The following is a 72,089-nucleotide window of genomic DNA, read 5'->3' on the forward strand; positions in this document are numbered from 1 at the left end:
ATCCCTAGAATACTTTACCTCATCATCATCACTTAGCTTTTCCATTTAGGTATTAGAAGTGAAATGAGTTCTCTCTGCTTGCTACTGTTTTGTGTTTCTCTTGCTCACCAAGTCAGTCTTCATCTATCCCCTTTACATGATATCCTGCCCCTTGCTACAGGTATTTATCCTGTTGCTTCAACATCTATTGCTTCCCAGACCAGCTGTTACTCTTCTCTCTTTTGTCACACAAAAAACTGCCTCATTTTAGTGATTTCAGTCTACTGTAATTTGCTGCAGCTAGACATCTAATCTCTCGCTATTTCTTTGTATGTTTGTTTATGATCATCTTCCCAATGCACCCTTGGTAGGAATTTTTATTGTTATACCTTTTCAAAATATAAATACAAACCCTTCGTTTTTTATAGGGCTATACCCTGAAAGACAAGCCATGATAATTTTAACGAGGGATAACCATCCCAACCGCTAGTTAGTGAGAGGGGTGGGGTAGCCGGCTGACTTACCTCTCTGCAGGTAGGACTCATTTTGCTTGTGTATCCTAAGTATAGAAATACTTATTGCATCCCCAATACCCCTGCGAGGAAGGCTACTGTATTGGGCGAAGTCTTGGTACTCTCAGATTCCCATGACTTTATATCCCATTTACTAAGACCAGCCACATTGCTAGTATCACAAAAACAAAGCTTCTGTAGGCCGTCAATTATGCATAGCACAACTAATTTATTGAGGGCAGGGTTCCCACTACCTTTGGTCTAATATTAGAGAGAGAACCCGGGTCAAATGCCAAAGCCAGTTGGTGAGGACTTCCTCCCTCCTAAGAGGTAAGTCATCCCTAGAAATAGTGAAGGATTTGCATTAAGTTTGGAAGTCCTGCCAGAAAGCAAAGTGGTTACCCAGGTGTGTGAGTGAGCTGGGTAGCCGGCTACCCCACCCCTCCCTCTAACGAGCGGTTGGGATGGTTATCCCTCCCTAAAATTCTCATGGCTCACCTTTCAGCTTCACCGGAAGTATATCCCTATATATAGCTCCAGGAAAAATACAAATTACAAATTTGTAATTTTTCTGTGTCAGTGCTCATGTTCTTGATACAACCCTTGCCTTCTAGATGTCTTGTTCTCATGTAGTTTTAGCCATTTAGTAATATCAAAATATTTAGGTGACTAGTCCATTCTGAAAGTGTATCTATCTACAGTATCTACTTTGGCACTTCCCCCAATTTTGGGAGGTAATTTTTTCTCATCTCTCGCCATTGCTTGATAAGGGACTCAGCCAAGTTTGGTTGGTGATGCTATGGTGCCACAGCCCACCATCCCTCATTTTCTGTCACAAAGTTTCATATGCTGACTCCCCTTTTGACACTACCTCAGTGGTTACCATGGTGACCAGAGGTAGCAGCAGGGCCTATCGGAACTGTGTCACAATCACTCGCCATTTATTTCTCTTTTGCCTCTTTCACATCTATTTTCCTGTCACCTATGGAGTTTTTCGCTCCACCATTCACCCAAACCTTGGCCTTCCTCTTGTATTTCTCCCATCAACTCTTGGATTCATTCCTTTCTTCAGCAGATAGCATTTTCCATCTTCTCTAGATGGCCAAACCACCTCAACACATTCATATTCATTCTAGCTGCTGAGTCATTTCTCCAACCCTTTCTCACCATCACTACTTCGTTCCTAACTGTTCAATCGAGATACACAAGGCATACTGTATTCCTGACGCTTCATCGCAAACACATTCAATTTCTGTCTCTCCGACACTTTCATTCCCCACAACTCCAATCCCTACATCACAGCTGATACAATCTCTTTCTCATACAGAAGTCTCTTTACATTTATCCTTAACCCTCTATTGTTTACCACTCTGTTCACTGCCCCCAACACTTTACAGCCTTCATTCACTCACTCCACCATTTGCAGCAACATCAGGGCTTAATTGCTTAAATTGATTTACTTCCTCAAGAAACTTGTCATTCAACATGACATTCTATCTAGCACCACCCTTCCTTCTTGTGCATCTCATAGCCTTACTCTTACCCATATTAACTCATAATTTCCTGCTCTCACACACCATTCCAAACTCTGTCGCTAATTGGCACGGCTTCTTCTCCAAGTCTGCAATCAATGCAGTATAATACACAAACAACAATTAATTCACCTACCACTCATGATCATTCTCATTGGTCAGTTTCAATCCTCAACCAAGCAATCAAGTATTCACGTGTCTTACAGCTCCATCAACAAACAAATTGAACAACCATGGTAACATCACACATCCCTGTCTCAGCCCTATTTTAATTGGAAACCACTCCCTCACTTCATTTCCTATCCTATTATTATTATTATTATTATTATTATTATTATTATTATTATTATTATTATTATTATTGTTGATATTATTATTGTTATTATTATTGTTATTGTTATTGCTATTTTAAGATCCGTAACAAAATTAAAATAAATGTTTCATATATAAACTATAACAACTTTAACAAAACAAGAGAAAGAGAAATTAGATAGAATAGTGTGCCCGAGCATACCCTTAAGCAAGAGAACTGTACCCCAAGACAGTGGAAGACCATGGCACTGAGGCTATGGCACTACCTAAAACAAGAGAACAATGGTTTGATTTTGGATTGTCATTCTCCTAGAAGAGCTGCTTACCACAGTTAAAAAGTCTCTTCTACCCTTACCAAGAGGAAAGTAGCCACTGAACACTTACAGTGCAGTAGTTAACCCCTTGGGTGAAGAAGAAATGTTTGGTAATCTCAGTGTTTTCAGGTGTATGAGGACAGAGGAAAATCTGTAAAGAATATGCCAGACTATTTGGTGTATGTATAGGCAAAGGGAAAGTGAACTGTAACCAGAGAAAAGGGTCCAATGTAGTATTGTCTGGCCAGTCAAAGGACCCACCCAATAACACTCTAGTAGTACCTCAACACACGCTTTACTGCTTATGTATAAACTCTGCGCTGCTTTGAACAACCTTCCACCAATTCCATATAACCTCATCACATTTCACATCGCTTCCCTATCAACTCTATCTTAAACTTTCTTCAGATCCATAAATGCAACATATATCTCCTTACTTTACAGAATTCTGAAAGTAGTTTGCTTTAAATTTCTCTAGTAGGTTTATAGCATATGCAGTACTGTACACTGATAGGGCATTTAATTGTTCAGTGAATATGGAACTCTGCTGTTAAAATTTATAAAGAGATAGTTGTGGTTACTGGTGGGTGGCAGGTAACCACTCACCCGATTGGCCAACTGAACTGCCACTTTGATTTTTGTTGCTGAGTAGTACACATGTACTTCCCTGCACCTTCAATTTTCTGTGCTTCAAATTTTGCTTTCTCTTCAGTGCTTGTTGTTATGAAGACTCCATGAACAGATATGTGGGGCTGCCCTGGTAAACCTGGTTGCAATTGTGACAGGTTTATTCGTAAGATAAATGTCGATCTCCTTCTCTTTTGTACTTTTATAAGGCTATGTCGGTTTGTAGTCATCCCACTGTGACAAGTGTAAGTTGTTGCCTCCTCTGCAGTGGGTGGCGCTTGGCTTAGATGCAGAAATGCCCAATCTCTTGCTCTCTAGGGCTTGCTATGTCAGAACTACCCTAATAGCCCAACCTCTTCTGTTATCTACAGGTGTGCCACAATTCAAGTGACATCCCTGTTAGTTCTTGAGTGGCAGCTATCCACCTGCTCCTTCGAGTGAAAGGCTTTTCGTGAGATACTGCACAGGATAGGTCTGGAAATCTGCAAAAATCCTTTGCAACTGTCTACCAAGCAAAATGGCCTATTTTCTGGAATTGGTGTCATGGAAGATATACCTCTTCATTTTGATTGTCTGCAATTAATTGATGACTTCCTCATCTACCTTCATCAAAAGAAGCTCCTCTCAGTCTCAACTGTGAAAGCTATCGCTCCGCCATAAGCTAGGTCTTTACACTGAACGGCTTAGACTTTCCTCTGTGCGTGAACTGTCTGCTCATTAAGAGCTTTGAGCAGTCCTGTCCTTTCAAGGAACTCAAATTACCAGTATGGGACGTTTCTTTAGTTCTCAGGTCTTTCAAGAGGGCCCCTTACAAACCCTTGGGATGTGTGTCAGATAGAGATTCGACCCTCAAGACTCTTTCTTTTTTGCCTTGTGCTCAGCTAAGTGTGTAGGCAAACTGTATGGCATCTCATATGTCACTAGTCACACAGAAAGATGAAAGAAGGGCTCCTTTACTTTCTCTGTGGATTTCGTAGCAAAAAAACCAAGACCCAGCCATTCACAACTCTAGGTTCATGCCTTCCACCATCTCCTCCCTGAAAGAAGTGTCCAGAGATCAGGATGATGTGCTAGTCTGTCCCGAGAGGGCACTATTATGCTACCTGAAGAGTAGTTAGAGCTTTAGATTGGAGCACCAGAGACTGTCTTAGCACTTTACGGTTAAGAAGAAGATTTCCAGGAATATCATCTTGTGGCTTCTTGAAACCATCAGACAGACGTAGTCTGCAACCCTTGTTGTAGCAGGAGAAAAGCCACGAGCTTATTCACACGAAGTCAGTGGGATTTGATCTAGCTTAGCCTTTAGGAAGAACCTGTGAGTTGTGAAAGTTTTGAAGGTAGGAGTTTTTAAATTCTAGACTACCTTCATCTCCCGCTACTTACAAGAGTATACTCAAAGGTCCCCGAATACCTTTACCCTTGGTCTGATGGTAGCTATTCAACTGGTTGTGTACTGAACTTAGCTACAATATGTTAAAGTATTTTGTCTAAAATAGAGAGGCTATCTAATAAGCTCTTTCCACGTGTTTATCAGTAATCACAATAGAGAGGAAGATAGAGATGTAAGTCTAGGATGAGAGGTGAGAATCCCTGGGCTTTTTTGTCTTTTTCTTCCCCTTTGTTTGGGTGCAGACCTCTTGCTATCATTATCTAGATCTCACATTAGATGTAGGGAGCCCTACTTTCGATCAACTTTTATTTACAGCTTTGTTAGGAGTTTCTCCCCCATTCTCATAAATGAGGGGGATGATGGACACAGATGTATGCAAGCCCATTTCTCATAAATGACCTTACATGGATGTAGGTTCTTCCATGGCTGTCTTTCATTCACTTGATACGAACTTCACCTAACACTTGAGACATCTCTATCCCCAGGTTGTTAGGAGGTTGGCAAGAGTCATCACCTTTTCTTGTCCAAAGTACTTTGTGATCCCTAGAATTAAACGAGCCAGTTTGGTTACAATCTCCTATTAAAGGACGATGGTTTGCATTTGTGTTGGAACAAATACATATTTATAAAGTGATTTGTATTTTTCGTAACTACTGTATACAGACCTAAGTCCTGAAGTTACACTTTCTTCCTGAACGGCCCCAGAAGCTATAGGTTGCTTAGAGGATTGTCCGTTGGACGGGGTTTCCCGCCACCCTCCAATAACTACAACCATTTTGTTGTAAATTCAACAGCCGAGTTTCAGCTTAGTTGAAATCATACTTCTATTAAAGGACTCAGGTTTGCATAGTTAGGAAAAATACAAATTACTTTAAAAATTTGTGATATTTCAAATATGTATTTACCAGAATTTGACTTGAGTTTATACAAAGAATAATTATCTAGTGTACCTCTTTGTGAGTTTGATTATTATAGTTAAGCATATTGAATATAGACCCAGTATGTATAGATAGAATATTGTCTGTCAATGTAAGCAATGAATTGTTTCTTGAGATCTGATAAGTAGTGGTTAGAAAGTCTCTGAGAGACCTCAGTGTAAGCTCACAAGTTATGTTACCTCAAAAGCCAGTTTTGGATTACTGTATGTATGTCAGTTTCCCAGTATGTGAGAGAGATGACAGTGTTTAGAGTATCTCTTATGAGTAAAAGTAAAAAGTGTTTGTTCCGTAACCGAAATACAAACCACGCTATTTACAAAGGGTATTACTTTTAGCGTAGCTGAAATGGCGAGCCATTAGAATTTAACGAGGGTGTATTACCCCCGCGCTAGTTAGCGGGGGGGGGGGTAGGGGAGTGGTAGCTAGCTACCCTCCTCCCCCTCACACAGGTGAATACTCACTTTCACTTTTGGCTCGGACTGTGACAGACGTCTCTGTCTTGGTCCTCGCTTGGCAGCCATTGTTTGTTTTGTCTTTACTTAATCGCTTACTTTTCTTTTACTCAATATATATGTAAACATGTTTTCATGTTTGTATATATATTTGAGTATAGAAATGAGTAAGTTTCCTTTTCAGATTTGTGTGTGTAGTGTACGATATCTACGTGGAGGCCTCGGCAGTTAGGCCACCACGGCGTAATTTTATGGGTGGCGATCGAGTTTGACTTATGTCTTTCTCTCTCTCTCTCTCTCTCTCTTGAGGTCGTTCACCCTTTTACTACGTGTTACTACGGCCTTGTAGCCTAGCTTCCTTTTCGTGTGGGGGTTGCTACGCCGTACGTTTGTCTCAATTAGTTATGAATCTAATTGTAGTTGTTTTTTGTTTTTTAGCTTGTAGAACGATTCCTTTCGGGGTTTTCGTTCTTTCTTTAGTGTTCATTTTTTTAAAATTTCATAATTACATAGTTACATAATTATAATTGTTATAATTCTGTTTTGGTTACAGCTCTCCTTCCGCGAGTGTAAGTGGTTGTGAGGGCACGTGCCTGTTGTGTAATTCTTGTTCCTTTCCCTCGGGATTCCTCTTCGGAGCCTTCACGGGGGAATGAATGTGTACTAATATTATTTGTTTTATTTTTTACAGTTATCGATCTAGTTCGTTTCTGTAATATAGCAACGGTGTGAGCTGTCTGGTTGAGTCCTGGGGATTCGGCTGTTGCTGCCTCCCCCCTTGTATTTTCGTCAGGGGCGTGTCTCCTTCTACTGGTAGTACTCCCGTGACGACGGACAGCTCTCCAGTTCATTTTAGAACTCTCAGGAGGCTTGCATCCTTGGGCGGGTAACTTTCCTTCCGAGGGAAGTTTTTCCTGTCCAGGCTTGAGTTTTTTCAATTTTGGGGGGTTCTTCATTGCCTTTTTTTCGTGCGACTATGCTCTTGGTGCTGAGCGGTCGCACCTGCAGTTTCGCTCAAGGGGCTGGGCAACTGCAGGAGCTCCTCTTCGGAGGATTGCTCCTTTTAGGTCACTGGCTGACCAGTCTCTTCCACGAAGTGTTTCTCTTTCGTTCGCGAGAGAGTACACTCATAGAGACTCCTCTTCGGAGGATTCTTCTGCTGCTGTTGCTGTTGGCCTCCCTCGCCGTAAGGCCCACCGTCCGCCTCGTCGTAAGGGCCTCTCATCTCCCTATAAGGGTGCTTGAGGCGCCTTTTTGGATCTCCGTTTGCAGCCTACAACTCCTTTTTCTCGATCTTCCGCCTTGGTGCAGATGGACAGCAGTCTGATCTCGTCTTCCGACGGGCAACGGTCTTTCCGACGGACAACGGTCTTCCCGACGGACAGCGGTCTTCCGACGGACATCAGTCTCCCGGCGGACAACGATCCCTTCGGGGCAAGGGTTGCCTCCACGGGGGTTCTTCCCTTGCGTGTCAGGGTTTCCCTGCGCGCCCTTCTGCTGTGTTCTCTCCTGCTCCTGCTCAGTGTGAGCACACAGGCGCTCTTCTGCTCATCAGCGCTCTCCTGTTCGTCAGCGCTTTCAAGATGATCATCCCTGCGGTTCCTGTTGGTTCCTGTTACGCGCCCTGTGCGCCCACGTTCGCCCTTGCGATCTAGAACTTCGGTTCAGGTCGGGGTCAAGGTCTCTTCTTCTTTGCGCAGGCTTCCACGCGTAGCCTTCTGCTCGTCAGCGATCATCAGCTCGTCAGCGATCATCAGCTCGCCAGCGATCATCAGCTCGCCAGCGATCATCAGCGATCATCAGCTCGTCAGCGATCATCAGCTCGCCAGCGATCTCCGGATCGCCCACGTGTGTTACAGCCGGCACGCCAACGTTCTCCAACACTTTTGAAGGAACATGGTTCGCCAGCTACTAGCTCACCTGCGCATGCTGATCGCCATCGCGCGACCCTCAACTGCGGATGCTGATCTCCATCGCGCGACCCTCAACTGCGGATGCTGATCTCCATCGCGCGACCCTCAACTGCGGATGCTGATCGCCATCGCGCGACCCTCAACTGCGGATGCTGATCGCCATCGCGCGACCCTCAACTGCGGATGCTGATCGCCATCGCGCGACCCTCAACTGCGGATGCTGATCGCCATCGCGCGACCCTCAACTGCGGATGCTGATCGCCATCGCGCGACCCTCAACTGCGGATGCTGATCGCCATCGCGCGACCCTCAACTGCGGATGCTGATCGCCATCGCGCGACCCTCAACTGCGGATGCTGATCGCCATCGCGCGACCCTCAACTGCGGATGCTGATCGCCATCGCGCGACCCTCAACTGCGGATGCTGATCGCCATTGCGCGACCGCACACCTGCGGATGCTGATCACCATCGCTCGACCTTGCGCATGCTGATCACCATCGCGCGACCCTCAACTGCGTATGCTGTTCGGCATCGCGTGATCGCCCACCTGCAGATGCTGTTCGCCATCGCGCGACCACCGACCTGCGCATGCTGATCACTATCACGCGACCCTGCGCATACTGATCACCATCGCACGACCCGGCGCATGCTGATCACTGCTCGCGATCGCTCACCTTCGCATACTGCTCGCCAACGCACGATCGCTCACCTGCGCATACTGCTCGACCATCGCGTCGGCATAACACAACGCGCCATCGCCAACCTGCGCGTTAGCGCTCACCAGCTCACCACCGATCGCTTGTTGATCCATATCGCCAGCGGTCCTCCTTGCCCACGCGGCAGCGCGTTTCCTCGCCATCGCGCTAACGCTTGCGTTTGCCGCCTCGGACTCGCTCTCATCCACCTGGCCACCCTCACGATCGCTCGCCCGCGCGACCGCTCGCCCGCGCGACCGCTCGCCCGCACGACCGCTCGCCCGTGCAACCGCTCGCCGTGCAACCGCGCGACCGCTCGCCGTGCAACCGCACGACCACTCGCCTGCGCGCCCACACGCCCACGTGCCTGCACGTCTACGCTCATGCTCTCCAATGTTCGCCCACGCGCTAACCAACGGTTTTTCCATCGCTCGGACGGATGGTGTTCCGTCGCGCGAACCTACAGTGTTTCTTCGCACAAATGTCGGCTTATTTCTTGCAGTATCCATTGCTCGTCTATGGGTTATCGCTCGCCGACCACCAGGAATTCCCGTCGCGCGAGCTCCAGGGCAATTGCGACCACGATTCCCAATGGGGTTTTCGCAGCATGACCAGCCTGGCGAGTTCTTCTGGAGCGTATTTCCAGAACACTGCCTCACCCCGTAAACACAGAGCATGGCACTTGCAAGAATAGGAGAAACTTTAGGGAGATCTGAGCAACACTCCTCTATTCCTGAACCTGGGTTAGCCCTTCCCCGTCATTCCCTGGAAGGATTTTTGGCGGGGGGCTTTCCGTTCGAGATTTCTCCATCGGACAAGGGGTGACTGCTTACCTCTTCCTCTGGGAGCTTACCAGGTTCTTTCCCTCCTCGGTTACGGCCTGAGGTTTGGTCCAAGGAAGCTACAGGAAGATCAAGGGTACTTTCCTCCTCTCGAGCTCAGGCTCCTTGGCCTTTCGTCGTTAAGTATCTAACTTGCGGACAAGCTCGATGTTGTACCATCTGGACGCGCTGACCGAGGGCTTCCTTCGGGTGTCTCATCTGTGGAGGTCGACGACCTCAGACACCCTTCCATCCTTGAGAAGAGTTTGTTTGTGCCCAAGGACAGAGACTTAGACAGCTGCTGTGCGGAGTAAATCGACTTCCGGTTTCACTCCTCCAAGGCGCTTTCTTCCAGACTCTGCAGGGCTCCAGCGCCCTTTTCTTTCAACCACGTCGGCCTAAGTTATCGGCTACGACAACTGGGACAAGGTGTCCAATTGCAGTTTCCTCCTGTCAGGAACAGATGGCACGGGAGACTCCCCCGGGGGGGCATAGTCCTAAAAGGAGTTCACGAACTCTAGGATTGCAGGTTTTTCGCTGGGAGGATGCTTAAGGTTACTCATCCGAATGACAGCTTCCCGATGCCCATTCCCGCACAATCTCTGTGAGTAGCCAAGGATATCGCTCCTGCCGTCTCTGTCAGCGAATTCAGTGTCTCTGAACCTCTATGCCATAGCGTCAGCAGAGTTGCCCGGTTGGGCAGAATGATCCATACCTTAGGCGAAGGTCTTCCTTAGGATCATCGACGGCTTCATCCCCGGCCCCCTCAGTCGATCCTTTCTTGTAAGGAAAGATCTGAGAAGGGATGTCCATAGTCGACCTCTCAGCCCTGATCAAGTTTGTCGAACAAACTTCGGCCAGCGTAGACCAGCAGAATCGATCAGACTGGTAACGAGGCGACAGGACTCCTTAAACCCTGGATCGGAAGGACGGGTACTTTCAGTTTCCATTCCATCCATCTACCAGGGTGCTTGTCAAATTCAGCCTAGACTGCAAGTATTCCTGCTTATGATGCAGTGTGGCTATCCCGCCGCGGCATAGCAGGTTTGTTTCCCCAGAGAACTCTCCCTGCCTTCCTCTTGGCCGCTCAGGTGCAGGCTTCCGCCTCCTCTGCTGTTTGGAGGGCTGGTCAACTCCGGTAGGCTCGGGTTTCGACCTTCTTCAGCGCCGGGACAAGCTTCCGGATGCTTACCATGAGTGTGGGCTCATGGTATTTTGCTTGGAGCCTTCTCTTCCTCTGCCTCAACATCTGGAGTATCTGGCCATGATATTGAGTCAACCGCCTTACCACATTGGAAACCCCGCTTCTCGTCCGTCCAGCGAGGTTAAGCAACGTCGGTACTTGGATGGGTGACCACCTGGGGACGCCAGATTCTGTTGCCACATCCTCCGAGCCTTCCTTTCGGTTGACTGTGGCAAGACTGAGGAGAGTCGCAGTACCTGTTCTCAGTCAAGCAGAGCTTTCAGCCCTACCTTGGAACGTTTCCTAGTTCTTCTTTCCTCATTGACCTGTCTATAGTCCGAAGGGTCGCCTCAGGATAAGTTCCATGTGGGGCAATCCAAGTTCCGGTGGCTTCAGGCAATGTTTAACCGGACTCCCTGGCCCTATGGGACTAGCGGAACTATTAGACCTGCAATGGGTGTTGACCTATGGAGCCTCTTGATGGTAGTGGATATTCTCGTCCTTTCCCCACATTTTTGATGCGGTTCTCGGACTCGTCAAAGGAAAGGGGGTGGGGGGCATGTTCCGGTCCAGGCCTATGGTCAAGACCTGAAGGATACCTCTCCATCATTCAGGCAGGCTTAGGGGCCTTAGTCTGGCCCCTCTTCAGATCTTACAGCTCCTGCCGGGTCGCCCCGTTGCGCGTCGACTTCATTCTAACCAGCAGGGGACGCATTTTCACACCTTCACATCTTGCAGTAGAGATACCGAGATGATTGAGATTCTCTCAATACCACCATCGGCTCTCTCATTCCAGGCAGGGGAATGTTTCTCTCAGACTATCCGAGCAGAGCCTCATAGAGAGAGTGTACCTGGGGGTCTTTGACCTTGGGTAACCAGCAAGTGCTGGTCTGGGAGACCTGATCGCGACAGCTTGGAACCTCAAGCCTCCGCTATTCTTCCCCCCAGTCTCAGACCCCAAGACTCTGGCAAGATGCATTCCGGTGATGGTGGGACAACTTCGACGCCTGCGTCTTCCCTCCTTTTTGTGTGTGGAGAATGGGTCTCAACAAGACCAGGTTGTCTGTCAACCTTTCAATGGGAGAGCTCCACTGGGACTATGCGCAGAACGGTTTCTGGACCCTGTGCTTCCCCTGACGGAACTCCCGGGAGAGCTTCTCCCACGGCGCAGACTACTCAAGCAACCACACTGCGACATCTCTCCCGAACCGGGGCGTCGCTTCGGCTTCATGCCTGGAGACACTACGCTTCCTCCTTTAGAAGAGACAACCCGCTACAGTCGCGGTACGGAGGTCGCGTCATCTGCGATAGTCATCCACAGGGGTCTCCCAGGCAAAGTGAAGAGTCTAAGGTGGTTGGTGCCGTGGGAGATATACCTCTTCCCTTGAGGCCTCTTCTCCAGCAATAACGGTCTTATTGCCTTTCGGCGGGAGGAAACTCCTTTCCGCTCTTGGCAATGAAGCCTGTCGCTCAGCCTTTCCCTGACCTTCAGGCTTAAAGGAATAACTTTTTCCTGCCCGCTGGATCTATCCTCGCTCATGCGAAGCTACGATCGTCCCTGCCCTAGTCGGAGGAAGACCTCCAACTTGGAGCATGGCTCGGACTTTTAGTCCTTTAAGAGATGTTCTCAAGACCCTTTTACGACAGGCCTCGGATTGTATTCCGCCTTGGGTCTTCTGCTCACTCTGGCCACGGCCAGTGTGTAAGCAATCTTCTTGGTCTCTTACTACTCCCCCCTTTCTAAGGAAGAGGGGAAGGCAACATTCAGGCTCGCTCCTGAGTTGTTGGCTAGACTCAGAATCTGAGGGTCCCGGCCCTTCGATCCGATTCATTCTAGATTTCGAGTCTCCATTCTGTGTCTGATGTCCCAAGACCTTCTCTTTCTTGCCAGTAAGGAATCGAGAGGTTAGCGCTGGGAACAGTTGCAGTTTGTCCTCAGTTGCAGCCGATTTGGGAGCACAAGGAGGACATGGGGGGAGAGTCACCAGTATACCTCTTCAGCCCGGACTCAAGGACATTCATCTCGACCTGTCTTCAGACCCTCCCCCGTCACGTCGCCCTACAGCACGATGTTGGATACATCGCAACGTCCCTCGCCTTCGAGTAATACTACTCTGTGACGCAGGTGCTACAAGCTGGAGTCTGGAAGCGTCTAATGACCTTCGCAGCCCGCTTCCTGCAGGGCGTGACCCACAGGAGTCTCGATACGTTTTCTATCGCTCTGTGGTGGCTACACAACAGCTGGTCTAACCTCAGGCTCCTTTTTGGACAGGTAGCAGAAGGTTGAGGGCATTGTTATCAGGTTTTAGTCTGCATGAACGAAAGAAGTATGTCTGGCCCTTACTTCTTTCTTCATCATCCCCTCTACGGGGAAGCAGCTTCCTGGTCTCTGCATAGCTGACCTCGAACCTCTGCAGGTAAACCATGCTTCCTTGTGTTCCGAGTATTGAGTCAATACTGTCGCGTCCCCCATACCCTGACGAGGTGGTATTGGGAACGTCCTAACCCAGAGTTCCTTCTGGAACTCCAGGTCAACTGCCTAGGACGGGTCACACTTCTTCCTTCACACACAAGCTTACGTAGGCCACATGGTTCTCTGCGGAGCAAGGAACTTGTGAGGTGCAGGGACTCCTTTTCTCGAGTGCGACTCACTCGGATTCTGAGTCCCCGGGTAAAGCCAAAGCCAGTATGGCTGGAGACTTTCCACCCTTCCTAAGGGATAAGTCACCCTTTGTAAATAGCGTGGTTTGTATTTCGGTTACGGAACAAATGACAAATTCGAAGATAATTTGTATTTTTCCTAACCATACAAACCTTAGCTATTTACACATATTTGCCCGCCAGCCCTGTCCCCCAAGACAAGTCCTACCTCTAAGTGAAAGTGAGTATTCACCTGTGTGTGAGGGGGAGGAGGGGTAGCTAGCTACCACTCCCCTACCCCCCCGCTAACTAGCGCGGGGGGTAATACACCCTCGTTAAATTCTAATGGCTCGCCATTTCAGCTACGCTAAAAGTAATACCCTTTGTAAATAGCTAAGGTTTGTATGGTTAGGAAAAATACAAATTATCTTCGAATTTGTCATATTAGGCAGGGCTAGACACTTGAAAATCCTTGTTTTGTTAATACTGTATAGCACTTTCGATAGAACTTTATTTGATTAATGGCATTGACCATAGGGACTTTTGTTTGACTTTTGATGGTAATTTTCAGTGGAAGTTTCTTCTTTTCAGATGAGCGCCTTGAAAGTAAGCATTGGTAATGCTGGTGAGGGAGACTGCAGCACAAGTTTCTTCTTTCAAGGAAGGACCAGATTGTAACTGAGACTCGAAGCAAACTAAAGGACGACTTTTGCATTTGCTATTACCCGCAAGTGAGGTAAAGTCCTTTTGCATTCTGTTGGTGCATCCATACAAATAGAAAATTTGGTTTTTATATGTGATACTGATTTTCACATGTGTCTGTTACCTGGCTGAAGTCAACCTAGATAGGTGTGTAAATCAGCAAAGCAATGATTGGTGGGAAGCGAAACTGTCATCATAAGGGAAGTCTCCCATTCCATCTGGTTATGTCCTGTATATGGTAGTGAATATCCCTTATAAAGCAAACAGCATAAGTGCTTGAAGTTCTTAACAGTGTCTTTTTTTTCTTTTCAGCTTCATTTCTTTCTTTATTTTATTTTTCATCCTCTCTTCTTGTCCTTTAAGCTTCCCCCCATTTTTTCTTCTATTTTACTCTACTCCAATTTACCTATCATATAACCATTGATCCTTTGGGTGAGTCATGATGGAGTCAGGAGCTTTGTAAAAGCACCATATCATAATAATGATATGGATATATGATAAAGGAATTTTTCAATATTAATCTTACCCGATGATCATGTAGCTGTCAACTCTGTTGCCCGACAGAAAAAATCTAAGGTCGGGATACGCCAGCGATCGCTATACAGGTGGGGGTGTACATCAACAGCGCCATCTGTCGAGCAGGTACTCTAGTACTTCTTGTCAACAAGAACTCAATTTTTCCTCTGTCGTGCCACCGGCAAGACCTACTTGGATACGCTGTTGTTTCTGGAGTTGTTTTTCACGATTTTGGTGATGTATTCGCTCTAGATTTTAGCCTTCGCTATTCAGGAACCTGTATCATTAGCTTATATAGCTTTTTGATTAGATTTAGATTAAATGTTTATGAACTTTGCTAGTTTTTGGATTTCCCCCCTGACTATTTCTGGAATTCAAGATGTCTGACCATTCACAAGTCCCTAAGTACAGGCAGTGTAGTGTTAGGGCTTGTTCTAGGCGTCTTCCGAAGGCCTCCATAGATCCTCACACCGTTTGTTCCAATTGTAGGGGTAAATCCTGTCAATTGGAAGATCGATGTGAGGAATGCGCTGGGCTTTCGGAATTCGATTTTAACGAATTCCTAAAGAATGCACGTAGGCTAGAGAAGGATAGGATCAGGAGGAGTTCTTCTTGCTCTTTTGATTTTTCCTCTCCCCATGCCCCTCAACCTACTCCTTCCCCTGTAGTGGTGACTCCCGACCCTGCTACAAGTGCTCAACCCTCCATGGCGGATATGATGCGTGCCATTCAGGCTCTTGGTGACAGAGTGGAGTCATTAGCCAATGACCGTAATCAACTTTTGGCCGATGTCAAAGAGTTGAAAGCGCGAAGTGCAGTGGGAAGTGTAGTGAGTGCAAGTGAAGTGAAAAGTGTCAGTGTCAGTGTTGCGCATGAGGGTACTCCTGTACGTGCCAGTCGTCCTCCCAGTCCGGGACCTCTTGCAAGCTCCCAAGCCCAGGGGAGAAGCAATGTCGAAGGACCAAAGGGTTCGACAGGCCTTGATCAGCGTACGGATGTACCCTCAGTGGTTGCGGACGTATCTGTCAGAGATCGTCCCATCCACAAACAGACGAATGAGCCCTGTCATTCCTCGTCTGTGGAAGAAGTTTCGAGGAAGAAACGTTGGACCAAGGTCTCACGACCTCTCAAGCGTAAGGTCCCTTCCGAGCGAGTCCAACGGCCCAGGTGTAGCCACTGGGTCAGTTCGGACTCGCCGCAGTCTTCCGAAGACTGCACACCTCCCAAGAGAGGTAGAGTGGTTCCACAACAGGCTACTACTCCGTCTGTTGCCGCACCAACCACGGTAGACCCTAAGTGGTCCATGCTGCAGATTATGCAGTCTCAGCTTGCTGCTTTCATGCAGGAGTATCATGCTGAGAAGGTTGACACTGCACCTGTTAACCTACAACCTGCCACGGTTGTGCGCTCAGCAGATACTGCGGCTGCCTGCTCCCACACTCCACCTGTGAGAGCTCCACCACCGATGCGCAGTCGACCCTGCCAGACGCATGTTCATGCTGCACCCTCCGTAGACATGCGTGAGCTTCCGCATCAGCAGGGGGAAGGTTCTGTCGAGCTGCCGTGTTTTGACGCATTGCGGCATGCTCCGCAACCCATGCGGCATGCTCCGCAACCCATGCGGCATGCTCCGCAACCCATGCTGCATGCTCCGCAACCCACGGCAGTTCCTCCCACACACCAACACTCCGCTTTTGTTGTTGCCAACTCGCAGACTGACCAGCAGCGGCATGATGTTGGATCCGCAGCAGCTACGCATGCACCTGTGCTGCCGGATTCAGCCATTCAGCATTCTACTCCACCTTTGCCACTTCCTCCTCAGCTGTCAGATGATGGAGTTTCAGATGACGACGAAGCTGCACATTTGGATGATCCGCACTCCGACTTAGAAGAACCCAAGTCTACGCCTCCCTCCTTAGACTTTAGGAAAGTCCTTGCCCTGTTCAGGGACTTGTATCCGGAACAGTTTGTGTCTGCAACACCTCGCTCTCCTCCCTCCGAGTTTGCGTTGGGCATGCAGTCAGCAGCTCCTGCCTTCACCAAACTCGTTCTCGCACGCTCATCCAAGAGAGCTTTGAGGGTTATGGGAGAGTGGTTGCAGTCCAAGAAGCAGCTAGGAAAGACTGCTTTCATCTTTCTGCCTACCAAGCTTGCTTCCAAATCTAGCGTCTGGTATGCCACGGGAGAGGAACCCGGCCTGGGAGTTCCTGCCTCTGCCCAGGGCGACATCTCAAGTCTGGTTGACTCTCCCCGCAGGCTGGCTATGAGACGATCTAAGATTTGCTGGTCCTTTTCTGACATGGATCATCTGTTGAAGGGAGTCTTTCGTGCTTTTGAGATCTTCAACTTTCTCGATTGGTGTTTGGGAGCTTTAAGCAGAAAGACTTCCCCTTCGGATAAGGACTCGGCCATGCTTATCATGTCTAGCATGGATAAGGCCATTCGGGATGGGTCTGGTGAGCTTGCGGCTTCGTACGTGTCGGGAGTGCTTAAGAAGAGAGACCATCTTTGTTCCTTCTTATCTGCTGGGATCACTCCATGCCAGAAGTCGGAGTTGTTGTTTGCTCCGCTTTCCAAGTGTCTCTTTCCGGAAGAGCTGGTCAAGGGGATGGCTGCCTCATTGATCCAGAAGGACACCCATGACCTGGTGGCGTCCTCCGCACGTAAGGCTAAAGCTTTACCTTCCGTGCTTAGACCTAGGATGGACACACCAGCGTCTAGGTTCATCCCGCCCTTTCGTGGCAGAACCGCCAGCAGAGGAGGTACCCGTGCAGACAGTCATCGTGGCAAATCGAAGAAGGGTTCCAAGTCCTCAAAAGGCAGAATCTGACTGCCTACCTCTCCAGACAGCAGTGGGAGCCAGGCTCAAGAACTTCTGGCAGGCTTGGGAGAACAGAGGTGCAGACGCTCAGTCTGTGAAGTTGCTAAGGGAGGGGTACAGGATTCCGTTCTGCCGCAGCCCCCCTTTAGCAACATCTCCCATCAACCTCTCTCCCAACTACAAAGAGAAGGACAAGAGGCTAGCGTTGCAACAAGAGGTGTCGCTCTTGCTACAAAAGGGAGCGGTAGTCATAGTCCGGGACCATCAATCCCCGGGCTTCTACAACCGTCTCTTCCTGGTAGCGAAGAAGACAGGAGGTTGGAGACCGGTGCTGGACGTCAGTGCTCTCAACGCTTTTGTCACCAAGCAGACGTTCACAATGGAGACGACGAAGTCGGTCCTAGCAGCGGTCAGGAAGGAAGACTGGATGGTCTCGTTGGACCTGAAAGACGCATACTTTCATGTTCCCGTCCATCCAGACTCCCAACCTTTCCTAAGGTTCGTCTTTGGAAAGGTCGTGTACCAATTCCAAGCCCTGTGCTTTGGCCTAAGCACGGCACCTCTTGTGTTTACGAAACTGATGAGGAATGTTGCCAAATTCCTTCACTTGGCAGACATCAGAGCCTCCCTCTATTTGGACGACTGGCTTTTAAGAGCTTCGTCAAGTCGTCGCTGTCTGGAGAATCTCAGATGGACTATGGATCTGACCAAGGAATTGGGTCTCCTGGTCAATATAGAGAAGTCCCAGCTCGTCCCATCTCAAACCATTGTCTATCTAGGTATGGAGATTCAGAGTCGAGCTTTTCGGGCTTTTCCGTCGGCCCCCAGGATCAATCAAGCCCTAGAATGCATCCAGAGCATGCTGAGAAGGAGCCGATGTTCAGTCAGGCAGTGGATGAGTCTAACAGGGACGCTATCATCGCTGGCCCTGTTCATCGAGTTAGGCAGACTCCACCTCCGCCCCCTTCAGTTTCATCTAGCTGCTCACTGGAGAAAGGACATGATGCTAGAAGCAGTCTCAGTGCCCATTTCCGAAGAGATGAGGTCTTCACTGACGTGGTGGAAGAACAGCATTCTTCTCAAGGAAGGTCTATCTTTGGCTGTTCAGACCCCCAACCACCGTCTCTTCTCGGACGCATCGGACACGGGCTGGGGTGCGACACTGGACGGACAGGAATGCTCGGGCACATGGAATCAGGAGCAAAGAACACTTCACATCAATTGCAAGGAGCTATTGGCGGTTCATCTGGCCTTGATAAACTTCAAGTCCCTCCATCTAAGCAAGGTGGTGGAGGTGAACTCCGACAACACCACAGCCTTGGCGTACATCTCCAAGCAAGGAGGGACTCATTCGAGGAAGTTGTTCGAGATCGCAAGGGACCTCCTCATTTGGTCAAAAGATCGAAAGATTTCGCTGGTAACGAGGTTCATTCAGGGCGACATGAATGTCATGGCAGATCGCCTCAGCCGGAAGGGTCAAGTCATCCCCACAGAGTGAACCCTTCACAAGAATGTTTGCAGCAGACTATGGGCCCTGTGGGGCCAGCCCACCATAGATCTATTCGCTACCTCGATGACCAAGAGGCTCCCGATGTATTGTTCTCCGATTCCAGACCCAGCAGCAGTTCACGTGGATGCCTTCCTTCTGGACTGGTCCCATCTCGACCTGTATGCGTTCCCTCCGTTCAAGATTGTCAACAGGGTACTTCAGAAGTTTGCCTCGCACGAAGGGACACGGTTGACGTTGGTTGCTCCCCTCTGGCCCGCGAGAGAATGGTTCACCGAGGTACTGCAATGGCTAGTGGACGTTCCCAGGACTCTTCCTCTAAGAGTGGACCTTCTGCGGCAGCCGCACGTAAAGAAGGTACACCCAAGCCTCCACGCTCTTCGTCTGACTGCCTTCAGACTATCGAAAGACTCTCTAGAGCTAGAGGCTTTTCGAAGGAGGCAGCCAGGGCGATTGCCAGAGCAAGGAGGACATCCACTCTCAAGGTCTACCAGTCTAAATGGGAAGTCTTCCGAAGCTGGTGCAAGTCGAATGCAGTATCCTCAACCAGTACCTCTGTAACGCAGATAGCTGACTTCCTTCTACATCTAAGGAACGTACGATCCCTATCAGCGCCTACGATCAAGGGTTACAGAAGTATGTTGGCAGCGGTTTTCCGCCACAGAGGCTTGGATCTTTCCTCCAACAAAGATCTACAGGACCTCCTTAGGTCTTTTGAGACCTCAAAGGAGCGTAGGTTGGCCACACCAGGCTGGAACCTAGACGTGGTTTTGAAGTTCCTGATGTCAGCAAGGTTCGAACCACTTCAATCAGCCTCTTTTAAGGATCTCACATTGAAGACTCTTTTCCTCGTTTGCCTAGCAACAGCTAAAAGAGTCAGTGAGATTCACGCCTTCAGCAGGAACATAGGTTTTACATCTGAAACGGCTACATGTTCCTTACAGCTTGGTTTTTTAGCTAAAAACGAGCTTCCTTCTCGTCCTTGGCCCAAGTCGTTCGAAATCCCAAGCCTGTCCAACTTGGTGGGGAACGAACTAGAGAGAGTACTTTGCCCAGTAAGAGCTCTTAAGTACTATTTAAGACGTACAAAGCCACTAAGAGGACAATCAGAAGCTTTATGGTGTTCTATCAAGAAACCTGCTTTGCCGATGTCTAAGAACGCAGTTTCTTATTACATAAGGCTTTTGATTAGAGAGGCCCATTCTCATCTGAAGGAAGAAGACCTTGCTTTGCTGAAGGTAAGGACACATGAAGTTAGAGCTGTCGCTACTTCAGTGGCCTTCAAACAGAACCGTTCTCTGCAAAGTGTTATGGATGCAACCTATTGGAGAAGCAAGTCAGTGTTCGCATCATTTTACCTCAAAGATGTCCAGTCTCTTTACGAGAACTGCTACACCCTGGGACCATTCGTAGCAGCGAGTGCAGTAGTAGGTGAGGGCTCAACCACTACATTCCCTTAATCCCATAACCTTTTTTAATCTTTCTCTTGAAATGTTTTTATTGTTGTTTTTTGGGTTGTACGGAAGGCTAAGAAGCCTTCCGCATCCTGGTTGATTTGGCGGGTGGTCAAGTTCTTTCTTGAGAAGCGCCTAGATTAGAGGTTGTGATGAGGTCCTTTAGTATGGGTTGCAGCCCTTCATACTTCAGCACCTAGGAGTCGCTCAGCATCCTAAGAGGATCGCTAGGCTCAGTAAGGAAGACGTACTTAAAAAAGGCAGAGTAATGGTTCAAGTCGACTTCCTTACCAGGTACTTATTTATTTTATGTTTGTTATTTTGAATAACTGATAAAATGAAATACGGGATACTTAGCTTCTATTGTTAACATGTATGCTGGTCTCCACCCATCACCCTGGGTGTGAATCAGCTACATGATCATCGGGTAAGATTAATATTGAAAAATGTTATTTTCCTTAGTAAAATAAATTTTTGAATATACTTACCCGATGATCATGAATTTAAGGACCCTCCCTTCCTCCCCATAGAGAATCAGTGAACCGAGGAGAAAATTGAGTTCTTGTTGACAAGAAGTACTAGAGTACCTGCTCGACAGATGGCGCTGTTGATGTACACCCCCACCTGTATAGCGATCGCTGGCGTATCCCGACCTTAGATTTTTTCTGTCGGGCAACAGAGTTGACAGCTACATGATCATCGGGTAAGTATATTCAAAAATTTATTTTACTAAGGAAAATAACATTTTGATGAAGGAGAACCTGTTTGTTCCTATGCGTCATACAAACCCTCGTCCTTTGATTAGGGAGATTACTTCAATGCAAGCTGAAATCGGTTGTTATGATTGGATAACAAGCTGTTATCCAACTGGTGAAGATGCAGGGCAAGGAGCCCACCCCATAACCAGTTGGGTAGCCTTCACTTCTACTTCATTCTATGTCGTGTACAACTCTTGGCAAACATTAATTTTTTTCTTTCTGTCTTTTCTCGGGAAGTGAATGTTAGTCAGTTAAGGGTGGAATGGAAGCAAGTAGCTCATAGACAGGGGAGGGGTGGAATCAGCAGACAGTTGTGAGTGTAGGTCATGTTCTCTGGTTAAATGATAGGCCCTTGCACTGAGGGTAGGAAGTGAGTGAAGTGTTCTTGGGAGTTGTACTAGATAATACCTAAGAAATCTCTGTTGGGGATTTTGGTGCAACTGTTCTCCTTGAGGGATACATCTGCTGCTGTCACCCTTGTGGATACACCCCTGAATCAATGCTAAGGGAGTATGCTGCAAGGGTGTGGAGTCTTCAGATCTACATCAGCAAGTTTTCAGATTCACTTGAGTGGAGAACCCCTAATACCTTTCATAGGCTAAACTCCTCGCCCTTGACTGTCGAGCAGTTTTCAGAATACTTATTGATCATAGGAAGTCGTGGCTTCCTTAGGTCTTTCAGGTAAATCCTTTATTACCCGAGCCCACTTCTCCCTAATACCACCTGTGCGTACTTGTGTCTCAAGTGTCCCCGGGGACGCCAGTGATGAAAGGCGAGGTGGTTCCTCGACTGTCAGGGGTCTGTGTTGTATTCCATCAGTAGATCTGAACGACGTGTACTTTCAAGGGCCTGTTTATTAGACCTTTTAAAAGTACCTCTGCTTCTCCTTCTATGGTACAGTGTATTGGTTCAAGACTGATTTTTCAATATTTAACTTAGCCGGTGATTATATAGCTGCAACTCTGTTGCTCGACAGACAACTCTACGGAAAAACTCGCCAGCGATCGCTACACAGGTTGCGGGTGTGCCCAACAGCGCCATCTGTCGACCAGATACCTAGCTCTCAATGTAAACAAAGACTCAATTTTCTCTCTGTCGAGGTGTCGACAAGACGTACTTTACTCGCTGTTGCTAAACTGGAGTTTTTCACATCTATTTGGTGAAGTACTATATTCTAGTTTTGAGCTTTCGCTATGCAGGTGTTTTATCTTCATCTTAAATCTTGAACTCGTTTTGGATAGATTTAATTATGGTGACAAAGAGAGTATGGACTTTCTTTCACTTTTAAATGGCCGACCCTTCCCTTAGACGGAAGTGTGTTTAGGCTTTTAGTAATTATCTTATCACGTTATAGATTTTCCTCTATATATTTTATATCTCTCCGCCTTTATTAGGCCTCTTCGATTAACTTTCCATTTATTATAAACATATAAAAATAAATTTTAATGTTTTGTTTATATGCGACCTTTCCTGAGAGTAGGCGGTCCTAACTTGGAAACCGAAGTTAATCAACGTTGAGCCCTTTATATCGTAATTAGCTTTTAAAGAGCTAAGGATTTAAAACTTTTTAAATGTAATATTTTATGAAAGAATTTCTTTGATAGTCTTCGTACTGTTTTCAAAGATGAACTAACGTTTAGTTCATTTATGCTACGCAGTTGTTGACGTTCAGGACGTTCAACATGCGCTCTATCGTTACGATAGAGAGAGAGTGTATCACGGTTTCACTTTGCAGTAAGAGTAAATCGATTCTGACGTTTTGTTCATTCTTTCTTAGCTTAAATGTTTTAAATTCTATTTTAAAGGAACTTTTTATTTGAAAAACCTTTCAGTTTTTTCCTTTAGTCAAATAACATGTTTTTTTGACGAAATATAATTGGGCTCTTCTCTTAGGTGCGAAATCAAGAGAGAAAGAGAGAGAGAGATAGAGACGGAGGGAGAGAGAGGAGAGAAAACGTTCCGTTCAAGCGGGTAACGTTGTTCTCGAGTTACTCTCGTCCCTAGTCGCTGTACGGGGAGGAAGGATAAAATGTTTTTAGTTTTTTATTCTCGTCCCCAGGCTATGTGCGGTGAGAGATTGAAAACGTAGTTTATATGAACTAGTGTTTAGTCTCTTTCCCAGCCACTGAATTTTTTATCTTAAAATATGTTTTCTGTTATTTGCTGGTATTAATGAGCTTGCATTATACGACTGATTTCGCAATTACTACCTTTTAATGAAGGGTAGAATTGCGTGTTTCAGGTAGAAATCAGTAAAAGTTTCGATTTCAGTGAAATAAGTGCAAAACAGAAAATCGAAGTGATAAAGTGATATGCGCAAAGTGTTACAGTGTTGCGTCCGAGGGTTCGTCTGTTCGTGCCTGTCGTTCACCTAGTCCGGGACCTCTTGCATGCTCCCAAGCCCAGGGGAGAAGTAATGTCAAACGACTTATGGGTTCGAGAGGCCTTGATCAACGAACAGACGTTTTCCCTCTATGGTATCGGGTGTATCTTACCAAGATCTCCCCTACCATAAGACGGGAGAGACGTTGTTTCTCCTCGTCATCCGAAGGCTTTTCGCATAAGAAACCTGTCACAAGGTTTCGAAGCCCTTAAGCGAAAGTCAGTCCTTTCAGGACAGGTCCAGCGTCCTGGTTACAACCACTAGGACAGCTCTGACCCTATGCAGTCATCGGATAACTGCTCGCCGCCTAACAAAAGCGTAACACAGACTCCGAGAGTCTTTTTTTGTTGGCAAAGTGTTGTGGTCACAGACGTTACCCTCGTCTCTTACCACAACCATTTCCGTTGATCCTTTATGGGTTGTATGGCAAGACATGCAGTATATGCTTGCCTCCCTTATGGAAGACTATTCTGCCGATTAGTCCGTTGAGTCTAGCCGTTTATCTCATCGATATCCTGGCTTTCAGCCAACCTAACGTTCCTTTGTGCTTACTGTTGACGTTGGCGTAGCTTAGTCACGTCAGTCAGGTTGTTTAGAACCACACTCGATGCGGTCTCGTGTGGTTTTTCAGCCGCATTTGGACGTTAGGCCACTTGCTGATGCTCCTGTTGACGTTCAAGACGTTCACTAACAATCGGAGTTGACTTGTTTTGACGCTGTACGTCAACCTCTGCATTCTAGAGTTGTTTTGACTGCTCAGTCTAGGCAGTCAAAGCAGTCTCGAGTGGACGCTGTGCGTCCTCACGCACCTGTTGTGGTTGACAGTTCAGTTGTTGACAGTTCACAGACTGTCAAGCAGTTACATGACGTTGCGTTCTGGTCCGCTACTAATGCACCAGTGAGTGTGGACTCTGCTTGTAAAGCATTGCCACCACGGTAGGTCTCTCCCTTGCTTGAGACTCAGCTTTTATCGGACAAGGTTCCTGTAGATGAGGAAGTTGCTGTTCCCCCTCCTACTGATATTCCCTTGAGGACTCTGTCAGATGGAGAGGAGCCTAAAGCTGCTTAGCCCCCTATGGACTTTAATTAAATCATGATGATTTTTTTAAGGATCTTTGTCCGGATCTTTTTGTAACTGCTGCTCCTCGTTCGCCTAAACGTCAGAGCTTACACTAGGCCTAGCTACTTCGAAGCCGTTGTTTTTAAGCTAGTGCTCTCTCGCTCTCCTAGAGAGCTTTACGTTGGCTAGGCGACTGGTTTTTCACCAGGAGGAGTTTGGGGGATACAGCCTTTGCTTTCCCTTCTTTTAAACTGGTTTATAGAGCGAGAGTCTGATATGACATGAGAGAAGTTCTCGGCTTGAGAGTTCATGCCTCTGCCCAGATAGACTTCTCATTTCTCGTAGACTCTCCCTGGCGCCTGGCCAGGAGACGCTCCAAGTTTTTTACAGGTCAACTTCACAGCTGTTTTCGAGCCTTTGATGTTTTGCTTTACAATTATGTCATGCATAACAAGGCTTTCAGGGATGGTAAGCGGTACTGCCTCAGTCGCTAACCCCGTCTGTTGTCGCACCTGCTCCCGTAGACCCTAAATGGGCTTTGCTGCAAGACATGCAGTCCAAGCTTGCGTCCTTGATAGAGGACTTTAATGCGGAGAAGGTTGCTACCGAACCTTCTGGCCAACAACCTTCCAACCGGTCGGTTGTGCGCCCTGTTGACGCTGAGGTAACCTACTCGCGTCTGCCAGTTGAGGTGGTTCCTCCACCGATGCGACCCAGTGTGGGTTGCCAGCCGCACGTTGACGTTAAGCAACGCTCGGAGGTGGTTGTTGACGTTCAGGACGTTCAACAACCAGCAGAGGTGACTTGTTTTGACGCAGTGCGTCAACCTCAGCAACCCGGTAGGGTGTTGACTGCACAACCCAGACGGTCTAGACAGTCTCGGGTTGACGCTGTGCTTCCTCGCGCACCCATGGTTGTTGACAGTTCACAGACTGTGCAGCAGTTTCATGATGTTGTGTCCGGCTCCGTCACGCATGCACCTGTGCGACCGGACTCAGCGAGCCAGACGTTGCCCACTCCGTTGCCGTTTCCTCATCAGTTTTCGGATGAGGAACCCTCTGATGAGGACGTTGCTGAACAACAAGACGATCAGCTCCCAGAATAGATCAAGCCCTGCTATCCATCCAGAAGATGCTGAAGAAGGAACGCTGCTCAGTCAGGCTGTGGATGAGTCTGGTAGGGACGCTGTCATCCGTGGAACAATATGTGTCACTAGGAAGACTACACCTCCGTCCTCTTCAATACCATCTAGCTTTTCACTGGAAAAAGGACAAGACGCTAGAAGCGGTCTCGATCCCGGTTTCCGAAAAGATAAAGTCTTGTCTGACTTGGTGGAAGGACAATATCAACCTAAGAGAGGGTCTTCCCCTGGCTGTTCAGACTCCCAACCACGTTCTCTTCTCGGACGCATCGGACGTGGGCTGGGGCGCGATACTAGACGGTCGGGAATGCTCAGGACTGTGGAACTCGAGTCAGAGGAGCATGCATATCAACTGCAAGGAGCTGTTGGCCGTACATCTGGCCTTGAAAAGCTTCAAGTCTCTCCTTCGAGGCAAAGTGGTGGAAGTTAACTCGGACATCACCACGGCCTTGGCGTACATCTCCGAACAAGGAGGTACCCACTCACTGACGTTGTACGAGATCGCAAGGGACCTGCTCATCTGGTCAAAAGGTCAAGACATCTCCCTAGTAACGAGGTTCATCCAAGGCGACTTGAACGTCATAGCAGATTGTCTCAGTCGGAAAGGGCAAGTAATTCCAACCGAATGGACCCTCCACAAGGATGTGTGCAAGAGACTTTGGGCCACTTGGGGTAAAACCATCCATAGATCTCTTTGCAACCTCGCTGACCAAGAGGCTTCCAATCTATTGCTCTCCAGTCCCGGACCCAGCAGCAATACATATAGATGTTTTCCTCCTAGATTGGTCACATCTGGATCTCTACGCATTCCCACCGTTCAAGATTGTCAACAAGGTACTGCAGAAGTTCGCCTCTCACGAAGGGACAAGGTTGACGTTAGTTGCTTCCCTCTGGCCCGCGAGAGAATGGTTCACCGAGATACTTTGATGGTTAGTAGACGTTCCCAGTAGTCTTCCTCTAAGGGTAGACCTTCTACGTCAGCCACACGTAAAGAAGGTACTCCAAAGCCTCCACGCTCTTCGTCTGACTGCCTTGAGACTATCGAAAGACTCTCGAGAGCTAGAGGCTTTTCGAAGGAAGCAGCCAGTGCGATTGCTAGAGCAAGGAGAGCGTCTTCCATTAGAGTCTACCAATCGAAGTGGGAAGTCTTCCGAGACTGGTGCAAGTCAGTTTCTGTATCCTCGACCAGTACCTCTGTAGCTCAAATAGCTGTTTTTCTCTTATACCTGAGAAAAGGACGATCCCTTTCAGCTCCCACTATCAAGGGCTACAGAAGCATGTTGGCATCGGTCTTCCGGCATAGAGGCTTAGATCTTTCCAAACATAAAGATCTGCAAGACCTCCTTAAGTCTTTTGAGACCACCAAGGAGCGTCGTGTGGCTACCCCTGGATGGAATTTAGACGTGGTACTAAGATTCTTCATGTCAGACAGGTTGGAGCCGTTACAATCAGCCTCCCTGAAAGATCTCACTCTTAAGACTCTTTTCCTGGTATGCTTAGTCTCGGCTAAAAGAGTCAGTAAGATTCATGCCTTCAGCAAGAACATCGGATTTTCGTCAGAAAAAGCCACTTGTTCGCTACAACTTGGTTTTCTAGTCAAAAATGAGCTGCCTTCTCGGCCTTGGCCTAAATCTTTCGATATCCCCAGCTTATCGGAGATCATAGGCAATGAACTAGAAAGAGTCTTATGCCCTGTTAGAGCTCTTAAGTTCTATTTAAAGCGTACTAAACCTTTACAAGGCCAATCTGAAGCTTTATGGTGTTCAGTTAAGAAACCATCCTTGCCTATGTCAAAGAATGTTTGGTCAGACTTTATCAGATTGTTAATACGAGAAGCTCATTCACATCTGAGTGAGGAAGACCGAACTTTGCTTAAGGTGAAGACGCACGAAGTTAGAGCTGTAACAACTTCCGTGGCCTTTAAGCAAAATATATCTCTGCAAAGTATAATGGACGCAACCTATTGGAGAAGCAAGTCAGTGTTCGCGTCATTTTACTTGAAAGATGTCCAGTCTCTTTACAAGAACTGCTACACACTGGGACCATTCGTAGCAGCGAGTGCAGTAGTGGGTGAGGGCTCAACCACTACAATTCCCTAATTCCATATCCTTTTAATCTGTCTCTTGAAATGTTGTTTTTTTTTTTTATGGGTTGTCCGGAAGGCTAAGAAGCCTTTCGCATCCTGGTTGATTTGGCGGGTGGTCAAAGTCATTTCTTGAGAGCGCCTAGATTAGGGGTTTGATGAGGTCCTGTTTTATGGGTTGCAACCCTTGATACTTCAGATCCTAGGGGTCGATCAGCATCCTAAGAGGATCGCGAGGCTCCGTAAGGAAGACGTACTTAAAAGGCAGAGTAATTGTTCAAGTCGACTTCCTTACCAGGTACCTATTTATTTTGTTTTTGTTATTTTGATAACTTCTAAAATGAAATAAAAAACTCTTAGCTCATAAAAGTGTAAACATATATTACTGGTCTCTACCCACCATCCTGGGTGTGAATCAGCTATATAATCACCGGCTAAGTTAAATATTGAAAAATGTTATTTTGATTATAGAATAAATTTTTGAATATACTTACCCGGTGATTATAAATTAAATGACCCTCCCTTCCTCCCCAATAGAGACGCAGTGGGACGAGGAGAAAATTGAGTCTTTGTTTACATTGAGAGCTGGGTATCTGGTCGACAGATGGCGCTGTTGGGCACACCCGCAACCTGTGTAGCGATCGCTGGCGAGTTTTTCCGTAGAGTTGTCTGTCGAGCAACAGAGTTGCAGCTATATAATCACCGGGTAAGTATATTCAAAAATTTATTTTATAATCAAATTAACATTTTTACTGTTTACGACTCCCCTAGTGTTTACTCTGGTATTCACTTTGGTAACCACATGGACCCACTCACGAGGGATATGTCTGCTAAGGTATCTTGACATCAGATCTGGTTGATCCTTGTGTCCTCGGAGAGGCAGTTGCTTCAGAATCAAAATCCGATTCTTGCGTTTTCCTGTGCTCTGGGGATTGTGGTAAACTTGGAGACATCAAATTTCAAACTCAAGCAGAGATTGAAATACCTAGGCAAGCTGATAGACTTGGCAGCAGCAAGACCCTTCCCCATGGATGATCACATCAGTAGGCTCAGGGAGGTTATACGTATAACCATCTCTGGCCGAAGACATTAGTTCCAGCTTGACACTGGCAATGTCTTCTCGGTCATCTGTCCTTGCTGGGGAAGCTCGTTCCTCACAGGTGACTCCACCAATGATCTCTTGAATGGTGTCTGAATGATCATTGATCAACCGACTGGAGATTCTGGACAATTTGACCGGGTAGCTCAACAAGAGCAATCTCACCAGAGGAGTTCCACTCAATTTCTCACCTCTGGACATGCATCTATTCTAGGATGCATTGAAGGAGGGGTAGGGAGCATACCAGGATGATATGTTCGCATCAGAAGTGTTGACCAAAGAGGAGATGCATCTGCTCATCAGAGTTCCAAGAACGTTTGAGGAGGCACTCGGTAATGCTGATGAGCAACGACACTACTGTTATAGCATATGTCAATGAGCATGGGACATGGCCTTGCGCCATCTCTGCGAGCTTGCAGAGCGAATGCATATCATGGTGGCATTCCATGCTGTGGAGTTGTCAATAAGATATATTCTGGGCAAAAGGAATGTTCTAGCAGACACTCAGTTAACAGGGAAAGGTTGTAGGAACAAGCAGAATTGTCCTTACATCTTCTGGTGGCAGAAAGGCTTCTTGCCCAATGGGGCTCCCTAGGAATTGACCTGTATGCGCAATTAATAACGAGAAGCGGGGTAGGTAGACGACTTTTACATCATAAAGCGGCTTTATTTTCTAACTTAGTTGACAAAATGAGCATAAATTTTCTTGGAATGAGTGTCTTCAATTACATATTTACTTGATCTAAGAATCTTTCGTTTAATTTCAAGTTACTTTCATGATCTTATTTTCTCACAACTTGTAGATAACAATTGAACAGTTTGACAGTCTGTCAGGACACACTCGGAGATGAAGGACACAGAGGGGAACGGCTATGCTACACACAATACTACGTAACAAAATGATAGATTTTGGACGTCTTGTCAAGTGTCGACGCCCGCCATGTCTGAAGGAATTCCATCATGGCTGTTGGCCTATTGACTTCTGCCTTCGGGCATACTGGACTTAATTGCTGTGGATACCTCCCTGGACTCTAGGTAGTAGTGACGGGTGATGCTACATGTCTCCTTCCCCTTTCTCCGTTGCTACCTGGGGACATACAAAATGGACTCAAAACATTGCACTTTGTTAGCAGATTAATGACACCAGTAAGAAACTGATTCAAAATGACTTTCCCATTCCGGCTTGTGGAGACGAGGGCACAGGTTGACAATCATCTGCCCGGTTTTCTAAGAATTCTTGTTATCGTTAATGCCCAGGTTAGAATTTACTAAAATTTCCTGTGTAATTTGTGACACCCTTGGCATATATAACAAGCTTGTTATCTAGGCCAAACCACATGTAATGTGTATATACAGTAGTAGAAAAAATAATGTCGAGAACACTACCCTGAGGGACGCCAGATATCACATTTCTGTTCTCACCATGGTGTTCACCAAGAACAACTTATTGCAGTCTATTACTTAATTCAATAATGATGCTAAGAAAAGACCCACCTACTCCCAACTGTTTGTGTTTGAAAACAAGGGCCTCATGACTAAAACTGTCAAAGCCAGCACTAAAATCAAACTGGTCAAACTAGGTGCTGGTAGGTTTCACTTCAAAGCTCCATTCCATATATCCAAAGATGTATATATATCCCCATCAACCTTATGAGTATGGGGCTGGTGAATCATATACCAATCTATTAATCATTATTGTACTTGGTATTTGACTTCTAACTGACGTCCCATTTTGGAACGATTCCTCTTGCCTGACCAAGTAAAATTTTCATGATACAACCCAGGTCTTACCCTGTTTTCCTCCTTTTGAAAAACAGATAGATAGTGTTAGTGGTCCTCACATCACTTCTCCACAGATGAGCGTAGAACACTTCGAGGGAAGAATTAGAACCTTCCAGTTTTGGGTCCGGGGGACTTCTAACTCTGCAATCAGTGAGTCTCTCTAATTAAAGGATAAAGGTTTTTATGCTGCTTAGGAAGAAATAGAATATTTTCCTTGCTATACAAACAGAAGTCCTTTAACCTAACTTCCCTCCTCAACAACCCCTCTTTGTCCTGGGGCCAAAGGATCAATATTGAGTCTTTCTCCAGCTGGAGAGTGGGCAGAGGTTCTTGATCCTCAGCCTCACCAGTTGGATTACTGGTTGTTATTCAACTTCAATGAAAAATTGCAGCTTGTGCCAAATTATTCTTCCTAATTAAAGGACCAAGGTTTTTATAGCAAGGAAAAATTAAAAAATACTCTCTTAAGTTACTGATTTTGAACATTGGTTATAGAATTGATTCTCAGCTGGTGGTTTTCTTTAAATGCCCAGAAAATATGCTTGCATATCACAAAATATGTAAGTCATACATAGCCAAGTTATTGGAGTTTGGTTTTAATGGGGGCTATTTAAGAAGGTTTATAGGTAATACCAAAGGCACTTAGTAGCTTCTCTTTAGGCCCTGTAGTATCTGTTTGGCTCTCCTACCATGGGTTTGAGAAATTCTCCCCTCTGTTATTAACAAACTCAGAATTTATAAAGGTCTTGTTACTCTTGTTAGACTTACCACTTAAGACTGATGATAACAGTAACATCCTGTAGTATTCTTTTATTGACATTATTATACTACTGTACTTTATTGTGTAACAATGCTACTGTGTCAAATTTATAGACTAGTAAAGTTAGCCTAAAGATTTTTTTGTTAGATGAAAGTTAAGATGCGTGCAGTTTTAAAGGTTTAAAGGCCAATCATGAATGGCAGAGGCAAGGGACAGTAACATTACTCTAGCAGGACATTACCCTAGAGACTGACCATATATTCATATGATCAGCACCCAGACCCCCTCTCCACCCAAGGTAGGACCAGGAAGGGCCAGGCAATGGATGCTGATGAATTAGCAGGTAGACTTATAGGCTCCCCCAAACCCCTCATCCATAGCTCACAAGGATGGTGAGGCTACAGACACTAAAAGAAACTATCAAGTTTGAGCAGGACTTAATCTCCCATCCAGCAGAATGTTAAGCAGGGACATTTCCAATAGGCCACTGTAAGAAGCTATCAAGTCAAGTAATGAGAGACTAGGAACAGGCTAAGGCTGAAGCAGCTATGGTCTGATATTATATAACTCACTAGCTAAATAATCCTGCAGCAGGTCCTATGGATAATAGTGACTTGCTTTTTAAAGTGTCATAAGTGACACACCATAAACAACAGCAAAGGTTCACTTGAGCATCTTGCTCAAGTGAACCTTTGCTGTTGTTTATGGTGTGTCACTTATGACACTTTAAAAAGCAAGTCACTATTATCCATATCTTGCTCAAGTGAACCTTTGCTGTTGTTTATGGTGTGTCACTTATGACACTTTAAAAAGCAAGTCACTATTATCCATAGGACCTGCTGCAGGATTATTTAGCTAGTGAGTTATATGATATCAAACCATTGAGGTAGAAATAATAGCTCTCATTAGTCAAATTAAGGGTAATTCAGTACCTCAGCTGTGTGTATGTATGCACTTAAGCAAGCATAATCTATACTCCTGGAGTAACCTGTCATAAATGTTCAATTTGTTAAAGTAACAAAATATGTTAAAATCCCAGATTTTAAAATCAATTTGTATTTTTCTTAGAAACAAACCCGAGTTCTTTAATATGAGTCAAGTTTGTACCCTTGTAGGAACAAAAAGGGAAAGAAAAAGTAGACAGACTACAAAAAACCTAACCCAGCTAGAAGAAACTACCATCCACAGAAAATAATCTGACTTACCACATGTAAATAAGGAATACCTAGTGTTAAACTTGGATTGACGTTGATAATTTACCAGATTCTCAGTAACATTCTTATTATTTTAAGTTTCTTAATCTCTGCTTTATTCACTTCATTCTGCCTGAATCATCGACATATTTGTTTTTATGCCGTACATACATTACAGTCTTGCAAATGTATAAAATGTGCGGTTTTTATTTACAAAGCACTTTGCAAACCCTTAATAGACTAAGATTTTGACTTTCTTAGGTTGATCATATTGTCACAAAATAATATTTGTAATTGCAGTAGAATTGCTAAAAATTACTGTACTGTATTATGAAATTTTTCTGTAAGCTTTTACATATTGCAATAAATTGAAAAACAATTAATAACAATATTAAAGACCTTTTTTTATTTGCAGATTGTTGTCTGTTGTTCTGGCTTGAAGAATTCTGCCCTGATCTTGTACCACAGTGAAAAGGAAACATCGTTAACTACAACTAAAAAATGAACAAACATGGATGTTTGTTCATTTTATATTACTTTAGGAAGCTAATATTATTGATATAAAATGCTCGAGGACAAAGATATTGTATGATGTATGTGTGGTTGTGTTTAAACACCTGAGTTGATGTTTGTATTGTATGTTATTCAGTAGAAATTTCTATTGATATATATAATTCATTCTCTGTGAATTTATGGTTTTTGCACTGTTATAGATTTAAGCATTGTTCAGGTATATTTTGTTAGAGATACAAATGCCAGGAGGGTCAATCATTTCATAGTTGATTAGGTATAAAAAGGAATTGACTTAATAATTGAGGTTTTCACAATACAAAGGGTCTCCAGGGCCTGAATAGGAAAAATCTAAATCCCAAGAAAAGCACGTTTGAAAATTGGCAATTTTCAATATTTAACTTAGCCGGTGATTATATAAGCTGCAACTCTGTTGCTCGACAGAAAACTCTACGTTAAAAATCTGCCAGCGATCGCTATGCAGGTAGGGGGTGTACTTCAACAGCGCCATCTGTCGTGCAGGTACTCAGTACTCAATGTAAACAAAGAACTCAATTTTCTCTCTGTCGGGCTACCGGCAAGACTTACTAATTCGCTGTTGCTAACTGGATTTGTTTTCACAACTATTGGTGAAGTACACTATTCTAGTTTTGAGCTTTCGCTATGCATGTGTTTTATCTTCATCTCAAAACTTGAACTCGTTTTGGATAGATTTAATTATGGTGACAAAGAGAGTATGGACTTTCTTTCACTTTTAAATGGCCGACCCTTCCCTTAGACGGAAGTGTGTTTAGGCTTTTAGTAATTATCTTATCACGTTATAGATTTTCCTCTATATATTTTATATCTCTCCGCCTTTATTAGGCCTCTTCGATTAACTTTCCATTTTTTATAAACATATAAAATAAATTTTAATGCTTTGTTTATATAGACCTTTCCTGAGAGTAGGCGGTCCTAACTTGGAAACAGAAGTTAATCAACATTGAGCCCTTTATATCGTCTTTAGCTTTTAAAGGATTTAAAACTTTTTAAATGTAATATTTTATGAAAGAATTTCTTTGATAGTCTTCGTACTGTTTTCAAAGATGAACTAACGTTTAGTTTTTTATGCTACGCAGTTGTTGACGTTCAGGACGTTCAACATGCGCTCTATCGTTACGATAGAGAGAGAGTGTATCACGGTTTCACTTTGCAGTAAGAGTAAATCGATTCTGACGTTTTGTTCATTCTTTCTTAGCTTAAATGTTTTAAATTGTAATTTAAAGGAACTTTTTATTTGAAAAACCTTTCAGTTTTTTCCCTTAGTCAAATAACATGTTTTTTTGACGATATATAATTGGGCTCTTCTCTTAGGTGCGTAATCAAGAGAGAAAGAGAGAGAGATAGAGACGGAGGGAGAGAGAGGAGAGAAAACGTTCCGTTCAAGCGGGTAACGTTGTTCTTGTGTTACTCTCGTCCCTAGTCTCTGTACGGGGAGGAAGGATAAAACGTTTTTAGGTTTTTATTCTCGTCCCCAGGCTATGTGCGGTGAGAGATTGAAAACGTAGTTATATGAACTAGTGTTTAGTCTCTTTCCCAGCCACTGATTTTTCTTTTTATCTTAAAATATGTTTTCTGTTTTTTGCTGGTATTATGAGCTTGCATTATACGACTAATTTCGCAATTACTACCTTTTAATGAAGGGTAGAATTGCGTGTTTCAGGTAGAAATAAGTGCAAAACAGAAAATCGAAGTGATAAAGTGATATGCGCAAAGTGTTACAGTGTTGCGTCCGAGGCGCAAAGTGTTACAGTGTTGCGTCCGAGGGTTCGTCTGTTCGTGCCTGTCGTTCACCTAGTCCGGGACCTCTTGCAAGCTCCCAAGCCCAGGGGAGAAGTAATGTCAAAAGACTTATGGGTTCGAGAGGCCTTGACCAACGAACAGACGTTTTCCCTCTATGGTATCGGGTGTTTCTTACCAAGATCTCCCCTACCATAAGACGAGAGAGACGTTGTTTTCTCCTCGCCATCCGTAGGCTTTTCGCATAAGAAACCTGTCACAAGGTTTCGAAGCCCTTAAGCGAAAGTCAGTCCTTTCAGGACAGGTCCAGCGTCCTGGTTACAGCCATTAGGACAGCTCTGACCCTATGCAGTCATCGGATAACTGCTCGCCGCCTAACAAAAGCGTAACACAGACTCCGAAAGTCTTTTTTTGTAGGCAAAGTGTTGCGGTCACAGACGTTACCCTCGTCTATTACCACAACCATTTCCGATTGATCCTTAAGGGGTTGTATGGCAAAACATGCAGTATATGCTTGCCTCCCTTTTGGAAGACTATTCTGCCGATTAGTCCGTTGAGTCTAGCCGTTTATCTCATCGATATCCTGGCTTTCAGCCAACCTAACGTTCCTTTGTGCTTACTGTTGACGTTGGCGTAGCTTAGTCACGTCAGTCAGGTTGTTTAGAACCACACTCAATGCGGTCTCGTGTGGTTTTTCAGCCGCATTTGGACGTTAGGCCACTGGCTGATGCTCCTGTTGATGTTCTAGACGTTCACTAACAATCGGAGTTGACTTGTTTTGACGCTGTGCGTCAACCTCCGCATTCTAGAGTTGTTTTGACTGCTCAGTCTAGGCAGTCAAAGCAGTCTCGAGTGGACGCTGTACGTTCTCACGCACCTGTTGTGGTTGACAGTTCAGTTGTTGACAGTTCACAGACTGTCAAGCAGTTACATGACGTTGCGTTCTGGTCCGCTACTAATGCACCAGTGAGAGACTCAGCTTTTATCGGACAAGGTTCCTGTAGATGAGGAAGTTGCTGTTCTCCCTCCTACTGATATTCCCTTGAGGACTCTGTCAGATGGAGAGGAGCCTTAAGCTGCTTAGCCTCCTATGGACTTTAATTAAATCATGATGATTTTTTTAAGGATCTTCGTCCGGATCTTGTAACTGCTGCTCCTCGTTCGCCTAAACGTCAGAACTTACACTAGGCCTAGCTACTTCGAAGCCGTTGTTTTTAAGCTAGTGCTCTTTCGCTCTCCTAGAGAGCGTTACGTTGGCTAGGCGACTGGTTTTTCACCAGGAGGAGTTTGGGGGATACAGCCTTTGCTTTCCCTTCTTTTAAACTGGTTTATAGAGCGAGAGTCTGATATGACACGAGAGAAGTTCTCGGCTTGGGAGTTCATGCCTCTGCCCAGATAGACTTCTCAATTCTGGTAGACTCTCCCTGGCGCCTAGCCAGGAGACGCTCCAAGTTGTTTACAGGTCAACTTCTCAGCTGTTGTCGAGCCTTTGAAGTTTTGCTGTACTATTATGTCACGCATAACAAGGCTTTCAGGGATGGTAAACGGTTCCGCCTCAGTCGCTAACCCCGTCTGTTGCCACACCTGCTCCCGTAGACCCTAAATGGGCTTTGCTGCAAGAGATGCAGTCCAAGCTTGCGTCCTTGATAGAGGACTTAAATGCGGAGAAGAACCTTCTGGCCAACAACCTTCCAACCGGTCGGTTGTGCGCCCTGTTGACGCTGAGGTAACCTACTCGCGTCTGCCAGTTGAGGTGGTTCCTCCACCGATGCGACCCAGTGTGGGTTGCCAGCCGCACGTTGACGTTAAGCGACGCTCGGAGGTGGTTGTTGACGTTCAGGACGTTCAACAACCAGCAGAGGTGACTTGTTGTGACGCAGTGCGTCAACCTCAGCAACCCGGTAGGGTGTTGACTGCACAACCCAGACGGTCTAGACAGTTTCAGGTTGACGCTGTGCTTCCTCGCACACCCATGGTTGTTGACAGTTCACAGACTGTGCAGCAGTTCCATGATATTGCGTCCGGCTCCGTCACGCATCCACCAGTGCGACCGGATTCAGCGAGTCAGACGTTGCCCACTCCGTTGCCGTTTCCTCATCAGTTTCGGATGAGGAACCCTCTGATGAGGACGTTGCTGAACAAGACGATCAGCCCCCAGCCCTGCTATCCATCCAGAAGATGCTGAAGAAGGAACGCTGCTCAGTCAGGCTGTGGATGAGTCTGGTAGGGACACTGTCATCTGTGGATCAATTTGTGTCACTAGGAAGACTACACCTCCGTCCTCTTCTATACCATCTAGCTTTTCACTGGAAAAAGGACAAGACGCTAGAAGCGGTCTCGATCCCGGTTTCCGAAAAGATAAAGTCTTGTCTGACTTGGTGAAAGGACTATATCAACCTAAGAGAGGGTCTTCCCCTGACTGTTCAGACTCCCAACCACGTTCTCTTCTCGGACGCATCGGACGTAGGCTGGGGTGCGACATTAGACGGTCGGGAATGCTCGGGAATATGGAACTCGAGTCAAAGGACAATGCATTTCAACTGCAAGGAGCTACTGGCAGTACGTCTGGCCTGGAAAAGCTTCAGGTCTCTCCTTCAAGGCAAAGTGGTGGAGGTGAACTCGGACAACACCACGGCTTTGGTGTACATCTCCAAGCAAGGAGGGACCTACTCTCTGACGTTGTACGAGATCGCAAGGGACCTCCTCACCTGGTCAAAAGGTCTAGACATATCACTAGTAACGAGGTTCATCCAAGGCAACTTGAATGTCATGGCAGATTGTCTCAGTCGGAAGGGACAAATAATTCCAACATAATGGACCCTCCACAAGGATGTATGCAAGAGACTTTGGGCCACCTGGGGCCAGCCAACCATAGATCTCTTCGCAACCTCGATGACCAAGAGGCTCCCAATATTTTGCTCACCAATCCCGGACCCAGCAGCAGTTCATATAGATGCCTTTCTCCTAGATTGGTCACATCTAGATCTATATGCATTCCCTCCGTTCAAGATTGTCAACAAGGTACTGCAGAAGTTCGCCTCTCACGAAGGGACAAGGTTGACGCTAGTTGCTTCCCTCTGGCCCGCGAGAGAATGGTTCACCGAGGTACTTCGATGGCTAGTAGACGTTCCCAGAACACTTCCCCTAAGGGTGGACCTTCTACGTCAGCCACACGTAAAGAAGGTACACCAAGGCCTCCATGCTCTTCGTCTGACTGCCTTCAGACTATCGAAAGACTCTCGAGAGCTAGAGGCTTTTCGAAGGAGGCAGCCAGAGCGATTGCTAGAGCAAGGAGAACATCCACCCTTAGAGTCTACCAATCGAAGTGGGAAATCTTCCGAAACTGGTGCAAGTCAGTATCCGTATCCTCGACCAGTACCTCTGTAACTCAAATAGCTGACTTCCTCTTATATCTGAGGAAAGAATGATCTCTTTCAGCTCCCACTATCAAGGGTTACAGAAGCATGTTGGCATCAGTCTTCCGTCACAGAGGCTTAGATCTTTCCAACAATAAAGATCTACAGGACCTCCTTAAGTCTTTTGAGACCACGAAGGAGCGTCGTTTGGTTACACCTGGTTGGAATTTAGACGTGGTACTAAGATTCCTTATGTCAGACAGGTTCGAACCGCTACAATCAGCCTCCCTGAAAGATCTCACCTTAAAGACTCTTTTCCTGGTATGCTTAGCCACAGCTAATAGAGTCAGTGAGATTCATGCCTTCAGCAAGAACATCGGATTCTCATCCGAAACGGCTACATGTTCTACAACTTGGTTTTCTAGCCAAAAACGAGCTGCCTTCTCGTCCTTGGCCAATATCGTTCGATATTCCAAACTTATCGTATGGTTGGAAATGAACTAGAAAGAGTCTTATGCCCTGTAAGAGCTCTTAAGTTCTATTTAAAACGAACTAAACCTTTTCGAGGCCCGTCTGAAGCTTTATGGTGTTCAGTTAAGAAACCATCTTTGCCTATGTCAAAGAATGCTTTATCCTATTTTATCAGACTGTTAATACGAGAAGCTCATTCCCATCTGAATGAGGAAGACCAAGCTTTGCTGAAGGTAAGGACACACGAAGTTAGAGCTGTCGCAACTTCCGTGGCCTTTAAACAAAATAGATCTCTGCAAAGTATAATCGACGCAACCTATTGGAAAAGCAAGTCAGTGTTCGCGTCTTTTTATCTTAAGAATGTCCAGTCTCTTTACGAGAACTGCTACACTCTGGGACCATTCGTAGCAACGAGTGCAGTAGTGGGTGAGGGCTCAACCACTACAATTCCCTAATTCCATAACCTTTTTAATCTTTCTCTTGAAATGTTTTATTATTGTTTTTGGGTTGTCCGGAAGGCTAAGAAGCCTTTCGCATCCTACTTGATTTGGCGGGTGGTCAAAGTCATTTCTTGAGAAGCGCCTAGATTAGAGGTTTTGATGAGGTCCTGTTGTATGGGTTGCAACCCTTGATACTTCAGCTCCTAGGGGTCGCTCAGCATCCTAAGAGGATCGCGAGGCTCCGTAAGGAAGACGTACTTAAAAAGGCAGAGTAATTGTTCAAGTCGACTTCCTTACCAGGTACTTATTTATTTTAAGTTTGTTATTTTGATAACTGCTAAAATAAAATAAAAAATCCTTAGCTCATAATAATGTAAACATTTATTGCTGGTCTCTACCCACCCCCCTGGGTGTGAATCAGCTTATATAATCACTGGCTAAGTTAAATATTGAAAAATGTTATTTTTATAATAAAATAAATTTTTGAATATACTTACCCGGTGATTATATATTAAAGGACCCTCCCTTCCTCCCCAATAGAGACGCAGTGGACCGAGGAGAAAATTGAGTTCTTTGTTTACATTGAGTACTGAGTACCTGCACGACAGATGGCGCTGTTGAAGTACACCCCCTACCTGCATAGCGATCGCTGGCGGATTTTTAACGTAGAGTTTTCTGTCGAGCAACAGAGTTGCAGCTTATATAATCACCGGGTAAGTATATTCAAAAATTTATTTTATTATAAAAATAACATTTTTCAAACACTCATATCTCGGTGATTAATGAATCAATTTTAAACGGTTTTAAAGTCTGTGTATATCCAAGTACTCTTTATAATCTGAAAAGAAGATTGTTTTATAAAGATATTGAAGCAATAAAAATAGCACTTTTAGCCCTGAAGACCTTTAGTATTATGAATGCCTCAATTAGTATAAAGTTATTAAGGAAATATTCTTTAAAATGAATGTTTAAAATTTTGGAGTAATCCAATTATAGTTTTTGTGATTTTTACTTCATTATAAAGTTATGAAAACATCCCTTGAAAGGAATATTATTAGAATATTCAACTTTTTTAAGTTATCCAATTATAGTTTTTGGGATTTTTACTTTTTTTAGATAAGATTTAGTATATATTTATAGTATATATTATTAAAGATGTACTGTAACATTTTGGTCAGACTTAAGAAAAATAAGAATGTAAAGTTAGTTGTCTAATTTGAATGTTAATTGATGATAATGATGATGAAAATATAAGTACTGCTCCCATCAAGAGGTAATTCATTAGTAAGTTAAGAATAGTTTCTGTGGACAAATATTTTGTTAAATGCGCAGATGATTTATAAAAGAAGTTGTATATGCAAAAGTGTTTAATAGTACTGTATGTTTTTTGAAGGATTTTGAATTTCTAGTTTAGTTTAATGTTGCTTAAATTGTTTTCATTGGGCTATATTTAAGATTCCTTATATATAAATTGATGCTACTCTCATTGTATGAATTAGTCTGTAGGTTAAGGGAGGCCCCTTATTAGCAGCATTACATTATTATTAAAATATTAGTGTATTGAGATAATGTTTCTTAATGTATTGTAAAATCAACTAGTCAGACGACATATTAAAGCATTTATGGCTGAATACCTGAGCTCGCCTCTAAACTGACACAGGCATTTTTTTAAATTGAGTTACAAGGATATCATCACAATGTATGAGTGGTGCAGGTTTCAGCAAAATTCATCTTGCACAAGATGTAAATTTTTAGGTTTTAGAGCAGTTAGTAAGGGGTAATTTATACCAGGTCCTCTGTGGGAAATATTCTGTTGTGTTGATTACAATTGTAGGCATTCATTTTTTTATATATTTAAGGTTGGCTTAGGCCCTTTATGATGGTTTGATAGTGTACAGATCTAGGTTTTGCTAACTAAGTTTACTAATTATTTTTTAGTTACTGATGGAGAAGGGCAGATCCATAGTATAGAATTGACACAGAATCTATAGAAATAGATCCTTACGGGTTGGCTCCAATATAGGTATATTTCTTATAATATGCAATGAAAGCCTTCCCTGGCATTCTGTAACTATAAGCGTTATTCAGTATTGCGTGTCTATGGATTGTTAACTTGATGAACACAGTTTACCCTTAAAACTTTGTATTTAAAAGGAAAGCTTTATTTGATTAAGTTTTTGAGAAAGTATTTATTTAAAATTCCATTCGTTAAATAATTTTTTCTTTAAAGATCACTTTCAATGAGTCAACTGTAAATTGCTTGGATGTCATCTAAGTCGAAAAGTTATGGAGAAGACAGTTTTATTCCTAAAGTATTAATTTCTTAAAGAAAGCAATTGTTTTATATTTTTATTCAATCTTTAAATGTGTTCACCTTGTTAATAATGCTGTTTATGTTTACATTGTACTGTAGTGCAGTAGTGGCTAAACTATTTGTTGAAGAAGCTATCCTTTAGTGAAGGGACTTTTATGATCTCAGAGGCCTAATGGTTATCTTGTTAAGTTTGTGCATATCAAAGTAAGTGTTTATATTCTCTGCTATCAAAGAGGACTTGTTCGTATAAAGAACAAACCTGTTATACCATATTGATATTGATGCTTTACCACAAGTGCAGTTCAAGAGGTGATGCTTCTCTCCTTGATCTCGCAGTAACCAAAACACATTTTAATGATGTTTTCTATCCTACTTTAATACTTTTAAGGTTTTCCTTTGTCTGTGTGTTTCGAAAGTGTCGTGGATCGCCGATTTTAAATAAGTTCCTGGTTATTGCTGATAATAATTATTAATAGCATTATTTCTTTATTTGGAAACGTTATTTTTCAATATTTAACTTAGCCGGTGATTATATAAGCTGCAGCTCTGCTGCTCGACAGAAAACTCTACGGAAAAAATCCGCCAGCGATCGCTATGCAGGTAGGGGGTGTACTTCAACAGCGCCATCTGTCGTGCAGGTACTCAGTACTCATTGTAAACAAAGAACTCAATTTTCTCTCTGTCGTGCTACCGGCAAGACCTACTAATTCGCTGTTGCTAACTGGATTTGTTTTCACAACTATTTGGTGAAGTACACTATTCTAGTTTTGAGCTTTCGCTGTGCAGGCTTTCTCTTCAATAAATCCTTGCATTCTTTTTTTGATTTCGGATTATTTGTTGATGACTTTGGATAGTTTTTGAATTCCCCTTTGACCAATTCAAAATGGCTGACCCTTCTCAAGTCCCAAAATTCAGGAAGTGTAATGCTAGGGACTGTTCAAGGCGTCTTCCGAAGGCCTCTATCGATCCTCACACCGTTTGTTCCAATTGTCGTGATAAAACCTGTCAATTGGAAGATCGATGTGAGGAATGCGTTGGGCTTTCGGAATTCGATTTTATCGAATTCCAAAAATATACACGTAGGCTAGAGAGAGATAGAGTCAGGAGAAGTTCATCTCGTTCTGTTGATTTTTCCTCTCCTCATGCCCCACAACCTATTCCTTCCCCTGTAGTGGTTGCTCCTGATCCCCCTTCTGGCACTCAGGAACCTTCGATGGCTGACATGATGCGTGCCATTCAAGCTCTGGGTGAGAGAGTTGAGTCCCTGGCTAGTGACCGTAACCAGCTCATGGCGGACGTCAAGGAGCTGAAGTGTAAAAGTGCAGTGGGAAGTGGTAAAGTGAGTGATAGTGTTGTGGATAGTGTTGCGCTTGAGGGTTCGTCTGTTCGTGCCTGTCGTCCTCCTAGTCCGGGACCTCTTGCAAGCTCCCAAGTCCAGGGGAGAAGCAATGTCGTACGACCAATGGGTTCGAGAGGCTTTAATCAGCGAACAGACGTTCCCTCCGTGGTTTCGGGCGTATCTACCCAAGATCGCCCCACCCACACAAAGACGAGAGAGCCCATTTATTCCTCGTCTGCGGAAGAGGTTTCTCGTAAGAAACCATGGACCAAGGTCTCACGACCTCTTAAGCGCAAGTCGGTCCCTTCCGCGCAAGTCCAACGGCCCAGTTGTAGCCACTGGGTCAGTTCGGACTCGCTGCAGTCTTCCGATGACTGCTCACCTCCTAAGAGAGGCAAAGCGGTACCGCCTCAGGCAGTTACACCGTCTGTCGCCGCACCTGCTCCTGTAGACCCTAAGTGGTCTTTGCTGCAGACCATGCAGTACCAATTAACGTCTCTGATGCAGGACTTTCGTGCGGAGAAGGTTGCTGCTGCACCAACCTCTTGCCTACAACCAACCACACTCTCGGTTGTGCGTCCTGTGGACGCTGAGGCGACCTTCTTGCGCACTCCAGCTGAGAGAGTCCCGCCACCCATGCGTTCCAGTGTGCCCTGCCAGCCGCATGTTGACGTTCAGCGACGCACGGAACCTTCCGTTGACGTTCGCGAGGTACAACAACCGTCAGAGTTGTTTTGTTTTGACGCGGTGCGTCAACCTCCGCAACCCAGTGTGGTTGCCTCTGCTCGCCCACATCAGACTAGACAGTCTGGAGTAGACGCTGTGCGTCCCCGCGCTGCTATGGTTGTTGCCAGCTCACAGACTGGGCAACAGTTCCATGACGTTGCGTCCGGTTCAGTCACGCGTGCACCCGTGCGACCGGACTCAGCTAACCAGCCGATACCTACTCCATTGCCGCTTCCTCCTCAATACTCGGATGATGGACTCTCTGATGATGACGATGCGGCAAACGTTGATGAACCACATTCAGACCTTGACGAGCCCAAGTCCACGCAACCCTCTTTGGACTTTAGAAAAGTTCTTGCTCTGTTCAAAGAGATGTTTCCGGACCAGTTTGTGTCTGTGGCTCCGCGCTCTCCTCCGTCAGAGTTTGCTTTAGGTACGCAGTCATCCTCGCCTGCCTTTACTAGACTCGTCCTCGCACGGTCGTCCAAGAGAGCTTTACAAGTTATAGGGGAATGGATGCAGTCCAAAAAGAGTCTAGGGAAGACAGCCTTTACGTTTCCCCCTGCTAGACTCTCTTCCAGATCGAGCGTCTGGTATGCCACGGGAGAAGTTCTCGGCTTGGGAGTTCCTGCCTCTGCCCAGGGCGACTTCTCAAGTCTTGTAGACTCTCCCCGCAGGCTAGCCATGAGACGCTGTAAGATATGCTGGTCACCTTCGGACCTAGACCATCTGTTGAAAGGGATATTTAGAGCCTTCGAGGTCATCAACTTTTTAGACTGGTGTCTGGGAGCTTTGAGCAGGAAGATCTCCCCGACTGAGAAGGAATCTTCCTTGCTCATCATGTCCTGCATGGACAAGGCCATACGTGACGGGTCTAGTGAGCTTGCTGCATCGTTCGTATCCGGAGTCCTCAAGAAGCGTGAGAACCTTTGCTCTTTCCTGTCAGCTGGAGTGACACCTTGTCAAAGATCCGAACTTCTGTTTGCTCCTCTCTCTAAGTGCCTTTTTCCAGAGGACTTGATTAAGGAGATTGCTGCTTCTTTGATACAGAAGGACACCCATGACCTGGTTGCGTCCTCTGCCCGCAAAGCCACCCCTTTGCCTACCTTGTCAGCTAGACCAAGGATGGACACTCCAGCGTCCCGATTTATTCCGCCCTTTCGTGGCAGAGCCTCCAGCAGAGGAGGTGCTCGTGCCGAAGGGAGACGTGGGAAGAAGAAAGGAACCAAGTCCTTTAAAGGCAGAGTCTGACTGCCAGCTTCTTCAGACAGCAGTGGGAGCCAGACTCAAGAACTTTTGGCAGACCTGGGAGAAGAGAGGCGCAGATGCACAATCTGTGAAGTTGCTCAGAGAGGGGTACAAGATCCCGTTTGTACGAAAACCCCCTCTAGCAACGTCTCCCATTGATCTCTCTCCCAGGTACAGAGAGGAAGACAAGAGATGAGCATTGAAACAGGAGGTGTCTCTCTTACTAGAAAAGGGAGCGGTAGTCAAAGTCCTGGACCATCAAACCCCGGGCTTCTACAACCGTCTCTTCTTAGTGGCAAAGAAGACAGGAGGGTGGAGGCCGGTGCTAGACGTCAGTGCGCTGAATGTCTTTGTCACAAAGCAGACGTTCGCCATGGAGACCACAAAGTCCGTTCTAGCAGCGGTCAGAAGGGAAGACTGGATGGTCTCTTTAGACCTAAGGGACGCATACTTTCACGTCCCCCCATCCACCCAGACTCCCAACCTTTTCTGAGATTCGTTTACGAAAAGGTTGTCTACCAGTTTCAAGCCCTGTGCTTTGGCCTAAGCACAGCTCCTCTTGTGTTTACGAGGCTGATGAGGAATGTAGCCAAATTCCTTCATTTAGCGGACATCAGAGCCTCCCTCTATTTGGACGACTGGCTTCTAAGAGCTTCTTCCAGTCGTCGCTGTCTGAAGGATCTAAAGTGGACTCTAGATCTGACCAAGGAATTGGGTCTCCTGGTCAATATGGAAAAGTCTCAAGTGGTCCCATCCCAAACTATTGTGTATTTAGGGATGGAGATTCACAGTCTAGCTTTTCGGGCTTTTCCGTCGGCCCCCAGAACAAGTCAAGCCCAGTTATGCATCCAGAACATGCTGAAGAAGGAACGATGTTCAGTCAGGCAGTGGATGAGTCTGATAGGGACACTATCATCCCTGGAACAGTTCGTATCGTTAGGAAGACTACACCTCCGTCCTCTTTAATATCACCTAGCTGTTTACTGGAAAAAGGACAAGACGCTAGAAGCGGTCTCGATCCCTATTTCCGAGAAGATGAAGTCTTCCCTGACTTGGTGGAAGGACAGTATCAGCCTCAGAGAGGGTCTGCCCCTGGCTGTTCAGACTCCCAACCACGTTCTCTTCTCGGACGCATCGGACACGGGCTGGGGCGCGACATTAGACGGTCGGGAATGCTCGGGAACTTGGAACTCGAGTCAAAAGACAATGCATATCAACTGCAAGGAGCTACTGGCAGTTCATCTGGCCTTGAAAAGCTTCAAGTCTCTCCTTCAAGGCAAAGTGGTGGAGGTGAACTCGGACAACACCACGGCTTTGGCGTACATCTCCAAGCAAGGAGGGACCCACTCTATGACGTTGTACGAGATCGCAAGGGACCTCCTCACCTGGTCAAAAGATCTAAACATTTCACTAGTAACGAGGTTCATCCAAGGCAACTTGAATGTCATGGCAGATTGCCTCAGTCGGAAGGGACAAATCATTCCAACAGAATGGACCCTACACAAGGATGTGTGCAAGAGACTTTGGGCCACATGGGGCCAGCCTACCATAGATCTCTTCGCAACCTCGATGACCAAGAGGCTCCCAATATATTGCTCACCAATCCCGGACCCAGCAGCAGTTCATATAGATGCCTTTCTCCTAGATTGGTCACATCTAGACCTATATGCATTCCCCCCGTTCAAGATTGTCAACAAGGTACTGCAGAAGTTCGCCTCTCACGAAGGGACAAGGTTGACGTTAGTTGCTCCCCTCTGGCCCGCGAGAGAATGGTTCACCGAGGTACTTCGATGACTAGTGGACGTTCCCAGAACTCTTCCTCTAAAGGTGGACCTTCTACGTCAGCCACACGTAAAGAAGGTACACCAAGGCCTCCACGCTCTTCGTCTGACTGCCTTCAGACTATCGAAAGACTCTCGAGAGCTAGAGGCTTTTCGAAGGAGGCAGCCAGGGCGATTGCTAGAGCAAGGAGGACATCCACCCTTAGAGTCTACCAATCGAAGTGGGAAGTCTTCCGAAACTGGTGCAAGTCAGTATCTGTATCCTCGACCAGTACCTCTGTAACTCAAATAGCTGACTTCCTTTTATACCTGAGGAAAAAACGATCTCTTTCAGCTCCCACTATCAAGGGTTACAGAAGCATGTTGGCATCAGTCTTCCGTCACAGAGGCTTAGATCTTTCCAACAACAAAGATCTACAGGACCTCCTTAAGTCTTTTGAGACCACGAAGGAGCGTCGTTTGGCTACACCTGGTTGGAATTTAGACGTGGTACTAAGATTCCTCATGTCAGAAAGGTTCGAGCCGCTACAATCAGCCTCCTTTAAAGATCTCACTTTAAAGACACTTTTCCTGGTTTGCTTAGCCACAGCTAAAAGAGTCAGTGAGATTCACGCCTTCAGCAGGAACATCGGATTTTCATCTGAAACGGCTACATGTTCTTTACAACTTGGTTTTCTAGCCAAAAACGAGCTACCCTCTCGTCCTTGGCCGAAATCGTTCGATATTCCAAGCCTATCGAATATGGTTGGAAATGAACTAGAAAGAGTCTTATGCCCTGTGAGAGCTCTTAAGTTCTATTTAAGACGAACTAAACCTTTACGAGGACAGTCAGAAGCTTTATGGTGTTCAGTTAAGAAACCATCTTTGCCTATGTCAAAGAATGCTTTATCCTATTTTATCAGACTGTTAATACGAGAAGCTCATTCCCATCTGAGCGAGGAAGACCAAGCTTTGCTGAAGGTAAGGACACATGAAGTTAGAGCTGTCGCAACTTCAGTGGCCTTTAAACAAAATAGATCTCTGCAAAGTATAATGGACGCAACCTATTGGAGAAGCAAGTCAGTGTTCACGTCTTTTTATCTTAAAGATGTCCAGTCTCTTTACGAGAACTGCTACACCCTGGGACCATTCGTAGCAGCGAGTGCAGTAGTGGGTGAGGGCTCAACCACTACAATCCCCTAATTCCATAACCTTTTTAATCTTTCTCTTGAAATGTTTTTATTGTTGTTTTTGGGTTGTCCGGAAGTCTAAGAAGCCTTTCGCATCCTGGTTGATTTGGCGGGTGGTCAAATTCTTTTCTTGAGAAGCGCCTAGATTAGAGGTTTTGATGAGGTCCTGTGGTATGGGTTGCAACCCTTCATACTTCAGATCCTAGGGGTCGCTCAGCATCCTAAGAGGATCGCGAGGCTCCGTAAGGAAGACGTACTTAAAAAGGCAGAGTAATTGTTCAAGTCGACTTCCTTACCAGGTACTTATTTATTTTATTTTTGTTATTTTGATAACTTCTAAAATGAAATAAAAAATCCTTAGCTCATAATAATGTAAACATTTATTGCTGGTCTCTACCCACCCCCCGGGTGTGAATCAGCTTATATAATCACCGGCTAAGTTAAATATTGAAAAATGTTATTTTGATAATAAAATAAATTTTTGAATATACTTACCCGGTGATTATATATTAAAGGACCCTCCCTTCCTCCCCAATAGAGACGCAGTGGACCGAGGAGAAAATTGCACGACAGATGGCGCTGTTGAAGTACACCCCCTACCTGCATAGCGATCGCTGGCGGATTTTTTCCGTAGAGTTTTCTGTCGAGCAGCAGAGCTGCAGCTTATATAATCACCGGGTAAGTATATTCAAAAATTTATTTTATTATCAAAATAACATTTTACATTGATATATCTCGGTTACATATAGTTTTTGCTTATCACTTAAAAGATCAGTTTATACTGTTGATTTATTCTTTCAGGTTTCAGTGGTTCATGTTAGCCTTTGAGTGCAATTAATATTGTAGGAGATTATTCTCATAGTGTGTCCATTATTAGCGATTGTAGAAGTGGAGATTGAAAAACCTAAGCAAAGTTTTTGCATGGTTATTTTCTGTTGCACTCGGCAGAAGCTTGGATACAAAGTGCCTTGATTATGGTTCAACAAGTATGACAAATCTTATCTACAGATGCAGGAATGTGAACCATACCCAGACTAAATACTGTACAGTAAATGAAATATCACGTTTAGTCGGGTAACACATTGTTGATCACACTTTTTGTATTGTTCTTTCACTAAGGCAGTTGAATCCCCCTCACCACCTGGTACATACATAAGGCTCTTTTGTAATAGCTCGTGTAGGGGTAGATGGAAATGAGAGAGCAGATAAGGCAGCAGAAGAGGCTGTTGAATGAAATAATTCATCAGTTGAATACACACCTGAAAGTTTTAAGGAAGTAATCTATCCTTAAATTGGAAATAAGTGTGAAGCTACCTGTGGTAGTTGTGCTAATAATCTTGAAGGCCGTTTAACAATCCATTGAGAACTGGCAAATGTCAGATCACTCTGATAGGAGCATCTTTTTAATGTGGCAATATATTTGACATACAAGTCACTCTCACCTATTTATTACAAATTTGAAATGAATTACTGCACAGGTCCTGGCATGTAACTCCTACATGAAGGCTCTACAAATGTAGCATATTTGAATATCTTCTTTATAATAAAAACAGAAGAGCTACCTTTCTACATGACAGGTCCCGGCCTGATGCACTCAATGACAACTGTAATGTTGACATTGTTTCGAAGGAAAGTGATTTTTACCCTAAACTAAGTACTATTCAATACAGAAATGAATTTGTGATGTATTTCTAGGAATGGTGTCATATAGACATCCAATTGCCTGCTGGGTAAATCAGTTCTAAGTAAGTCATTTCCATTCACCAAACTTGAAATTCCTTTTAAGCTATTATTGATTAAAAATTCTGCTATTGAGTAATAGCTTAAAAGGTATTTCAGGAATTGTATGGTATTTGGTCATATAAGTTTTCCGTTTTCCAGAATGGTGTTTATTTCTCTCTTTTTTTTGACTCGCTAATGTCAATGCCATTTTGGGGGTACAGTTTTCCAGAGTTTTTTTTTTTCACATTGTGGACAATGTGTTTTTTCTCTGGTTTTTTATCTGGCCCAACAAATTGTCATTGTCAATGGCATTTTAGGGGTGCAGTTTTCCAATATTTTTGTTGTAGGTAGTGATTTTTTTCTCTTGTTTTATATGGGGCTCCACAAGTGGCCAAAGCCAGTGCCAATTTGGAATACAATTTTCCATAGATTTTTTGCAAATTATGGTCATAATATTTTCTCACTGGTTTTTTATTTGGCCTGACAAATGGCCAAAGTCATGGCCATTTTTGGAGTACATTTTTCTCCAGAACTTTTTACTTTGTAAGCGTAATTAAATTTTTTGCTTATTCTTTACTTAGAACATAGCCAGTCTGTATCTGGAAAATTGAACCCTTGTGTAGCTCACAATCTCTATAGAATATACAGTATTACAAAATTGTGTTGTTGGCACTAAGATTTTTTGTTTCTAAAAGCTGTATTCTTACAAAGCCAGTACAGTATGTGTCCTGTAACTAATGTTACGAAGGCTACCCAAAGAGCATCTGAAGCAACAAAAATGTCCAAAATTATTGTCAGACTAAATAAGGAAGCAAGAAGGATGGAAAGTCTATTGAAATCTGTGTTTCAAAAAAGAAAAGATAGAAATTGAGGCTAGTGACTGACAGATGATTTTGATGTAAATGTTCTGTGTTTCTTTCTACAGTCAGAAGTAAATCCCTACCCTCGACAAAGTGCTGGTAGCAATGAAGGAAAATATTGATTTTAGTGGAAATAGAAAATCTCTTTGAATGGGGATCAGAAAAATAAGCTTTTGCTATGTTGAAGTAAATGATCATCAGTTCTTAATGGATAAAGAGGAATTTTTGTCTTTGTACTTTATAAAGTGAAAGTTATAGATCCATATATTGATAAAAAGTAAATAAATAACTATATTTGTTCTTCAAAAGATGAATGTATTAAAAGAAACTACATATAATTCCAGTATCTTATGCTGCAATATTATAGTGAAAACTGATAAAACATATATAAGTAAATAATACATATATAGGAAGAAGTAAATAGAATCGGGAATGAAAATAAAAAAAAAAGCAAAATAAGGAAAACGTTTTCCTGCCACTCTTGAGGCCTTAAAAAATTCTTTGAAAGAAGGATTATCTCTGCGGGAAGTATTTAAGGGATCTTACCCATAGAACCGACAATCTTGTATTCTCTACCTGCCCACACCACAGCAGCCTTAGAAAGTTTGATGGACTATAGGAACTGAGCCATTGTGTGCCTGGGGAATGCTTCACCTAGTTATTTTACTTTAGTATTTCGAAGAAGAAAACCATTTTTTTTTATGGAGAGCAAGTGATATGGTTTTTGAGTCTATCAGATTAAGAGTTCTTTTTCTGAATCTTCTAATACAAGATAGACTGTTATCTGAGACTGCTTAATATTCAAGCAGATATCTTTGTGAAAATAGGGAATCGGCTTATACAACTTAAGAATTTTCTCTGATATGCAATTCAATGTTATTCAGTTGCATTTTGAACTGTCCTGCAGTAACTGGAAGGCATATAGTTCACTACATTATCAAAGACCCTTGGATTCTTGTGTTATATTCAGACAAGAACCAATTCTTCGATCATAAGGGATACCCTTGGATATTAGCACTATGGTGGTCTCACAACTACCACTTCACTTTACTTAATCATTTAAGTTTCAAGTTTCTCTGGTTAAACCAACAATAAATCATCATTTTCAATATTAATCTTACCCGATGATCATGTAGCTGTCATCTCTGTTGCCCGACAGAAATCTACGGTCGGGATACGTCAGCGATCGCTATACAGGTGGGGGTGTACACAACAGCGCCATCTGTGAGCAGGTACTCAAGTACTTCTTGTCAACAAGAACTCAATTTTTCCTCTGTCGTGCCACCGGCTAGACCTACTTGGATACGCTGTTGATTCTGGAGTTATTGTTCACGATTTGGTGATGTATTTGCTCTAGAGTTTAGCCTTCGCTATTCAGGAAGCTTTATCATTAGCTTAGCAAGCTTTTGGAATTAATTTGATTTAATTATGGTGACGAAGAGAGTATGGACTCTTTCACTTTTAAATGGCCGACCCTTCCCTTAGATGGAAGTGTTGGTGTCGAAGAGAGTACTGTATAGACTCTCTTTCACTTTTTATACCCACCCTTCCCTTAGACGGAAGTGTGTTTAGGTTTTTGGTAATTTTGCTTAACAAAGTTATAGATTTATTTTATTTCTCTCCGCCATTTATAGGCCTCTTCGATTAACTTCCATTTATTATAAACTTATAAAAATTAATTTTTATGTTTGTTTATATGCGACCTTTCCTAATAGTAGGCGGTCCTTACTTGGAACCGAAGTTAATTTACATTGAGCCCGTCATATCGTTTTTCCTGTTAAGAATTTATGCTATTTTAATTTTAATGTTTTTGAAAGAATTTCTTTGATAGTCTCGTACTGTTTTCAAAGTTGAACTAACGTTTTGTTTTGTCTCCGCAGTTGTTGACGTTCAGAACGTTCAACTTGCGCTCTATCGTTACGATAGAGAGAGAGTATTTCACGGTTTCACGTTGCAGTAAGAGTAAACCGATTCTAGCGTTTCGTTCATTCTTTCTTAGCTTAAATGGTTTTAATTCTAATAAAGGAACTTTTTATTTGGGAAACCTTTCAGTTTTTTTCCTTTAACAAATAATATGTTTTAACGATATATATAATTGGGCTCATCTCTCAGGTTCTAAGTCAAGAGAGAGAGAGAGAGAGAGATAGAGACGGAGGGAGAGAGAGGAGGATAAACATTTCGTTCAAGCGGGTAACGTTCTCGTTTTTTGCTCTTCTCCCTAGTCGCTATAGGGGAAGAAGGTAAAACGTTTCTAGAGTTTTATTCTTGTTCCCAGGCTTTATGCGGTGAGAGATTTTAAACGTAGTTTATTTGATCTAGTGTTTAGTCTCTTTTCCAGCCACTGAATTCTTTATCTTTCATTATGTTTTTCTGTTACATTGTAATACTGTTTTTCGCAATTACTACCTTTTAATGAAGGATAGGATTGCGTGTTTCAGGTACAAACCACTTAAAGTTTCGAGTTCAGTGAAATAAGTGCAAACAGAAAATCAAAAGTGATAAAGTGATATGCGCAAAGTGTTACAGTGTTGCGTTCGAGGGTTCGTTTGTTCGTGCCAGTTGTTCACCTAGTCCGATACCTCTTACAAGCTCCCAAGCCCAGGGGAGAAGTAATGTCGAAGGACTTATGGGTTCCACAGGCCTTGATCAACGAACAGACGTTTCCCTCCGTGGTTTCGGGTGTATCTACACACGTTGCCGACGTGATCACCCCACCCACACAAAGACGAGAGAGCCCATTTATTCCTCGTCTGCGGAAGAGGTTTCTCGCAGAAACCATGGACCAAATCTTGCAGCTTTTAAGTGCAAGTCGGTCCCTTCCGCGCAAGTCCAACGGCCTAGGTGTAGCCACTGGGTCAGTTCGGACTTGCTGCAGTACGACAACTGCACACCTCCCAAGAGAGGCAAGGTGGTTCCGCAACAGGCAGTAACTCCGTCTGTTGCCGCACCAGCGATTTTAGACCCTCAGTCACAACGGACAGTAGCTCCTTGTTGTTGTTGTTGGGGTATTAAAGCCAACACTTGTTGTTGGCACGGGCCTTTCCCTTGGTTGGCCCGTAGGTGATCTGTAAAAATTTATAAGGTAGTTGCATTAATGGAATTTTGAAAGGTTTTTAGTAGTAGAAAAAGATGTGGATAGGGTAAGGATGATGGTGGTAGTGGTAGAGGGCCATCATTTCTCGGATAGTGGTAGTTTGAAAAGTGGGGGTGTAAGGCTTTTGAAGATTAGAGAAAAATTGTGCAGGTGGGGTTGTCCAACCCTTTACTCCCTAGGGTCCCTGCAGAGAGATTTTAAGTGGTAGATTAGTTGAGAAGTAAAAGGGGGTGATGTGAATAGAGCCTTACAATGAGGGGATGAGATGGTGCATGGAATGAGGAGGTCTTACCTTGGTGGAGGTAGTGTTGAAAGCAACTGTGCATGTGTGTCTATGCTTTCGACAATTGCTTTTGCCAGTGTGGCTGCCTCTTTCATGGCATGTGGTGTGTTGATGTCTACAAGTAGATCACCTCGTAGCTGTGCTGTTTCTCTGCATTCTAGTAGGTAGTGCAGGAGAGGTTGTTGTGGTATGACATCACAGTGTTCACACCTTGTCTGGATGTCATCTAGGAGTTCCCAGTTTGCTTTGTAACCCAGCCGGAGTCTGTGTATACATACTGCCAGTTTTCTTGGGGTGTATCTGTCTATGGGAGGGGGTTCTAGTTCCGATGCCCATTTGTACCATGTTGCAGTGGGAGAGCCATTCTCTATCCTCATATGTAGTTCCTTGATTAGGTTGTTCTTGAGCTGTGTCTTTATTTTGCTTTTGATTTGTTGCAGTGCAGGCTGTATGTGCACCTGTACATTGTGAATGTGTTTGGTGCTTTTGGCTAGCTCATCAGCCTTTTCATTCCCTGGTATCCCGATGTGACTGGGGATCCAGTTTAAAGTTACTAGTCTGTTTCTTTCATTATGTTGATGTAAGAGGATTTTAATGTCCGCTATCAGGGATTTGTTTTCTTTGTTTTTGTCCTGCTGTAGGACCTGCACTGAGGATCGTGAGTCAGTATGGATGACTACTGGTCCTTCCTCATTTTCAATAGAGTATTTTAATGCTTGCTGTATTGCGACAAGCTCTGTCTGCTGGGTGGAGACATTGTTGGATGTTCTCCAGCAAGCTGTGAACTTGCAGGAGTGAACTGCCACTCCTGCTGTTTGGGTTCCAGGATCTACTGTACCATCAGTATAGTAGATCTGTGCCCCTGTTGTTTCTACTGAGGTTATAGCTGCTTCTGCTGCATTTCTGAGTTCTTCTATTGTACAGTTTTCTTTTGCCCTTGGGAGTTTGGTGTAGTTGAATTTAGCAACTTGTTTTTTCCATGGTGGAATGTGTATAGTACTTTGTGCTGTGTCAGGTTTAAATTGTAGGATTGTTTCTGTAAGGCCAAGTCTTTTGATGTTATCGCTATGGTCTTTGCCATAAGAATCTGGGGTTTGTACTTCAGGATGTTTGGATAGTTCCTCTCTTACTCGTCTTTTGGTGATTGAGTCTCTGTCTGACAGGAACATCTTTGCAACTATGCTTGCATTTCTTAGTGCAATTCTGTCTTCGAGGGTTGGTAGTCCGGTTTCCAACCTTAGGTTGCATAGTCTTGTCCACATTGGGGCTCCCAACATGAGCCTCATGGCATTGTTCTGAATCACTTCAATTGTGCTTTTTTGTAGATCTGTTAGTCCCAGGAGTGTTGGGGCAGCATAGTCTACTAGTGATCTGGAACAGGCTAGATAATATTTCTTTTGGACGTGTTCATTTGCTCCATCCTTGAGCCTGCACATATATCTCATAGCTGCATTTCTGGCATTTGTTCTTTCCCTGAGATTTTTTATCTCTTGCTTGAAAGTGAGCTGTTTGTCTATTATTACCCCGAGGTATGTGTATCGGTCCACCCATTCTAGGGGTTCCATTCCTATTGTGAGTGGTTGTACGGGGTTTGGGGCTTTGATTGTCATTGCTTTTGTTTTGGCAATGTTAATTTTTAGTCCAAGCTCATTGGATTTGTGGCTGATGGCATTGAGTGCTCTTTGCATTTTTATTGTCCTGACTGGCCCTTGAGCTATTACACATACATCATCTGCATAGATAAATATATTAACTCCTTCAGGTAGCTGAAGTGAGGCTATATTTTCCATGAGGATGTTGAAAAGGAGGGGGCTTAGAATTCCTCCTTGTGGCGTACCATTTTCCAATTTATGATATGTGGATATCACTCCTTGAAATTTGACTCTGGCTTGCCTTCCTAGCATGTAGTTTTTAGTCCATGCTAGTAGGTGTCCTTTGACTCCTTTTTTAGCTACTGATTGCAGCACTGCAACTGGGCTTGCAAGCTCGAAGGCTTTTTCAAAGTCTATGAAGACTATTGTTGCCTTGTTCTGATTTATGCAGCTTAATACATCTGTGATGCATTCAGAGGTTCCAATTCCCTCCTGATATGCATATAGCTGCTTGTTTAGGGGGCCAATTTTGTACTTTAATCTGTTTAGGACCATTTTTCCTCCTGTTTTTTCTATACAGGATACCAAGGCTATTGGCCTGGGATTTGTTGGATCCTTTGGCTTGGGGATTGGCTGTGTATCTTGTTGTCTCCAGGTTTGAGGCCTTATGTGCTCTAGGTGTGTTTTGTTTAGTAATCTTAGGAATGCAGTTTCTCCTGCTGGATCCATGTGTTTGATCATTGTGTAGGTGATTTTGTCAGCTCCAGGTGCAGTGTCTTTCCCTGTCTTTTGTACTGCTCTTAGCTCCTCAACTGTGTATGGGGTGTCTGTGTCATCCTGCTGAAGGCAGGCTGTGTTGATCTCTTCCCATCTTGATGGTGCCAGTTACTCTTGTTGCATTCTGGTTTTGGGGGAGAGATTGATTGACAGTGTTCTGTTTGCAAAGGATGTTGCAATTCTTTCAGCCTCCTCATGTGGGTGTGGGTGTGTGGCAATTGGTGTCTTTCTCTTTTTTCCGGCTACTCTGCCTAGCCATTTCCAAAGCTGAGTTAGATTGGTGTATCCTGACAGGCTTGAACACCATTCCATCCATTTTTCAATTCTGATATCATGGATTCTTTCATTTGTTTCAGTTTTGACTGTTTGTAGTAGCTCTCTGTTTTCTACTGTGGATCTTCTTCTGTATATTTTTGTGACTGTTTAATCTGGTTTTTAGTCTTCTGACTTCTGGGCAGTAGTACCAGGAGTCTTTGTAAGTGTAACTACCTTGTGTTGTTTTTAGTGGCATAGCTCTGTTGGCTGCATTGTGAAAGGCCTCAACTAGGTCTTTTTCTAGTTGATCTATGTCCTCTGGAGGAGCGTAGCTGATTGCCCATTCCTCTATGGTTGTTTGAAAGCAGACCCAGTCTGCTAGGTCCTGGTTCCATCTTGGTGGGGGTGGTGGGATTGGAGGTAGTTGTTGTAAGTCCAATTCTGTCACTGTGGCAAAGTGATCACTTATCAGGGTTGAGTGTACTTGCCACTTGGTTAGGTGTCTAATGGCTGTTGTGGCAAAAGTCAGATCCAGTCTTCCACCTCTTATGTGTGTAGGTTGCCCTGTGTTTAGGAGGGAGACTCCCTCAAATTCATCCAGGGCGAAAGCTATGTGTTCCCCTGAGGGGTTTGTTCTTGATGGGGATGATAGTATGGGGTGATGTGCATTAAAATCCCCGCAGATAATTGTTGGTGTTCTTTCTGTGTGAGCAAAGAGTTGAGTTAGTTGTAACTCTCCTGTATCCTCCCTATGTAATTTTCTGTATATGTTGTATATGTCTATTTTTTGATTCAGTAATGTTATTGTTACTGCTAGTGTCTCTATGTTGGTGCCACAGGGAATAGGGTTGTGTAACCTTGTTGTTGGTATGCTAGTTTTAACTAATGTAGCTAGGCCTCTGTCTGTACCTATCTGTGGTGCGATGTAGGCATTGTAGCCTGGGATTTTTAGTTTCTTTCCTGCTGGAAGATTGGTTTCTTGTAGCAGGATGACATCTACATTCTCAGTTTTGCATACTGCAATTAGGGAGGAGATCTTTGATCTAACACCGGCTGAGTTCCAGTTTAGAACTCTTACTCCATGGTGTAGGTTGAAGAGTACTGTCTAGGGTCCCTAGGGGCAAAGGCAATTGCCTTGACCTCGGAGGATGAAGTGGATGAGGTGGATGGGGTGAGTGTGGATGATGGGATGATGGATGGGGTGAGTGGTATGATAGGTGCGGGGACTGAAGTAGAGGATGTGGAAGGTACGGGTGATTGAGGTGATGGAATGGTTGGTGAGGAGTGAGAAGTGATCTCCTGGATAGCAAGAGAGGGGGATTGGGAGGACTTATTCCTGGAGAGCAAGTCTTTTAGGACTTGTTCAATGCTGGTTGCTATTGATTCAGCATTGATTTTTCCAGTCACGGCCTGTGTGACTAGTTCGGTCAATTTATCCTTTAGGACCGTGGTCTTAATGAAGATGGTCCTGGGTAGTGGCTTTGGTCCTTCAGTTGGAACCCTGGAGGTAGATCTGGCTCTGGGTTTTGAGACTGATCTGGTGTTGGTTCTGGAGTTGGAGTGCCTTCTTAACTCCTCCTGAGTGTAGAATCTCCTCCTTGGTAGAGGTTTGGGGGCCGCTCTTCCTCTTGATGGGTCCCTTTTGTCTTTGGGGAGGGCAGCAATTACCCTTGCCACTCTTTCAGGGCATCCCCAGGCCATTGCAGTATGCCCTTTCTTGCAATTTGAACACTTTTTGACTGTGGGTATTCCAGCAGCCTTCTTGTCAATGCACTCCTGTGTGGGGTGCTTAAGGCTGCAGACAGCACAGGTTGGGACCTTTGCTTGGCATTGGTCCTTGTGATGCCCATACTTCTGGCAGTTGTAACATCTGAGGGGATCTGGGTAGTATTTGTTGACCCTGAAGCTGCCGAAGATGCCTAGGTCGACTCTTCGTGGGTGTGGACCCTTAAATGTCACCAGTATGGCTTTTGTAAGGAAGCCTGCCTTGTTCTTCATCCGTTCTGCTGCAGTGATATTGGGTAATTTAACTAGGTGGCTTTCCATCATATCAGTTGGGTAGCCAACCACAACTGCTTTTTTTAATTTTTCCTCTTCTTTAAGCTCCAATAGCTTAATGTCTGAGGTGCTTCTTAAGGTTATCAGTGCTCTTGTGTCCTTGGTGGATATGGTCCACTGTCCTTGCCTGTTTGGTTTGGCAATCATCTGTATGTTTTTGTGTTTGCTTTCAAAGGCAGCAATAGCCTTGAAGGCCTCTGATGGGTTAGCAGCTAAGACCCTAAAAAAATAGGTCTTATTTTCCCTAGCAGGCTGGTTGCTGCTTCCTGCGGTGAGGTTTCCTTGCTGGGTGGGTACATCATTCCCTGGTTGGCTCCTTCTAGGAAGTTTCTTTTTTCGCCTTACTTCCTGCCAAGGTAGGTTTCCTTCTCCATCAGAGTCGTCGTCGTTGGTCCTCTTCCGGTTTGTTTGGTCCTGGTCCTGTTCCATTCGTTTTTGTTCCTTGTCCATCAGTTCCTGTTCGGCTTCCTTATCCAGTTCGGTTAGAAGGGGTTGCAGGTCGGGGTCCATCTCCATTTCACCAGTTCCTAGAGCTTCTAGTACGATCTCATAAAGTTCATTCCAGGATAAGTCCTTTTTTTCAAGATGTGTGAGTATATGATCAGAGACCATATAGAGAGACAGACAGTGTGCCTGGTGGGGTTGTCCAACCCTTTAAGCCCTAGGGCCCCAAGCAAAGTTATAGTAGGAGTTATAAGAATGAATTACAGAATCTGAAAATGAAACACAAATTCGTTAGTTATATGGGGGGTATGCTAACTAACCTATTGCTAGAGCAGTGCTGAAACTAACTCTTTTTAGCTAAGTACTAGCCTACACAAATAGCTGTTGGGGAGCCTTCTTACTGCGTTCACGCACTAAGACGGCCCAGCAGTCTATTTCTGCAGGTAGGGAGGTTGGGGGTAATAAGCAAAACTCAATGAAAACCTAAAAGTTTTTATTTGAGCTGATTCCTGACCCTATTTGAATACTGGCTTATTTCGCCAGTTACCAAGAATAATAACCTATTATTTATCAAACAACTTGGCTTATAGGCGCCAAGCCTAACAGCCCTATGCCACTTGCCACAGACAGCGAGAGTGGGAGTTTTTGACCCTTTGGCCCTGCTTCTACTGGAGTTTTAAGACCACAACGGCTACCAGATTTTCCACAGGAGGATCTATTAGTAAGTGAAAATTATGTAGGTGGAGGCAAAGCTTAGCCTATATTGTCAATTTAGATTCCCTTCTATGAGGGGGCTGATTACAGCCAATTCAGGGGCAAGGCCCTTGTCAGTACAGCAAGAACTGCAACAAAAATCGTCGAAAAAACGGCGAAAATCGGCGACGAATTCGGCGAAAAACGTCGGCGAATTCGGCGATTTATCGGCGGAAGCGGCGGCGCCGGTCTCTTCAGGAGGCTGAATGTATCAGCCAAGTGAAGAGGGAGCAGGCAACAGCCAGTAACGGCGGCAGAAGATGTCGGCAGTCAGCAGGCAGGAGCAGCAGTGAACGTCCTCTCTCAGTGGGATCTGAGTGAGAACTGACAGTAACTCCGTTTGTTGTTGTCTTTCATAGACCCTAGTGGTCCATGCTGCAGACTATACAGTCTCAGCTTGCTCCTTCATGCAGGAGTATCATGCTGGAAGGTTGACAATGCACCTGTTAACCTACAACCCGCCGAGGTTGTGCGCTCAGCAGATACTGCGGCTGCCTGCTCCCACCCTCCACCTGTGAGAGCTCCACCACCGATGCGCAGTCCACCCTGCCAGACGCATGTTCTTGCTGCACCATCTGCTAACAGGCGTGAGCTACCGCATCAGCAGTGGGAAGGTTCTGTAGAGCTGCCGGGTTCCAGCACTATGCGGCATTCTCCGCAGCCTATGCAGCATGCTCTGCATACCTTACAGCATGCTCCGCATACCATGCAGCATGCTCTGCATACCTTACAGCATGCTCCGCATACCATGCAGCATGAGCCGCATACCTTACAGCATGCTCCGCATACCATACCGCATGCTCCTCAACCCACCGCAGCCCCTCCCACGCTCCAGCACTCTGCTTTTGTTGTTGCTAGCTCCCACACTCCGACTGCGGAGAAGGTTGACGATGCACCCGTGGGCCTACACCTCCCACGGTTGTGCGCCCGGCATGGCTTCCTGCTCTCACACTCTTGTTGTGAGAGCTCCTCCACCCATGCACAAGTCAACCCTGCCAGATGTATGATGACTCCCACACACAGAGCACTCAGTTGCCGTGCGTGAGCTACCACAAGCTGCCGTGTTTTGACACGGTGTGTCAGCCTCCGCAACACACTGTGGTTACCGCCACTCGCCAGCAGCAAACTAGTCAGTCAGGAGTTGAGGCTTCCCCACACAACTTTGGTTGTTGCCAACTCACAAACTGTCATACAGTTACATGACGTTGCCTTCTGGTCTGCTACTTATACACCAGTGCTGTATGTCCTCACGCTCCTGTTGTGGTTGACAGTTCAGTTTTTGACAGTTCACAGACTGTCAAGCAGCTTCATAACGTTGCCTTCTGGTCTGCTGCTTTTACACCAGTGAAACCCTCACTGAGAGAACCTAGCTTTTCTCGGATATGGTTCCTGTAGATGAGAAAGTGCTGTTCTCCCTCCTTCTGATATTCCCTTGAGGACTCTGTCATTTGGAGAGGAGCCTTAAGCTGCTTAGCCTCCTATGGACTTTTATTTAAGCATAACATGCTTCCAGGGAGGGTAAATGGTTCCGCTTCAGTCGCTAACCCCGTCTGTTGCCACACCTGCTCCCATAGACCTTGGGCTTTGTTGCAAGACATGCAGTCCAAGCTTAGTCCTTGCTAGAGGATTTTTTACGGAGTCAGTGTGTCACTGGAAAGACGTTCAACAACCAGCAGAGGTGACTTGTTGTGACGCAGTGCGGCAACCTCAGCAACCCGATAAGGAGTTGTCTGTACTACCCAGACAGTCTAGACAGTTTCGGGTTGTCGCTGTACTTCCTCGCTTCCCCATGGTTGACAGTTCACAGACTGTGCAGCAGTACCATGATCTTGTGTCCGGCTCCGTCACGCATCCACCAGTGCGACCGGATTCAGCGAGTCAGACGTTGCCCACTCCGTTGCCGTTTCCTCATCAGTTTCGGATGAGGAACCCTCTGATGAGGACATGGCTGAACGAGAAGATCAATCCCCAGCCCTGCTATCCATCCAGAAGATGCCGAAGAAGGAATACGGCCCTGTCAGGCTGTGGATGAGTCTGGTTAGGACACTGTCATCCGTGGTGCATTTGGTGTCACTTGGAAGACTACACCTCCGTCCTCTTCGGTTTCATCTAGCTCTTCACTGGAAAAGGACAAGACGCTACAAGCGGTCTTGATCCCGGTTTCCGGAAGATAAGTCTGGTCTAACCTGAGGAAAGGACTTTATCAACCTTTTATAGGGTCTTCCCCTGACTGTTCAGACTCCCAACCACGTTCTCTTCTCAGACGCATCGGACGTAGGCTGGGGTGCGACCTTAGGCGGTAGGGAATGCTCGGGATTATGGAACTCGCGTCAAAGGACAATGCATTTTAACTGCAAGAAGCTTCTGGCAGTAAGTCTGACCTGGAAAAGCTTCAGGTCTCTCCTTTAAGACAAAGTAATGGAGGCCAACACGGACAACTCCCTGCTTTGATGTTCATCTCCTAGCAAGGAGGGACCTACTCTCTGACATGGTGCGAGTTCGCTAGTGACCTCCTCTCCTGTTCAACAGGTCTTGACTTTTCACTAGTAACAAATTTCTTCCAAGGCAACTTGAATGTCTTAGCAGTTTGTCTCAGTAGGAAGGGACAATAATTCCAACATTGGACCATCCACAGAGATGTATGCAAGAGACGTTGGGTCACTTGGGGCCATCCAACCATGGATCTCTTCGCAACCTCGATGTCCAAGAGGCTCTCAACAGACCCAGCAGTGGTTCTTTTAGATGCCTTTCTTCTAGATTAGTCTCATCTAGATCTATATGCATTCCCTCCGTTCTAGTTTGTCAACAAGGTACTGCAGAAGTTCGCCTCTCACGTTGGGACAAAGTTGACACTAGTTGCTTCCCTCTGGCCCGCGAGAGAATAACTTACCGAGGTACTTCGATGGCTAGTAGACGTTCCCAGAACTCTTCCCCTAAGGGTGGACCTGCTACGTCTGCCACGTGTAAGAAGGTACTCCAAGGCCTCCACGCTCTTCGTCTCACTGCCTTCAGAGTATCGAAAGACTCTCGAGAACTAGAGGTTTTTCGAAGGAGGCAACCAGAGCGATTGTTAGAGCAAGGAGAACATCCACCCTTAGAGTCTACCAATCGAAGTGGGGAATCTTCCTAAACTGGTGCAAGTCAGTATCCGTATCCTCGACCAGTACCTCTGTAACTCAATAGCTGACTTCCTCTTATATCTGAGAAAAGAGCGATCTCTTTCAGCTCCCACTTTCAAGGGTTACAGAAGCTTGTTGGCATCAGTCTTCCGTCACAGAGGCTTAGATCTTTTTAACAATAAAGATCTACAGGACCTCCTTAAGTCTTTTGAGACCACGAAGGAGCGTCGTTTGGTTACACCTGGTTGGAATTTAGACGTGGTTCTAAGATTCCTTATGTTAGACAGGTTCGAACCACTTCAATCAGCCTCCCTGAAAGATCTCACCTTTAAGACTCTTTTCCTGATATGCTTTACCAGCTAAAAGAGTCAGTGAGATTCATGCCTTCAGCAAGAACATCGGATTTTCATCCGAAACGGCTACATGTTCTACATCTTGGTTTTCTAGCCAAACACGAGCTGCCTTCTCGGCCTTGACCAATATCGTTCGTTATTCCAAACTTATCGATATGGTTGGAAAGGAACTAGAAAGAGTATTATGTCCTGTAGAGCTCTTAAGTTCTTTTTTAAAAACCTTTATGAGGCCCGTCTGAAGCTTTATGGTGTTCAGTTAAGAATTCATCTTTGCCTATGTCAGAGAATTCTTTATCCTATTATTTTCAGACTGTTAATACGAGAAGCTCATTCCCTTCTGAATGAGGAAGACCAAGCTTGGCTGAAGGTAAGGACACACGAAGTTAGAGCTATCACAACTTCCGTGACCTTTTAATAAAATAGATCTCTGCAAAATATTTTCGACGCAACCTTTTGGAAAAGCTAATCAGTGTTCGCGTCTTTTATCTTAAGAATGTCCAGTCTCTTTACGAGAACTGCTACACTCTGGGACCATTCGTAGCAACGAGTGCAGTAGTGGTGGGGGCTCCACCACTACAATTCCCTAATTCCAGAACCTTTTTAATCTTTCTCTTGAAATATTTCTGGGTTGTCCGGAAGGCTAAGAAGCCTTCTGCATCCTGGTTGATTTGGCGGGTGGTCAAATTCTTTCTTGAGAAGCGCCTAGATTAGAGGTTGTGATGAGGTCCTTTAGTATGGGTTGCAGCCCTTAATACTTCAGCACCTAGGAGTCGCTCAGCATCCTAAGAGGATCGCTAGGCTCAGTAAGGAAGACGTACTTAAAAAGGCAGAGTAATGGTTCAAGTCGACTTCCTTACCAGGTACTTATTTATTTTATGTTTGTTATTTTGAATAACGGCTAAAATAAGATACGGGATACTTAGCTTCTTTGTTAACATGTATGCTGGTCTCCACCCACCACCCTGGGTGTGAATCAGCTACATGATCATCGGGTAAGATTAATATTGAAAAATGTTATTTTCATTAGTAAAATAAATTTTTGAATATACTTACCCGATGATCATGAATTTAAGGACCCGCCCTTCCTCCCCATAGAGAACCAGTGGACCGAGGAGAAAATTGAGTTCTTGTTGACAAGAAGTACTTGAGTACCTGCTCACAGATGGCGCTGTTGTGTACACCCCCACCTGTATAGCGATCGCTGGCGTATCCCGACCGTAGATTTCTGTCGGGCAACAGAGTTGACAGCTACATGATCATCGGGTAAGTATATTCAAAAATTTATTTTACTAATGAAAATAACATTTTTAAGTAATAGGTTTGTATCCATGAAACTATAAGTTGATTTAATTTGTTAACGTTTTCCTCAATATATGCCACTTTTCATAGTTTCAAACAATGTCGCACCAAGTTTTATTTTTTACTAGTTCAAGCTTTGATTTAGTCTCCCATATTTTTTTTTTTTAATTCAAATACTTATGATGTAATTTAACATATGCAGCATTGATCTTTCCTTTTTTGCATATTTTAAAAGTATGTATTGTAGATGTTAATGCTATAGTTTTAAGGTATGAATTTTTAATTTACCAACCTGTATATTATTTTGTTCATTAACTTTTCATCATTAACGAAATTGTTTAGCAGTCAAGGACTTGTATAACCTAACACTAAGTTTTATAACCTAATACAAAGGTGAAGTCTTTATAAAGTAAACAAGTTTGGCCACTCCTGCAGTATGGTATAGCTTTTTTATTGATGTTATATTATTGTAAATTATGTAACATCTTGTATTGACTAACTTGATTATTGTTAAAGAGAACTTTTTTCATGTTTTAAGATAATTTGCTTTGTTTTATGTAAAATTTCTTTTGACATAAGGTTGGGAATGTCTGTAGCATTCTATTTTGTAGCTTCAAGGGACTCTATGTGTCTTTTGAATGCAAGTTATTAAGGAATCTATACCTTATTAGTATGGAATAGTGCAACAAGTTCAAGCATTTTTAGATAAGTGATAGTTTTTTCTTTCATAAAAGTTTAGTTATAATAGGATGTAATATCGATAATGTGTGATGTTGATAATTTTTATCTCTTTTTGAGGTAGCGTCTTGCATTATTTATATACCACATTGATGGGCAGAAATCTTTGTAAATATTTTTATTAGCTTTTATTTCATTTAGGAAATCTTGGAAAAAGGAGTAGATGAGGACCTCCACCTGATAGGAGTTTAGGAAAACTGTACAGGATGGAGAGACTTGAGGATAGCCATTTCACATGTAATCCCCAGAGTAAAGAGCTGATATAAAAATGTTAATGAGGATTACTGTATTTGATTTATTAAAGTAGTGTAGTAGACAGTATTTATATAATCAGCTTGTGGTTCGATTAAGCGTAGAATTAACTGAGGGTATTGTCTTGGATAGTGGGTTTTTTTTTTTTTTTTATTGGGACACTTTTAAATTGAATTAGGTGCAGATAAGAAAAACAATCCAAGTCATTTACAAAGAGTTTCAACTTTTCTATAATTTTAAAATTAAAAATGGGATAGGTCAGACTGGAAAGGATGTTTTCAGTTGGAAGAGGAATACAACAATGTGAAAGGTGATTATCTTCAATGTTTAATTAGTGATTACTGTTGTGGATTGTAAGAAAGAATGGGGTTTATAATATAATTTTGTTTTGGCTCTTAAGATCTTGAGTATTGTTAGGAGAAGGAGTTTGTCATTAGATGAAATAGGATGAATTGTTTGAAAATTTTACTTAAGGTTATTTCATTGTTTTATTAAAATAGTAGTTCTCATGTTCTTGATTCATGAATTTAGATGTTGCACAGAATTTAGCAGTGTTCCAATCTTATGCCAAAATGAAATTTATGTGATAATCTTTAACACTGATGTTATTTTTGTTCTAAAGTTGAAGTTCTCTTCCAGATGTAGATTGTAAATTTGGAAAGATAAAAATAAAGGCCATGTGCCGCCACTCCAAGGGGCTGGTCGTATAGAACTGTGCTGGTACTTCTGTAGTTCTTCCCTGCTGTCCTGCTACCAGAGGCCTCGTAGGAGTTGTAAGCAATTCCTAGTAACTCCAGTGATTAGTGTGATGCTGCATTTCTTCTCTGATTGGGACTTTGACTATGGTATGTGACAACTGTTTCCTTACTAGAAGTGTTTTGTCACTGGGACATCTTCCAGTTGGTTAACATTTACTGAATTAAGTATCTCTAATCAATTTGATAAAAATCATGGGTAGTTATAACTTGAGAGACTGCTGCTGGAATTCTAGTCTTATTGAACTGGGATTTGAGATAAACCATAAATCAGATTGTTTTAATTTCCAATTAATTAAGATGGAGCAAAATCGCCTTTTGAGATAATGAATGAAAATTAAAAAGGAGAATTAATTGTTCAAACTTTCACTTAGCTAAAGCAACTTTAGCATTAGTATTTAATCATTCCTTTGAAAGCAAAATAATCAGTTGTATATCCTCCATATAGCTTTGAAAGTGAAAATACTGAAATAAGCTAATGGCTTTGAAATCTATTAGTACCACTACATCTGCATGAACACTAAAAAGTTCAAAGAATGCGAATTTAATAGTCATTAATGTTTAACCATATTTAGTTTATGATTGTAACATAACCCACTAAAGACATGGATGAGTTTTGGGAACATTTTCTTATATTTAGGCTTTGTAAAACTTTCTAGAAAGGAAACCGGTATTGCTTTATATATGTCTAAGTTTCATTTGCATGTTATGTTTCTTAGTGTGTAATTAACAGAAGAAAAGTGCAACATGCATTTTTGTTGCATCATTTCACCAAGAAGTGATGCAACAACCTTTTGTTTTCTCAAAGAATTTGTGCATGTATTGCTATTCCCTGCTAATCTGTATCCAAGGGTGAAACAAATGGTCATGAAAATTTTGACAGGAAACCAATTTGGTTCTAGTAGTAAAGTTCCCTTTTGCTATTTTGAATAGACTAGGTCTGTTTGTCTTGCGAAAGTGGCATAAATTTGGTTATCGCAAAATTTTTTTAAGTTTATTATGAAAGCTTAATTTGGCGGTAGCATTATTGTGTGTTGAGCAATTTCTTTTGGTTAGAAATGATTTTGGATGTCCGTGGAGTGTATAGAGGGAGCTAAGTATTCAAAAGAGAAGTTGTCTTACTGCCTCAAAATGTTTGAGGAAATGTTTGTTGGAAGTTGTGGTCTTGAATTTCATATTTTCAAATTTACATGTAGTGAAATGGAAGGGCATTTCTGAGGCCTCTGTCCTGTAGTGGACAAGCAACAGGTGATGATGATGATGATGAAGTAATGATAATTTTCTCTTCGTATTTAAACTGTTATGATGGTTGGCCTGAATGAGTTGTTGTAATTATGCAACATGAATATGTTTTTGGAATTTGAATAGTTCTCATATTTTTAGCAAATTGTATCATGCTCAGGATACTGATATTGACAAACATTTAATTTAAAGTTTGATAGTTTGGGAGATATGGTTGTTGCTTGGTTCTGCCCAAAGATTAATTTCAATAAAGAATTCTGGAAACAAGGGCAGCTTTTGTGCTGACAACAACTATTCTAGGTGTTTTCAAAAGAGGAATCTATTAGTACTCCTTTTTTTGTTATAGGTTTAATCTGTACTTTTAAATATTAAACTTAGCCGGTGAATATATAATAGCTGCAACTCTGCGGCTCGACAGACAACATACTCAAAAAACTCGCGAGCGATCTCTATGCAGGTTGCGGGTGTGCCCACCAGCGCCAACTGTCGGCCAGATACCACTCTCGAATGTAAACAAAACCTTCAATTCTTCTCTGTCGACGTTGACGACAAGACGTACTTATACTCGTTGTAGAACCTGGAGTTTTCCCATCTTATTTGGTGAAGTACTTTATTTTGGTTTGAGCTTTCGCAGTACATGTGTTTTTCCTCAACATAAACTCTTGAACTCTTTATTGAATCGGTTTATTTGTTGATGACTTGGATTGTTTTTGGAATTTTCTTTGACTAATTCAAAATGGCTGACCCTTCTCAAGTACCTAGGTTTCGAAAGTGTAATGCTAGGGACTGTAATAGGCGTCTTCCAAAGGCTTCTCTCGACCCTCATACTGTTTGTTCCAATTGTCGGGGTAAAACCTGTCAATTGGGAGATCGGTGTGAGGAATGCGTGGGCCTTTCGGAATTCGATTTTATCGAATATGATAAGTACACACGCAGACTAGAGAGAGATAGGGTAAGGAGAAGTTCTTCTAGGTCCGTAGATTTTTCCTCTCCACATGCCCCTGAACCCAATCCTTCCCCTGTAGTGGTTGTTCCTAACCCCCCTTCTAGCACTCAGGAACCGTCGATGCAAGACATGTTACGTGCTATCCATGCCTTGGGGGAGAGGGTTGAAGCGTTAGCAAGTGACCGTAATCAACTCATGGCTGACGTGAAGGAACTTAAGTGCCACAGTGCCACGGCGGAAAGTGGGAAAGTGATTAGTGCGCAAAGTGTTGTGAACAGTGTTGCGACCGAGGGTTCGTCTGTTCGTGCCTGTCGTTCACCTAGTCCGGGACCTCTTGCAAGCTTCCAAGCCCAGGGGAGAAGCAATGTCGTACGACTTATGGGTTCGAGAGGCCTTGATCAGCGAACAGACGTTCCCTCTATGGTATCAGGCGTATCTCGTCAAGATTGCCCCTACCATAAGACGAGAGAGCCCATTTTTACCTCGTCGTCCGAAGGCGTTTCACGCAAGAAACCATGGAACAAGGTTTCTAGGCCTTTGAAACGCAAGTCGGTCCCTTCAGGACAGGTCCAACGTCCCGGATGTAGTCATTGGGACAGTTCGGACCCGTTGCTGTCATCGGATGACTGCTCGCCACCTAAGCAAGGCAAAGTTGTGCCGTCTCAGACGCTAACCCCGGCTGTTACCGCACCCGTTACCGTAGACCCTAAACGGGTTATACTGCAGGACATGCAGTCTAAGCTTGCGTCCCTTATGGAAGATTACAACGCAGAGAAGGTTTCCGTTGAACCTAGCCGTTTATCTCATGGAGATCCTGGCCGTCAGCCACCCAAGCGTTCTGTTGTGCGTCCTGTTGACGTTGGTGTTGCCAGTTCACGTCAACCAGTTGGGGTTGTACCACACCCGATGCGGTCTCGTGTGGACTTTCAACCTAATGTGGACGTTAAGCAACTCACTGATGCGCCTGGTGACGTTCTGGACGTTCGCCAACCATCAGAGTTGACTTGTTTTGACGCGGTGCGTCAACCTCCGCAACCTAGAGTTGTTTTGACTGCACAACCCAGGCGGTCTAAGCAGTCTCGGGTGGACGCTGTGCGTTCTCACGCACCTGTTGTTGTTGTTGACAGTTCCCAGACTGTTCAGCAGTTTCAGGACGCTGCGTCCTGCTCCGTCACTTATGCACCAGTGCGGGCGGACGCTGCGTGTCAAGCATTGCCTACCCCTGTGCTTGTTTCTCATCAGTTATCAGATGAGGAACTTTCGGATGAGGACGTTGCTGACCCTCAGCCTGAGGATCATCCTTCAGATATTGATGAGCCTAGAGCAGTTCCGCCATCTATGGACTTTAAGAAAGTCATGCTCATCTTTAAAGAGTTGTTCCCTGAACACTTTGTCTCTGTGGCTCCTCGTTCGCCGCCGTCTGAGTTTGTTTTAGGCGTTCCTGCTGCCATGCCAGCCTTTACAAAACTCGTTCTCTCTCGCTCATCCAAGAGAGCTTTACGGCTGTTAGGCGATTGGTTGGAAACCAAGAGAAGTTTAGGGAAGACTTCCTTTGCCTTCCCCCCAACTAAACTCTCGTCTAGATCGAGCGTCTGGTATGCCACGGGAGAAGTTCTCGGCTTGGGAGTTCCTGCCTCTGCCCAGGGCGACTTCTCAAGTCTTGTAGACTCTCCCCGCCGCCTAGCCATGAGACGCTCAAAGATTAGTTGGTCATCCTCAGACCTGGACCATCTACTTAAGGGCATCTTTAGGGCTTTTGAAGTTTTTAACTTCCTTGACTGGTGTTTGGGAGCCCTGAGTAGGAAAATCTCATCAGCCGATAGAGATGTTTCCTTACTCATCATGTCCTGCATGGATAAGGCCATCCGCGATGGATCCAACGAGCTCTCCGCCTCGTTTACGTCAGGAGTCCCAAAGAAACGGGAGTCTCTGTGCTCTTTTCTGTCAGCAGGAGTGACGCCCTGTCAACGATCTGAGCTACTCTTTGCCCCTTTATCTAAGTTCTTGTTTCCTGAACTTTTGGTTAAAGAAATATCGTTGTCCCTTGTGCAGAAGGACACCCATGACTTGGTTGCGTCCTCGGCTCGCAAAGGGACCCCTTCGTCTGCCTTGTCTGCTAGACCTAGGATAGACACTCCAGCGTCCAGGTTTATTCCGCCCTTTCGTGGCAGAGCCCCCAGCAGGGGAAGTACTCGTGCCGAAGGGAAGAGAGGAAAGAGGAAAGGAACCAAGTCCTCGCGAGGCAGAGTCTGACTGCCCGCAGCTTCAGACAGCAGTAGGTGCCAGACTCAAGAACTTCTGGCAAGCCTGGGAGAAGAGAGGCGCAGATCAACAGTCTGTGAGGTTGCTCAGAGAGGGTTACAAAATCCCATTTGTACGCAAACCTCCTCTAGCGACGTCCCCCATCGATCTCTCTCCCAGGTACCGAGAGGAAGCAAAGAGACAAGCCCTGAAACTAGAAGTGTCTCTTTTGCTAGAGAAGGGAGCGGTGGTCAAAGTCTCGGACCTTCAATCACCGGGGTTTTACAACCGTCTCTTCCTAGTACCGAAGAAGACAGGAGGTTGGAGACCGGTGCTAGACGTCAGTGCTCTGAATGTCTTTGTCACAAAGACAAAGTTCACCATGGAGACCACGAAGTCAGTTTTAGCAGCGGTCAAAAAGGGAGACTGGATGGTCTCTCTCGACCTAAGAGACGCTTACTTCCACATCCCCATTCACTCAGATTCCCAACCTTTTCTGAGATTTGTGTTCGACAATGTGGTGTACCAGTTTCGGGCCCTGTGCTTTGGCCTAAGTCCTGCTCCTCTCGTGTTTACGAGGCTTATGAGGAATGTGGCAAAATTCCTTCATTTATCGGGTATCCGAGCCTCCCTTTATTTGGACGACTGGCTTCTCAGAGCCTCGTCCAGTCATCGCTGTCTGAAGGATCTCAATTGGACTTTAGATCTGACCAAGGAATTGGGACTTCTGGTCAACTTGGAAAAGTCCCAGCTGATCCCATCCCAAACTATTCTGTATTTAGGGATGGAGATTCGCAGTCCAGTTTTTCGGGCTTTTCCGTCGGCCCCCAGAATAGATCAAGCCCTGCTCGTAATCCAAAAGATGTTGAAGAGAGAACGTTGCTCAGTCAGGAATTGGATGAGTCTGATAGGAACGCTATCATCCCTGGAGCAGTTTGTCTCGCTAGGAAGGCTACACCTCCGACCTCTACAATTCCATCTAGCTTTGCACTGGAAAAAGGACAAGACGCTAGAGGCGGTCTCGATCCCGATTTCCGTAACAGTAAAGACTTGCCTGAATTGGTGGAAAGACAATATCAGTCTACGAGAGGGACTTCCCCTAGCAGTTCAGAAACCAAACCACGTCCTCTTCTCAGACGCATCGGATTTGGGTTGGGGTGCGACACTGGACGGTCGGGAATGCTCAGGTCTTTGGACCTCAAGTCAGAGGAGCATGCATATCAACGGCAAGGAGCTTTTGGCAGTCCACCTGGCCTTGATAAGCTTCGAGAGTCTCCTTCTAGACAAAGTGGTGGAGGTCAACTCGGACAACACCACAGCCTTGGCGTACATTTCCAAACAAGGAGGTACCCACTCTCTGACACTGTACGAGATCGCAAGGGACCTACTCATCTGGTCAAGAGATCGAGGCATCTCCCTAATGACGAGGTTTATCCAGGGCGACTTGAACGTTCTAGCAGACTGTCTCAGTCGGAAAGGTCAGGTAATTCCAACCGAATGGACCCTCCACAAGGATGTGTGCAAGAGGCTTTGGGCGACTTGGGGTCAACCCACCATAGACCTCTTTGCAACCTCGATGACCAAGAGGCTTCCAATCTATTGCTC

Source organism: Palaemon carinicauda, chromosome 3, assembly GCF_036898095.1.
Source record: "Palaemon carinicauda isolate YSFRI2023 chromosome 3, ASM3689809v2, whole genome shotgun sequence".
NCBI classification, from domain to species: domain Eukaryota; kingdom Metazoa; phylum Arthropoda; class Malacostraca; order Decapoda; family Palaemonidae; genus Palaemon; species Palaemon carinicauda.